This window comes from Mustela nivalis (assembly GCF_964662115.1).
Source record: "Mustela nivalis genome assembly, contig: HAP1_SCAFFOLD_2326, whole genome shotgun sequence".
Classification (NCBI taxonomy): Eukaryota; Metazoa; Chordata; class Mammalia; order Carnivora; family Mustelidae; genus Mustela; species Mustela nivalis.
Window position 1 is genome coordinate 1 of NW_028134339.1, and position 67,201 is coordinate 67,201.

Genomic DNA, 67,201 nt, shown 5'->3' on the forward strand with positions numbered 1-67,201 from the left:
GCCATAATAAATAAATCAATTATGTAGAATGTCAGAAATGGAAAAGTCCTAAGAAAAAAAATAATATAATAAAGTGGGGCAAAGGGGATTTGGATTGCAGGTGTAAAGCTTGTGATTTTCAATATGGTTGTCATGGCCTCATGGAGACTGAGGCATTTGAGCAGCCTGGAAGGAAGTGGCAAGTGTTAACCATGTGGCTGTCTGGGTGAGCAGGCTCACAGACAGAGGAAACAGCTGGTGCCCCAGCTTTAAGGCAGCAGTATGAGTGGCGTGCTTGAGGAATAGCTAGAAGGCCAATGTGACTGTAGCAGAAGGAGAGGGAAGAGAAGAGATGAGTCAGAGAAATAAGAGAGGGCAGTTCTATAAGGACCTTGTAAGCCATTGTAAGTACTTAGCTATTTGTGATGAGTTAAGTAGAGAGACATTAAAGGTTTTGCACAGAGAAGTGATAGGATTTGAATTAAGTTTTAACAGAGCCACCCTGACATGTGTTACTAGAATGTGGGAAAAGAGAGGAGCAGAGACAGAACTTTAGAGGTTATACAATACCGGAGAGAGAGATGGTGGTAACTTGCACCAGAGTGGAAGCTCTGGAGGAGGTGAAACACTTTGATTCTGAGTAAAGTTTAAGATAGAGGCAACAGTATTTCCTACCAAATTAAGTGTGGAGTGAGAAGGAATGAGAGGAATTAAAGATGATCTCAAAGGTTTTCGGTTTGGTCAACGGGAAGAATGGAGTTGCCACAGTGAGACGGGAAAGAGGAGTGGTGGAGTAGTTTTGACAGAGAGGATAAGGATATCCGTCGTGCACCAAGTGTAAACCTTACGTGTTAAAATAATGCATGGCCTTGGAAACTGAAGTTCAAATTAAAATTTCCTTGAAGTTAGAAATTACATCTGACAGCTTTCCAGTTCCCACAAAATGCCAGTACAGGACATTACCCAGGGAAGGTGTAAGATGAATATTTCCTGAATGAAGTAAATGCACTCAGTCCTTCCAAATTTCTCACCACAGTGTGTGTGAAATATAGGAACATAGCCTGTCTCAAATTTGTTGCTAATACTTTGTACTCTATTTTAAGTGATGGAACAATTTTTGAAAAATTGGTAAAATAGCCAAACTGATAATACTTTCAAAAGATAATCTAAAAACTATACCATAGAATGTGTATATAAATGTATATAATAGTTTTCAAAATTCCCATTAATAGTTTTTTATTTAACATGGGCAGGTATATTTCATTTAAGAATGCATTTCTTACTGTATTTAAATAAAACCTAAATAAGTTTAAAATGTATCTCTAAGTTTCACAGCCATCCATTTTACACAAAGTTCCGTATTGTTTGTTTTCTAAATCAAAATGTATGTGCCTTTCAGTACCTACCAATATATGTAAAATAACAAAAAGACAGCCAAGTACTTAAATAATATCTTATTTCCGTATCTCTTAACAAAATCTTATATTCATACAATACTGCTTGGATTTCTTTCTCATACTCTTCTATAACACCATGGAGGAAATGTGCATCCAATTCCAATTATTTGAAGTGAGGCTCATGCAAAAAAGTGGTACTGGGCATCTTTTCATTTTAATAGAAGATAATTAAATTTAGGAAGAACTTGGTTTCTCCAAATAGAACTGTATCAATGCATGATCTATAGATACATTGCTATGCAAAGAACTAAGTTCAAATATTTCTTCCTTTACATTTTCAAAATTATAATACTTACAGCAAAATACTCCTTGAAAAAATAAAAAAAGAATTTAGTCTCCAGAAAGTTTGCTGCAATATTGTCTGATAAAGAGTTAAATTGAACTTTGGATATATGTTAGTCATAACATAATCTCTTGATATATTAGTAGGTCAATAGTTCAGCCGAGAAAGGGACTCTAACTTGAGCAGACACTAATTAAAAGAATCAATTCTTATCCTACTACATACGTCCAATCATATTAACACATTTCTAGATTTCTTACTCAGTGGACTAGTCAAGATTAAAGGATTTGCTAATATGAAGGAACAGAGTATGCTTCCAAACTGACTGAGCAGATTTGTGAACAAATTAGTTCATTTAAAATTGACAGTGAAAGATTGATTTTGCACAGAATGAGTTACCTAAGGTATTCATCATTTCCTCTGCCTCTGCACACAAGACAGAGATCCGTTTCCTTCACTTTCTGATTGTAATAGGGCTGCTTACTGAGCACCTTTATTTTATAGTCCTGATTGCAGCCTGTCATTCCTTTTAATTCAGACATATTTTAGCCTCTTAGACAGACCTTCAGAAATAAGTTCCTTAAAAGCCTCAGTGAAATGACTCATTACATGTTGTTCAATTCAACTATACAATAAATTATAATAGAGGGGGAAGTTCTAATTGCACAAAAGATTCGATTACTCGTAAGGTTACTGGACTCATTATTCAAATGCAGGGATGAGCAGGAAATCCAGACGCAGAAACACTTTTCCAAAGTTGAAGGTCAATACTCTACAACTCTGTTAAAATCTAAGATACTTGCTATTTGCCAAATATTTTATATTAGTAAATATTCAGTAATAAATGTTTTATGAAAAAGGTTAGAAAATATACACACACACAAAAAAATGGAAACAGATGCTGAAATTGTTGAGGAATTGCTCTTTAAGTCTAAGAAAATAAAAGCAAAACCTGTGGAAGACGAAAAAGCTAGAACACAACAATGACAACAACAAACACAATTTAGGAAATAAGAATTCAGTTAAAACAGATCCAAAGAAAATGTTGGGAATTCATGCTATTTTATTCACAAAGAACTAGACTTCAGATACTGGAAACAGAAATTAAGGTAAGTTGACACTGGGTAGGGGGTAGAATTTTTAGCATTTGTTAGTTAAATCTGAGATGGTGGGAGAATGGGGAGAAGTCTGGTTAACAATTGGTTAACAAATGGTTAACAACTGGAAGGGGGAAGAGTTGGGTAACTTGGTCCAAGCCAGTGCCCACTCATTTAAATATGGTGGGGAAGTCAAATGGAAATATCTACAAGGGATCTAGATAACAGATCAGTGTTTACAAGTTATATGTAAGTATACAATTATCTCTATTTTGCAAATACTCAGAAAAAAGATTCAGTTTTCCACAAGGTATCACAGTAAATCAACACTGGTATCAGATTATCTCACGTTTTAGATCAAATGTTCATTTGTCCATGATAAGAGAGAAAGGTGTGTGTGTGTGTGTGTGTGTGTGTGTGTGTGTTTAAAACAACACAGATGTAAGATAAGGAAACTGGCGGCCTCCCCCAAATTGCTGTGGAATCCTAGGAATATTTCTTGTCTACTTTTTGTTCATTTTTGGTGCATTTTAAATCCATGTCTTTTTTGATTTGTTCCATTCCTGGTTGCACAAGGAACTCTGCTCCCATCAGCATGGTAGTCAACAAATCATACCTACATCTGCACCCATATATTTTGTCTTTCTTTCTCTTATAATTATGTCATAGTAACAAAATCATCATGTCATAGTCCAACTCCACCACATATATACTTGCTGCCAACCCGACTTCCCTACTCAAGAACCTCACTCCTGTACTGGTCTCTTCTTTTTCCCAATCATTTGACTCTCCTCACTATCAGATTGTTTTTCCCTTAGCATAAAAATAAAATTTAATAAGAACAACGATTCCTCTATTAACTTCCATCAAAAATAATTCCTGATAATGGCCATCCACAAAAAAGCCTCCAACACACAAACACCCCCTCTAGCTTACCCAGTGTTGCTTTCTTGACCTCACAGACATTGTCCATTCTACTACCAGAATTACCTTGCAAATCATAAATTAGATCATGTTACTCATTGCTCAAAAGCAGAGTAAAATCCGTTGTCACTCAGAGTACAATTTAAAGTCCTTACAATAGACTAAGAAGGCCCTAAGTGATCAGTTCCCTTCCTGACTTCAGAGAATAACACTCTCCTTCTTGCTTACCCTATTACTTTCATCCTGGCCTCCTTGTGCTAATTGGAACATTCCAGGTCTGATCTACTGCAGGACCTTCACAAGAATTTGCTATCCCTTCACAAGAATGCTTTTTGTCCTCACTATTTCAGGCACGGCTCAAATGTTATCTCATTCATTTGAATATGGATTTGGCTACTGTCACAAAGCAAAACCTAGCAATGATTTTAAAAAGACGGAAGAAGTTTATTTCTCTTTCATGTAGTATGAATCTAATGTTAGTAGTCCTAGACTGTTATTATTGCTCTACAGTATTAGACACTCAGGCATCTTTAATCATGTTACGTAGCCGTCCTCAAAGTGCAGCTTCCATCCTGAAGCCTAGGACAGCCACTTCATCTGCCACCATGTTCACCTCTCAGACGTTGAAAGAGAAGAACACGCGAGGGGAGGCAAAGCTCAGCTGCACACATCACTTCTTGTGATAGCCCACTGACCAGTGCTTACTCACCAACTGCAAGAAAGGCTGCAGTATGCAATCTTAGCAGTGTGATTCTGTGCCCAGCTAACATTCAAGTGTCTCACAACCAAAAGAAAAAGAAAATGTGCACATTGGGAGACAACTAGCAGCTCCTGTCATACTACTTTATCATAGAAGTTTTCTCTGACCTACCTATATAAAATAACATTTCTTCACTCCACAATCTCCTTTAATCTGCTTTATTTTCTTCATAGCACTTGTATAAATACACCTTGTAAAATATACCATATATAGTATATGTTTACTTACTAAATTATTTTGTTTCCAACCACTAAAATGTACAATCCTTCAGTGCAAGAAATTATTTTTTCTGTTTTAATCACGGCATCCCCTCTGATATAGACCCTCAAAAGATGTATTTTGAATGAACAACTCTGAATGTCCCTACACGTACTGTATGCTCTCTCACTCCCATGCGATTTCCCATATTGCTTGCTGTTTGAAATTTCTTCTCAACCCTTACTCGTCTAACGCTGAAGTCTTTTTAGGATTTAGATTCAGGCTCGGGCATTAGCATCGCTGTGAAGACTTTGTGAATCTTTTAGTCAGCCATTCCACATGCACATCTCTAACCCTGAATTATGGTCCTCCATGTCAGCATCTGTCTTTATTATTATAAACTCCTTGAGGATGAGAAATCATCTCCTATCTGTATCACAAGCTCTCCGTTAGTCAGGACTCAGCGCAACTGGCGAAAACTCATTTGAAACTGCTTAAATTAAAAAGAATTTTTATAACCAAGTGAGGGTGAGGGAGGGGTTGTTTTATGTGACTCCAAGAGCAACAAGACTGTATCTCCCTTCACCTTAATCATTTCTAATGGAAATGGAAGCTCTCATGAAGGAAGCTGCTGTCTTATTTTTTTTCTAAGAAACACTTGGTCATATTTCATATGAGCCTGAAGTTCTCTTTATACTCTTCATATGTTTAATCATGTTTTTCTTCTCTCTGGATTAAAAGGCAAGAGAAAAATGTAACTCTCAAGAAAGTTGCCCCAAGATTTCTGGATACTTTTCTGGAAAAAAAAAAAAAAAACTTAATTCATAAGCTTCTAATAATTCAAATACATAATACCTATGGGAAATATTCATCTAAAAATAGTCTCCTTTTGTTGTTTAATATTGGTCACAAAGGCCAATGAGAACCATCTCAGATTAGGTAGTAAAGTTTTGATTAGATATCATCCCTGCCAATCATTTTTACCTTAAACTCATCATGAGAGAGGCTGAATATTCCTTCTTCTTCAAAGTAGAAGCCCAGCCTGCCTGCCAAGAAGTATGTATGTGTATTGTGGACCAACCCTGCTTGAAAACACTGAAAAATAGAAACCCTAACATACAGCACACTCAACCTAGTGTATCTTAGCGTTGTATGATATTATTTCAAACAGGCAATATTGGTCAGCCATGAAACACCATCACTGATCTCAATAATGATGCCCTGAAATTTCTGTCTCACTGCTTATTTTTAAAGAAATAAAACTCAGGGCTAGTCTGGAGAAAGTTCTCACCCTCTGACTTTGCGAAGCAAAGCGTCTCTCATTCTCCATTATGTGTCTTCTTTCTTATTGGCTCAGATGGGTTTGGAGCCCATCCAGAAGCCAGTCGCTTTGACCTGGAGGAGGGATAGGCCAAATAACCAAACCAATGCCGTTCCAAGCAGGAAACATGGGCGGGTCAATCCTATATCAAGTGTTGGGGGTGGGGAGGAAAAAGGAGTGAATTCTCCAACACTATGCTTTAACCAGGAAAACAGAGTGTATACCCTAAACGTAAGCTCACAAATGTTCACTACAGAGTTCACTGAGAATTTTAGAGATAAATGTGATATACTTTTGTGTTTAAAAAACAAAAACAAAAACAAACAAAACAAAACCTATATTTAGAGAGAAACGGATATATATATAGGCAAATCAGAAGAAGGACTCCAGGTCAGGCATCACAATACTAGCAGTGGTTACCCCTTGGGAGGGCACTGCCAACAGGTGGGGAGAAGCACACCAATGGGAGAGGTTTACATTTAACCCTGTGTATATATGTATTGCTTGAATTTCATAATAAGAAAGTAGTCACAGGGCGCCTGGGTGGCTCAGCGGGTTAAAGCCTCTGCCTTCGGCTCAGGTCATGATCCCAGGGTCCTGCGATCGAGCCCCGCATCGGGCTCTCTGCTCTGCGGAGAGCCTGCTTCCCCCTCTCTCTCTGCCTGCCTCTCTGCCTACTTGTGATCTCTGTCAAATAAATAAATAAAATCTTAAAAAAAAAAAAAAAAGAAAGTAGTCACAAATTACTTGCGTGTTGAAAACAGTTTTTAATTAGAAAACAACACATATCCCTTATGACAGAAAGTTTATAGCTTCACTTAATGAACAGTCTTTTTGAACAAGGCAGGCAATATCGACAGGATGTCATTACATTCATACTTGATGAATCTTGATATGGACAGAAGTAACTGGCTTCACATATGCTTCTACTTTGTTTGAAACATATTTATTTTTTGTGATAAGCCTAATAGAACCATTTTTAGTAGATTAGCATGTCTTGTGAAATTTAGCCTGTAGAAAACAAAACAAAAAAATGGAAAAAAGAAAAATATGTATTTGCCTAATGATTTCTTTCACACATTACAAAAATTATCACTTCGGTCCCTGAAATTGTATCTATTTATTTTCACATGAAGAAATCATGTGGGTCATGACTATCAGATCTTCACAGATATCAGTAAGTTTAGAGGTTAGCAAAGCACTAAGAATTGCCCATACTGTTCTTAGTATGGTGTGTCTTACTAAAATAAATCCTTAATGGGCTACCCAGCCCACCATAAATGCCACTGTAATCTTCCTTTTGCTTTTTGATTTGTCAACAAAAAAGTATGTGTGTGGGGGGGTGCGCTATGACAATAATTATTAAACACGTGGAAACATTTATTTATTCATGTGTCAAAACTTCATTGAATACCTATATATCTTAGCTACTGTGCAAGGAATACAAACAAAGTGAATGACAGAGTTACTGCTCCAAGAATTCCCGGCACTACTAGAAATCACTAATGAGTAAGCAATGTCTCTGAGCGTGCTGCATTTATGAGGAAGGTTGGGGAAATAGACTACCAAGTCAGCCTTACAGGGGGAAATGGTGGAAAGGAGATTCAGGAAAAGATTCACAGAGAAACAGCTGGTTGGCCGACAGATGGGGTTCAGGACAAACACCCCAAAATATGGCATCTTATTATATTGAATATTTTAAGCTGAGGGAGTTTGAGAAAATGGAAGAAGCAGGAAGTTCACTTTGACCTTCCTCCCATCCTTCTCCCCTGAAACTGAGGTCATAAACCCTTCATGTGAGAAATGCCCTCCCTATGCCTGCAGGGAAAGAACATCCTTATCTCCTTAGAAAAAAATCTGAGAAGAATCCTAACAAATAGGCTTTGCTAAATTTCCCCAAGCTTACTGTACTCTCTTCATACTCTTAAACCTATCCTATCGTGACATGACTATCACTCTTCATTAACCCGAGCATAAAAATATTCAGTCCTTACTGGCTCTTTGGGTTTTTATTTCCTTATGAAGTTTCACACGTTAAAACATAAAATTGATACTAAATAAACATGGGTGCTTTTTTCATGTGAATCTGTCTTAGTCTAATTTTCAGATACAGCCAGGGACCCTAAGAGAATAGAAGAAAATTTTTTTTCTTCCCTACACCATGAGGTGAAAGCACATTCTAAGTTTAGGGAACAGTGAGTATGCCAAATAGAGTTCTAAAATGACACGGTAGAATTGGTAATTTGCAAATAATCCAATACTACTGAAGTGGAAATCGTGGAATCATCACCAAGTAGGCAAGAGACAACACTTACAATGCCATTGTAAAGACCTTTTCATAGGTACTGCAATAATACTAATTAAGGGAGAGGAATGACAAAGTGTACTTTAGGGAGAAAACTTCTAGTCTAGATGTTATGTGAAAACAAATTAAAGAGGATAGGACAGCGTAAGGACCAGCTAAGAAGCCACCATACAACCCAAGTGAGAAATGATGGCTTGAACTAAATGGCCCTGGAATACTGAGTAGATTTGAAGATCAAATAGATGTGGGACTAGGAGAGCAGGAGGGATCAAGAATGGGCTTCAGAGAGTCTGTAAACCTTCCCCTAGAAAGGGAAATGCATATGGTTACTTGCATTTCTCTGGGGGAAATCATATATAGCTCTTACCAGATCCTGATGTGGGTTCATAATTGAAACAATGTTCAAACTGCTACCCTGTGCCATTATCATAGACACACTTTATTTAAAGACTCAAGTCTTCTTATAATTGTTTCTTATAGTTTTTAGATTTAGATAATAAAAACACAAGATTAGATACAGGATTCAGCAAATAAAAATTTATGTTTAACCAGGTGTCCCGTTCTTTATTTGGCATCCCTACTGAAAGACATTCATGCTGTGAAATAACATTTCTCTGGGATGACACTTTATATTCCTCATTATCTGGGTACAAAGTTCCTTCAACTCAAATTCTATTAATTAATTATTCGTTCAACAAATATTGATTGGCTGCCTACTCTGTACATCCTGAGTACACATTAGTGAGTAAACAGATCATAGTCCCTTTCTCTGGGGAGTTTACAATGTAATTGAGCAGATGAATTCTTTTTTGAAGAGTAAATTAAAGAATTTAAGAAATAATTATAAATAGTAAGTGCTAGGAGACAAGCAGGGAGTCCTGCTAGAAAACAATGGGACATTTCGCTCGGGAAGGAAGCCAGGCCAGGTGAAAGGCAGGAAGGAAGGTACTCCAAGCAGCGGGAAGAATTGGGTGGAAGAACTGGAGGTGAGAAACAACTATTGAGTTTGTAAAACAGAAAGATTTTGTTTCGTAGTGAAGAGGGGGAGTAGAAACTGAGTCCGCGCCATAGCATGCAGGGCCCATTGCAAAATGAGTGTGTGGCCCCTTTTTCGAAAAGTAGGGGGAAAAAGTGCCATTAAAGGTCTTAGAATATAACATCCTTTCTTTTGTTATGATTTTTTAAACCTGTTACTATCAATCTAAATTTTAAAAAATCTTTCAAGTTAAAATTTTAAATCATTAACACCAATTTTTCCATCTATCTTTGTTCAGCAATGTCACTTTTAAAGGAAAATACAAAAATATTTACCTCGTATGCAGAATCACCAAAATGACATGATTTGTATTTCATAGCTCATACAACCACATGTATTTCATTCTTAACCAAAACAGTGGAAATGCTGCACAAAATGGACTCGACTGTTTTTTTTTTAATCCCTTCTTGATACAAACACATTGTACCCACACTCTTCCCCTTTAGCTTGCTGATAGATAAGGAGGAAGGACTCAGTGGAAAAGGAGCTATGGACTGCCCTATCTTTCCCTTCTCATCGACGCCATCCCTTACGGGCTAACCCAGGGCAGTCAGAGTAAGAAAGATCTAGTAGGACTTCTTGGTCCTTTGGGTTTCTTGGCATGCCATTGCCTTCTTTCTGCACTAGAAGCAGGGTCTGGTTCAAAAGGGAAAGACGGCTTCTGGGGGCTTCAGCACCCTCCACTTACTTAGCTGCAGAGAACACCCTCAGCTTGTACTCTGAACTCCCACACAATCGAGAGTCTAGTGGAATCTCGTGCTTCTAGAGTACAGCGAAGTGCGCCTCAAGGAACAATGGGTCTATATAGTTGGACGTATTTCTTCTGCTTGTGGCATGCTCTGTTGTCTCATTGGAATTTACCTACAAAAAGCAAGTCAATGATAAAATTAAGAATTTCAGAATGGCAACAGTAGAGCATTAAACCAAACACAAGGCCCTGTGCATCACAGGCCCATGAAGCCAGCCCTCCGTGAGAGAAGAGAAACCTGGAGGAATGGGCAGAAATCAGACCTTGGAACTCTTGATGTGTGGGGTCTAATTTTCCCATTGCTCTCCCCACTCCCAGATCCTCTTTCTTCTGTATGGAAAACCTATGCATCATTTAAAGGAAACAATCCTTGTCTTAAATCCTTTCCATTTGTTCCAAAATAACATTACTTTCTATTTATGAAGCCTTTCTTTCTTATTTACTAATGATGCCTTGAACTTAAATGAAAAACAATCAAAACACAAATTTTTCTTTACCTCTACTTACCTCTAGATCTGTCACGAAAATAATAACAATAAAATAACAACAATAGCACATTATGAATTGAGGAATCAATAATGAAGGCCAAATATTTGATGTAGTAGTTTGCAGTGCAAACTGCTTAGAAGCAGACATCATGAATCTCCAAGAACTCTTTCACAGTTGAATTTTGCCATTTCACAGGACTGTTGGCTCTGGGGTGATGCCCTCTTAATCTGTTTTCTGACACCCATTAATGCATTTCCTCACTTCCATGATTGGAGTACTGCACGCACTGATCACTGATTTGTAAAGTGGTGTGTGAATGTCCGATGCATTTTAAAAAGAAACCTTTAACACTTCATTGTGTTCTAGCCTGACTTCACTTTACAGTGCAGTCCCCTGTGTCACTTGCTGTCGGGGTCCTGATGCATCAGAACTAGGTAAACAGAAGGAGGCAGGGGACAGAAGAAAGAAAACATAATAAACTTGTAGACCAAGGGCACTCATACTGCCAGCATTCTCTCATAGATTATAATTAAATGAAACCCCTGAAAATCTTCTTGAAGGTATTTTTGCTTGGTGGGTTTTTTTTTTGTTTTGTTTTGTGTGCGTGTGTGTGTGTGTGTGTGCGTGTGTTTGTTCTTCTTATACTACACAGCACCACTGAATCTCATTATAATTCTGCTCTGGTCTGTTCTCTTCCTGCACTTTGGGAAGCTGGCTGTCATTAAGGACTCATGAGACACCTGTGCAATGCTCACTGGGTTTCATGGAATTCTCCATGCTCACAGTTTTTTGTAATGATATGAATGCCTGAGCTTGGAAATTTGCACCACTTGAGAATAGTAACAAAATATTGAACCTGGGATTTTCCTTCAAATACTTCCTATCTTTGAAAAGAATCACCCTTTTTCTCAAAATAATTTTCAAAATTCCCTGTAGAATATTTATTTTTAAGACCCGCATTTAAGACCATACTTAAGAAAATGTGATTTTCATCACATTTATTCTTCAGAGCTGATTTATAAATACTGTTTATACTATAAATTTCTCGTTCTAAGAGTCAATATTACCAAGTCAACAAAACAAAAGACACATTACATTTTTTTGTCTGTTTTTTTAAATTTTAAACTAGTAATTCTTTTTTTTTAATTTTTTAAAAATTTTTTTATTACTTTTTATTTCATTTTTTTCTCTTTGGTGGCTTAGGAAAAGTACCAATGATACAGAAAAAGAATTGTATAATGATGTAAGATTACTAATTACTCCTAACACATCAAACTTATTTTTTAGTATCTGCCTTATAAATATATATATACTAGTAGTAGATACTAAAATCAGAGTTTGTCCACCCAACATGCAGGAAGCAATAAAAACAGACACCAAGTTTTTGCAGTGAAGAAAGGTAGACAATTTATTGGTGAGGAGAATGGGGAGCTAAGCCGAAGAGTCCCCAAACTCCCCAATGGCTTGCAAGTGAGGGTTAAAAGAGTAAAAATTGGGGCAGGTGTTCCCTGAGAAGGTGGATGTTGCTGACTGAAGGCCCATGAAGTCATGTTGACAGAAGTCTCTTGAGAAGGTCAACACCATTGGTGAGAGGCCCATGAGGTCCTATTAGCAGATATTATTTAATAACTCCTGGTGCCCCTTCACCTGATCCCCTGGAGGCTTATTCCATTAGAATCTAAAAACTATTTTTCTTATTCTTTATGTTGGAGATTTCATTAAGTATATCTTGGGATTATATGTTTAGGGTAGAACTGATTAAACTACTTGTCCTACAGGTTCCTTTGAATGACAAGCATTTCTATCCCTTGAACCTAGGCCCACATGTTCCTTGACTGGTCTTGTGGGGCCCCTGTAGCTGATAAGACCCCTTTCATTTTTCCATCTGGGCTCACAAGATGGACGCTGGATCGTGACTAGAGACTGTAATAGGTACTAAAGTCTATATACATACATAATCTACAGTATAGTGCTATTGCCATAAACATTAGGTTAAATTAGCTGAGATTTCTTTGAAACTGTCTGGCTGGCACATTTCTGCCATTGTGTTTTTTTTGTTTGTTTGTTTGTTTTGTTTTGTTTTGTTTTAGTATGCTTTACTTAGCGCATCCTTTTCTCCTATGGGCCAAAGCCCAGATTCATGACTGCCTGACTCTTGTCATTCTTACTCTCTCCCTTCTTCTCATTTCCTCCAAGGTAGACAAGGTCTTCTCTAAGTTGTCCAAACCATAGCTATTTCAGGAGCTCAGTGGTGAGCTTTTGATATGTTAAAGGAGAGAGTAAAGAATTTGGAAAATCCTCTTTCAAGGCAATAGCCTGGTTTATGAAGCTATTATCTTGATGCATAATCTACTTTGCATTTGTTTCTTCTATTTGAGTGCCTTCTTGAAACTACCTAATCTGTACACATACTCAGTCCCAGGCAGACGGATGTATAACTAACCAGAGTGAAGCCTTATATCTAGAAAAAGCAAAAATAATAGTTTATAATTTTCAGATGCTCTCCCTTTTTTAATGATATAGCCAATACCCAGTTTCACAGGAATTCATCCAGTGTCTTCTCAAGTTACATTTGCTATTTATTTCCTCATCTTCTTACAAATCTACCATTTGCCGAAACTGCCAACAAAAAAAAAACTAAATACTATATGTCTTCCAGATTCATGCATACCCTTGACACTTCCACTCTGGTGGTAGAATGGCAGCACTAAGGCAGCGTAAGTAGAGACAATGGAATAAGTGAAATTAAATACAGCTCCCCAATTAATAAGATTTATTTTAGTAGTAATAATACTATCAATATTTATAACAAATGAAGTGTATTGAATAACCAAGACTACACAGGCACCTTTACTGACTGCCTTTGGAGAAGAGGGAGGAGATTAACACTTCAGGGGATTCAAAACTCTTCCCCAGCTAACACTGGCCTCTACTAACCTTATGACCTGGTTATTTAAGGCCAATTTAACATATCCCTAGAAATGTAACCAACATGCCACTTAAATAGGTTCATGTTTGGCCAGGGACTGACAGGTTCTTTCTCCTCCTATGTGTGCTTTCCAGTAGCTGCAAGTTTCCTATCATTTCTCTTTAGGATGCCAATAACTATTTTTCAAGTGTCTCCACTTAGACTAATATGAGGATGTCATGTCCAGATGTGATAGCCATGTGATTTTGGAAGGCAAGATACACAAATAGAACAATCTCACGAACTACTTAAGGAAAGGACTGATGTTGTGGTGGCCGGGAGAGGGCTGGGGAATAGCTAATGAAGGATATTAACTATGGGGAGTTCTGGAAAGCAAATTCTGGGAAGAGACTGTGCCTACTTTCTGTCCTTTCTCACTTTACAGGTCTAAATGAGAACTATACAAGGAGTCCCCAAATTACAGGGGTTGCAGGATCTTGTGATGCTATTTGGTAAAAAGCTCATCCATACATAGGAGGACCTCGTATGAGGCTCCCAAATTCCTGATTATCTCATTCCTCCATAACACTGGGGTGAGGAGATAGGCAAGCATCTGTGTGATAAGCTAACGCTGTTTTTATTTTGGATTGCTTTGAGTGTATAGTTAGGATTTAGAAAGTATATATTTGCACCGCTTAATTTCCTTTTTTTTTTAATTTTTAAATTAAAAATAAACTCCTCTCATGCTGGACATCTATTCTGTGTATATTTGCAACCAGGTTTCAATAGTTGCTCCTGTTAATTATTGTTATTTTAATATCCCAGGAAACATTCTCTAGAAACATTCTCTAGAACCTGTTCATGCCATATACATGCATAACTTAAAAAAATAGGATGTATTGGTTCTTTCTTTTACTAAAAATGTAATATATAGGTATTGCAGAAAAATGTAAATAGAGAAATGCACAAAGTTGAAAGACATTTAAACTTCTGAAATATTTGTATGCCCATTATCTAATTGCATCCCCATAATACCTTACAGATAAGGCAAGATCATTGTCCATGTCGCTGTTGTGGAAAATGAGAGTGAAGTGGGTTGCCTCTAGTTCACGGCAGATCCAAGCCTACCCCTGGGCCTTGTCTAATTCCTAGGCCAGAACCTCTTTCTGTGCCATACTGTGGGTCACAGGGAGTGGAAAGGGAGGAAGGATTCCCTGGTAATTGGAGACAAAGAGAGAAATGCAGACACACTTGCATGACTAGTCCTGAGCCCCGCAAGGCTCACCAGTGAATTCTCCCCAGCTGCATCTTCTATGGCAGAATTCTCAGTGGTATTGAAAGCCGCTTGGAAAGCTGCCTCCCTCAGTGACCACAGAAGCTGACAGCTCTGGCTGAGTGATCCTTGGCCCTCATTAGATATCCAAAGGGTGTGGAAGGAGTGTGTGTAGTCCCTCCTCTTTCCCTCCTGACGTTATGTTGCAGGCTGGATCAGGAACCTGGAGAGAATTCAGATTAGCATGATCATTGTTTAGATGAGAGGTGCGCTCCAGTCTGTATTTCAGTCAAGGGCGGGTGTATCCATGTTTGTATATAAATACATCTACCTGGGGCGCCTGGGTGGCTCAGTCTGTTAAGTGTGTGTCTTCAGCTCAGGTCATGATCCCAGGGTTCTGGGATCAAGCCACATGTCAGAATTCCTGCTCAGCGGGGAGTCCGCTTCTCCCTCTTTCTCTGCTCTTCCTCTTCCTCTCTCTTTCTCTATAAAATAAACAAATAAAATCTTTAGAAAACAAATAAATACATCCACCGTCCATTTACCTTCTGCCCAGAGACACTCTAGGCAAATCTGCTTTAATAAATGTACTTGTAAAGTGCTCTGTAGTTCTTACATGGTTGATTATCCATGTAAAAGGTGTTCCAAATAACAAACAGCTAATAAATGAGAACGTGTGATGCTACTTGATGTCTATATGAGTAACGGATTTTAAACAGTTTTCCTTGCCAATTGAATACCTGTCTTTAAAGCCTATATTTAAAGTTAAATATTGACACCATATGGTTTAGGGAGAATTAGCCCTCTGTGGTCCTGAACTATATTGAAAGCATCATTATTTATATGTAAAGTAAATTTATGAATGAAAGACCATTATATTAAATATTCTCAGTGGCAAATAACATGAAAGAGAATGGCTGTATTTAGAACAGTAGGAAATAGAGACAAATAGAATAGATAAAGGAAACGATTTCATAAAACGGGCCAGGGGCACGTGGAATACATTAACAAAAACAAGATAGGTAACCTATACCACATGTGCACGAGCCGATACGCTCAGCAGTCTCCTAACTGAGCGTTATGACAAAGAGACTGTCATGGACCTGGAAGCAGAGGGCAGATGTGACATATTTGTTAAGCAGGACTAGATGAAGAAGCTATGGAATCTGTTAAAAGTCACATTTCCAAAGAATGGGGAAACATCATGGATGAATTTTTTGCTTATTATTTTTTTCTGATATTTCAAAGTAATGACAAACACTTGGTATTGAATCTTTCATTTACACACTCGTTTATTCACCTTTGCTCACTACGCCCTCACCTTCACTCCCAGCAAAAATACAACATATGCCTGCGTGCAGTTGGGCCTAGAAGGCCAATATTGCAAGTAGACAACCTCTGAGATTTTTGCTGTCTTTGTGGACAACCACTAGAGAAAATCTTAGCTGACCACAGTCCTTACACCACAGTCCTTGTACTCAAGACCAGTTTTTAAATTGACTGACCATTGGAACATCACCTGGAAAAGTAAGAACAACAAAAAATCCAGGCCTCTGATGATTCCACTGTCTAAGGAAAGGGCATATACAAAAAGGGAGTTCTCAAAACCAATTGGTTAATTTTAAGGCCAGAATGTGACCATAGAAATTTTTTTAATGACTAGAGAGCCAATACATTGAAATGATCATATTGAGGTTTTTTTTGCCACATAAAGAAATAAGGAATCTTGTGGGTCTACCACAGTATAAAGAGGTCACTCAAGAGAATAAAATGTAAAATTGTTCCTTAGAAAGATTGTTTCCCCTCTTGTAATTCATCACACGACATCCTAGTCCGTTTTCTGAGAGTCTTTTCTTATCCTGAGCTTTGATGAGTACTCTTCCTGATACTAAGCTTATGCTTATCAAATTCTCAAAAATACTCTTAAATGATAATATCTACTCTGGGTGCAAGCATGCAGAAATAAGGACTCATATTGCTGGAAGGAGAACAAGTTGATTCCCACTGTACCATTGTAAACATCTTATCTCTTATGAGGGATTATCTGGGTCTGCGTTAGGAAAAAGAACATCCCAGAGGTATCCCTCCCTTTAGAACACAAGAACAACAACAAGGACAGTGGTCTTAAAGATTTACAGAGGAGGGACCTGAAGAGACACAGAGATGAGACAAATGAATGGTTAGAAGCACAAAGATGGTCATTATATGTGAAGAGCTCAGTTCAGTGCTGACTAAGGAACTCTATCCAATAATCCAACCAAATTTCCAGACTGAGAGCAAGCATTCCAGACTGCCTTCTGGGTTGTTGTGACACTTTCCCCATGAGTGACTGATCTGCCAATATCTTGGGAGGAGGCACATGTAGTCTATCAAACTCTTCACAACAACCAAGAATTAATTTGGGAATAAAACTCCTCAAAATGGAGAAATACAACAGTGTATTCTTCTTTCATCATAACCAAAATAGTTTGGCATCGAGAACTCTACCACTGTATTAGCTTATTATCTTTGAAAACTGGGTTGGTTGGGATGGCAGCATTTAGATATCACTTAAGGGATCTAACTTTCTGCAATTTAGAAAACAATGCCTAGACAGAACACATACAGTCAATTCTTAGGTGTGTTTATTCTTGCCCTGCCTGTGTTTATTCCAGACACAGACACATACAATATGTTTTAGGAATACATAATCAACTATATGAAGTGTTTTGTAAATTACTTTGTGTGGAATGAACACCTTTTCACTCATGAGTCTATTTTGTTATTATCTAACATTAATTGCCAGACAAAGTCAACTTCACAAAAACTCAGAGTAGGCAGCTACATGAATGGGTAATTTATGGACATCTTAAATAACACTGATGAAAATATGTCTCACCACCAGCCTGCAACCATGCCTGACCTTATTATGATCAGCATCATACAAGGGAGCTATGAGGAAATAGGCAGTTTACTATCTGTAAATGGAAATCTATCATCTGGCTAGCACTTCAGCATGAATTACTTAAACTCAGTATGAGGAAATGCGATTTAGCAGAGAAAATGCCAAGGGAGTAGTAATAAAAGACAGAAATGTATTGATTGGGAGACAAGCGGAGAATAAAAGGAGGTAAGAAATGTCTGACAGTGACATTCAGCACTGCTACCACAAGGAACCCCAGCAACCAGTGTTTGGCTGTAAGGGCACAAGAACCCTAAAAGGTTATGTCATCAGGCTGATAGAATCAGGAGAGAGTGGGTACCCACTTTCTCAAAGAATTTTATCTAAGTCTTTACCAGTTCTAATGTGGTACATATCTGGGATTTTACAAGGGTTATTTTAATTCAGATTATTTTCTCTGATATTCTAATATTGAAAAAAAGTTTAAATTAAAATATGTGTGTGTCTGTGTGTGTTCTCTTTATACCATAATTTGGAGTAATAGGAGGTAAACTTGATATAATTCTGATTTAGGTTAGATATTACAAAGGGATTTCTTTTTCTGAGCACTGCTTTATGCATTTACCTTTTCTTTCACTTTATTTTCATAAATTCATCACATTGTCAGTTTAGAAATCTTCTCAACAACTGGTATGAGGATTCTGTACTTTTCTCTTTGTCTTTGAGCAGAAAAATGCCAACATGCGCTTCCTAAATAATCCCTAAGTGTCCCATGCAAGGTGTTGGCAGACAGACATCCCAGATTTACTAAGCCTCTCCCCCTCGCCCTTGGCCCAAGTTATTTTTCTATGGAATGTATAACTCTTCAGAATTGTTTGTGCGAATTTTAAAGACTAAATGGTCATGATGCAAAGAGGCGTGTGATTATTAAAGCGAAGTATTTTCTAATTCTTTTGTCTCCACTTCCTGCTTCCAATAGCTGACACTAATTTAAATAATGAATAAGCGCCATGGTTACCTTTTGCTCTATTCCATGCTAAACATCAGCACCTGATCTAGTTTCCGGCATTATTGCAAAGACATTTAAGTGTACAGTATAAGATTGTACTTGATTTATTAAAGTAATGAATTAGTTTTATTGTGGGTGATTAAATGTATTTTACTTTTTAAAGCACAAGAACTAGAAAAGGAGAGCATCGTTACAATCTGAAAATAACTAGAAAGATAAGTTCATTAACTTGCCTACACTTGTGCATCATAAAAACCTTGTTAAAAATTACTCCCTAGCCTGCTGTATTAGCTTCTTTATGAGGTAATTTCTTCATACAGTAATAAGATTTTTCTTTTACTCTCCAGTGCATATTAAACCCACTAATCTTCTTTTATAAACTATAGTTTCAGCCACTTTCTCAATTGACTCACTTTAAAGATACACTTCTATTAATATTAAAGGTAGCAAATGCAGATATGAACTTTGCAAAACATGCTTTCGGATTTATGGCACAATCTTGCAACAGTGTACTGGAATAGCACAAAAGGGAAAAAGCAGTAAATGTCGAGTATGTCTCATGACAAACCAAACAATCTCAGTCCCCATAGAATTAATTTCCCACCCCATTCATTATGTGAATGAACTGTAGACATATTTTCTGCTGTCAGCAAATAAAAACAGAATGGAAAGACTCTGTTCATTGAAAGAAATAAAATAAAATCTTGCACAGGAACTACACAGTCGTCAAGGATCTGATTGATATAGATTATTGGTGTCCTGGGAAAAAGACAACTGGTAGCCATTTCTACCTGTGGGTTGATCTCCAAGGGTCAAGATTTTCATTCTGTATCCAGAATCAAATCAGTCATGTATGAGGTGGAAAATTCAGTCTTTCGTGATTGAATTCCAATTATTATGGTTATATCCCTTGTTTCTGTAATTCTTCTCAAATATCCAATCATTTAAACAGCTTATTATTTAACAATGGCAATAAGTAATTAAGCTAATACTGGGCTTCAAGCATCCTCAAATGGGTAATTCATCTAGGAAATAAGTCAAATTGTCATAGAAATCTATTTTATTTTATCTTTTTTAAGAAATTTTTTAAAGACCTTTCATTTTTTTGACAGAAAGACACAGCGAGAGAGGGAATACAAACAGGGGGAGTGGGAGAGGAAGAAGTAGACTTCCCATTGAATGGGGAGTCCAATGTGGGGCTCAATCCCAGGACCAGTGACCTGAGTTGAAGGCAGACCCCCAACAACTGAGCCACCCAGGAGCCCCTATAAATCTATTTTAAAAGAGAATGCAGAAACAGCTGCTCTGACTTTTTTTCCTTCCCCTTGACTTTAAAGTGAAAAATTAGACGTTCCCTATTGCTTGGTAGTTGGACTTCCGTTGTTCACTGAATAACAGAGATTTAAAATTTTTTGTTTGTATGTGGAACTGGGAAGTGGCATTTGAAATATATGAGAAAGGCAGAATTGCTCATATATAAAGTTTCTCACAGATCAACAAAAACTAGAGAAACACCTCAGTAGAAAAAAAGAAATTTGAATTGAAGAGACTATACAAAAGAAGGACTATAACGGGCCAATAAATATCTGAAGAAAAAAAGTTCAACCTTTCCACTAGTTAAAAATACAGATTAGAAATTTTCATTTTTTTTCCAACATCAGATTGACAATGTTAAAAATAATGGAAATAACTTATTGTTCATTGTTTGGGAAAACAGAACTCTCCTATGTTGCTCATGAGTACAATCTTTTGAGAAACTGTGAACAATATGTAAGATAAAACAAAACAGAAAACTAACCATGCATAATATTTACCCTGCTCCCTAAGAATGCATTTGGGTGTATACAGAAGATGATGGTGAGAGAGAAGAAAAAAATGGTAACAATGCAATGTTCACCAATACTTTGGTAATTAGGATACATTTGAAAATATGGAACATATTCAGCCATTATTTTATTGGCCAACATTGAAGGATTTTTACTACGCAGTAAGTAGAAAAAAAATGATCAAACAGCACACATGGTATAGTGTGGGCTTTTTATCAAAAGTACAAATATATAAATATGCATGTTCATTTAAAAAAAGAATATATACTAAAATGCTAGCAATGGTTGTTGCTGGGAAACTGAATAATGGGTTGTAAATAGCCTGTGCTGATTTTCATTAACTTTCTGCTCTTCCCTTTTCTTTCCACCTCTTAACCACATTGAATAAATAAATAAATGCTTGGAAGCCAACTTCAATCTTCTATAGAATATATGATTACTGACACAAGAAATTAAAGTTCAGATACATGTTTAACTTTTGTAGGTAACACAAATCATTCGGCCATACGTAAACATACATATGATAGAATAATAACATATGGATGAGGTCTCTTACATTTAATAGGTACTCAATAAATAATGTGTCGATAATGTTAAAGATAAATGAATTTAGGTTAACATTTATGCCATTTTTATTGAGTTAGCAGATTAAGATCATAAGTAATTATTTCCTCTTTTTTCAAAATTTTCAATATACTATTACAAGTTAGAATTTATAACATTTTAAAGTCTCCAAAATTCTTATACATATTAAATCTAACATTACAGAAGTTGGCAAACTATCATTTATTCGTCTAAAATAAAAGCATGAAGTAAATTTTAAGGAAGATTTCTACAAATTTGCTTCTTTTGTATATGTATGTGTATGTGTGTGATTGTTTTAAAAAGAAATTATAAGGCCCTTTTTAGAGAGGCCAAATAACTATCTTAATTACTACATTCTATGGAGAGATATTTTAGAGTTGAAATGCTTACTTTAAAAAAAAAATAGGAGTTTGTATCTTTATTTTTATATTTATCTCATAGAGTTTTACATTCTCATCTTCTTCCCTCTTGTTCTCTATTTTCATTTCTTCTGCAGGCTAATTTGTTGTTCCGTCCTACAACCAATCACATAAGCCTTCCTCCCCGGTATATTTGAGAGAGAGAGAGAGAGAGAGAGAGAGAGAGAGAGGTTTGTGTATGTGTGTGACTTTCGCAGGAGTTGCTGTCATCTTTTCTTGGACCAGTTGTTACATTTCTCTTTAGTATTTCTATAAATCTGCATTCTACTTTAGAATTCCTTCTTTCATTTATGTCCCATATTCTGAATGAGCAGATTACCCTAGCATGAACATCCCTACATAATTTCTTTGGACTCTCCCGTTTAGCCAGGTGTTACTCAGCTCTTTCTGCAAGGCCATCAGGAAAGGAGCTTTCTCTGAGATGGTCCTATCAAGAATACATATTTTGTAGTCCTCTCTTCAACAAAATTAGTAGTTTGGTCAAAAATAAACTAAAATAGAAACCAATGCTAGAAGTTAAAGATGAAAAAACACAGGTGAGGAAAATTCAATAGTTATGCATGGTTGATGGAAATTATAGAAACTTCGACCTCTACCAGTGAGAATACAAAGCATAAGTCAGTGTGGAGACTTCTAGACCTTTGTTCTATTTCTACCCACTTGTGCCTCACACATAGTAGGCCATCAGTTAGTATTTGTGGAACAAGTAAATAAGTGATGGAGGGTGGGCTGGCCACTCTGATTCAGAGATTTAAATCACTGAAAGAAACAATCAATCCTCCTTACATCCTTTTTTCCCAAGAGAAATCCAGCACTGTTTCATCACAGTCACTGTTCTTATATCTGGTCTTAATAAAAAATATATTTTAATAGTCTCAGAACCCATTACATTTGGCTATCATAAGCTGTTTCCACCTGCAGCCTTTACACAGACTTTAAATAAGCCTTTTCTGATTAAAGAAGGGCAGACCAGGTTGGCATCATTAATATGAACTGTTCCTCCCTTCTGAGTACATATGTTGCTCCTAATGACAGATGGGAGCATTGGCTGGTTACACAAACTGCGAAGACTGAGGATTACAGGGCAAAAGGGAGGCTAAAATAATAAAAGACCCGCTCTGGTATTGTAAGCAAGTGCAGAAGGAATTTCTTCACCCTTGCTTGCCACTGGCCTCAACAAGGGAATTGGGGGACAGGGGTGGGGGATGCTCTGTGGCAAATTTGTTGACCAGCACACATTATAAGCAGACTGTAATGGTGGGCTAGGCCTTATTTGTCTAAGACATTAAAGTTACCCTTTTTAGTTAAGTGTTTTATTCTGGCATTTTGGAAAGATACATGATGCCAAACAGAATATTTATAACAAACCTTTTAAGATGTATTCTCATCTATTTTTGCCCTCAAAGGTCATTTCATAAAAGAGATCAAAAGGCAGCTTCTTCCAGGCCAGCTCAGTGGGTGGCCAGAAACAGATTAAGTACTAACAGAGCCCGGAAGAAGTACAAATCTGTAGGACTTGTTTTACACAGTTCCATAATATATTGTCTCGATTACTATGCCACATAATTACATATATGAAGTAGTTTAATTATAACTGATATAATGAAAAAGCATTAAAAATGATCTTGAAACAAGCTTACCAAATGGGCTTCCTGTGAATAGCTAAATCCTTTACTGGCGGTAATTTGTTTACGCAGTAATTTAAAGATCTTCAGGAACCTTTCCATCATTTGGGGGTTTAACTCTATGCAAAAGAATAGTTTCTATCTTTCCAATCGCTAAAATTCTACCGTTGAGAAATTCTGAACTTTTGGTTTATTTATTTTCCAGACCAGTACAGATTGAGTAGCTAAAGGTTTGAATTTGAAGTTTGTATTCTCCCCATTTTTTATATCTTGTTATTCTGTAGGTCCATTTGGTCAGCATTTCTTTGTATCATCAATGTGCAAGACATTATGCTAGACTTTTTTGGTATACAAAGGTGAAAGGGACATGGTAACTAAGCCAAAAGGAGAATCGCACTTGTCAAAAATTTTTTTTTATTTTTTAAAAATGTAAAATACCTCTTGCAGTCTGAAAAATGTTAAAAAGAGATGCCTAGAAAGTACAGTGACAGCTCAAAGGACATGTGCAACTCCACCAAGAGGTGCAGAGAAGGCTTAAATTCAGTTAAAGTAAGTCTTATCAAGTGAACTGCCATTTATCAAGAGAATGGCAAGGTTGCCAAAGGAGAAAGAAGAAAAAAAACTATTTGGAGGGAAAGGAAACAATATGTGCACAGGTAAAATAGGGAACTCAAAGAAGTGGATGTAAGTACATTGAGAGCATAGAAAGGGAACAAGGAAAATCAGGGTAAGCAAATAGATAGGACTCAGATCAGAAACAACTCTCCTTCTTTATAAAGAGCCATTAGCCAAGTAAGAAGAGGGGTGATAAGAGCTGTGATACAGACAAATAGCTGGGAATGTATTGGAGAGCAATGGAAAAGAAACATGAGGTGGAGAGAACGATTATGTATGTTTCAGTCCTTCGGGGGAGAGGTGATTAGGTGATTAGCTGAGAGAGCAGGGAAGGAAGAAATAGATCTGAAAGGGATGCTGGATGAAAAAGCCCAAGGATCTAGCAAGTTTTGTGAGTACCCGCTCCAGGATGGGTGAGTGGGTGGGTTTTAGTGCCAATGACCACTGATGGAAAATCAGAGTGAGAGGCAAATAAAAGAAGCATAACACTGTTAGTATCAGCTTTGTTGGCCAAAATGATGCATTATGTTAATAGTAGATTGCCAGGATCAGGTATAATGTGATTCATGCATATGTATGGCTGAAATTGAGAAACCCATACATGACCCAAGTGTATGGGAAGGTAGAGATTCAGTGACACCTGTAGCAGAATAATGGTCATCCAAAGATGTCCATGCCCAAATCCCCAGAACCTGCAAATACGTTGCTTGCACGGGGGGGAAAAATGTTTTCCTGATGTGATCAAGGTTAAGGATGTTGAGATGGGAAGATACCACGTGGATTCAACCTAATCACACAAGTCTGAAAAAAGGAAGAAAAAGGAAGGAGAGTGGGCCACAGAGATGCGATATAAGAAGGACCTCACTTGCCATTGTAGACTTTGAAGATGGAGGGAAGGGAGCCACGAGCCAATGAATACAGATGTCCTACAGAAGACGGGAACACTCCTCAGCTGACAGCTTGAAAGGAAACTGGGATCTCAGGCCTATGGAATCAATGAACTGAATTTGCCAACAACCTGAATAAACAGGTAACAGATCCTCCCTTAGAGCTTCCAGAAAGAAACACTGTTTGCCAACACTTTGATTTTAGTCTAGTGGGATCCATAACAGACTTCTGACTCACAGAACTTTAAAATACTACATTGTGAACAAACAAACAAATAAATAAATATAAAATACTGCATTGTGTTGTTTAAATTTATGCATTTGCTGTAATTTTGTTACAGTAGCAATAGACCAATATACCAAGTTAGAACCCAGGATGCAGGAAAACTATGAGAGAAGGGGCTCAGGTGGTGGTAGTAACATTTTTGAGTTGCAAAGCAGAATTGCAAAAGCATTTTCCTCTCTATTATAAATAGCCAAATACAGAATTTTTCCATTTACTTAGCTAGGAAGTACCTAGGTTTGTCTTCCTAAGGCACTTCTCTTAATATCACTTGGAAAACTTTGTTAATATAAAATATTAGAATAATATAGCACTGATTATAAATATTTTATTTATTTACATCTACCTCATTACCAGTAGACAGAATTATCTAACAAAAGTATATATAATGGAATAAAATTTAATGTGTTGTCAGGGATATTTGCTTGCAAGTAAAAGAAAGCAACAAGAAGTAATAACGTACAAAGGAATTTATGATAAGGATTCAAGAATGGCCCAGAGAATTTAAGGACAGGAATGCTGCTCTGCCTCAAGACCAAATGGACATGAAACCAAAGGTGGCCGGCACATTCCCCAAGTGTTTAACTGTGGTCTTGCCCAGCATCTGTTCCACCCTGCTCTCTCACTATTAACTGCCTTCTTTTGTTCTTGAGCTACAAGGTAGCAGAAGGTCATCAAGTGTACCACGTTTTAATTTTATTAGAACTCCCTGAAGAAAGTTTGGCTTGCCTCTCTCTCTGCCCCAAGTCTAAACCAAAGAGACTCATGTGGTCCAGGTTAGGTCAGAGCCCAGTCACCTGTGGCCAAGAGTGAGGTTATGTCAGGTTAAGTAGATCCATGAGACTGTGGGAAAAAGATATCTCCACCTATGGGATGCTAGTCAAGTCAGTTTCCTATATAACCACTGTAAACAGATATAGAGTATAAAACAGAAAATAAAGACAGAATAGCATAATAAAGCCTGTGTTTAAGTTGATACACAAAATTGCAGATTGGAAGGTCTTAGGTAATTGTTAAAGGGGGTTGTATATTTGTTTCTCAGCCTTATAAAGAACTAAAGGTGAAGACATAACTCGAAAGTCACCACTTCTCTAAGGTAAAACCACCCAATAGCTAAGGAAAAGCAAATTCTCTTGGGCATTTAGGTTTGAGAAAAATTTCCCAGAATGGATTCTTTGTGGGATATAACGGGCAATATCTAAAGAAGCTTTATAAAGAACAATTGGAAACGTACATTCAGCTGTTTCTAATGGGCTCTTCATTGCAGCCAATGCCAGGGACATCAGCAGTATTTGCTGACTGGCCACCTGTTAATTGAAAGTATTGTTTATCTAATAAGTCTAATCATTGTTTCTAATTTTGAAATTAAAACATATGTTTATCATAGAGTCCAACTAATCTTCTACTAATATTTATTGTGAATGTTGAAAATACCAATTTTATATGAAGATAAAATCTCATTATATTAATCCAATTTGTATGAAAACCAATGGTGTGCTGGTCAATGTTTAACAACCTGTTCTAGGAGGTGCTGGGGTGGGAGGGTTGGATGGTGCCTTACTTTGCAGAGTTCATTGATGTCTACATTGCAAATACTTTTTTTTTTTTTACAGATTTTATTTATGTATTTATTTGACAGAGAGAGAGCACAAGCAGCAGGCAGAGGGAGAGGGAGAAGCAGGCTGAGCCGGCAGCCTGATGTGCAGCTGGATCCCAGGGCCCTGGGATCATGACCTGAGCTGAAGGCAGACATTTAACGACTGAGCCACCCAGGTGCCCCAGTATTACAAATACTCTTACATTTAACCAATTTCAAGTGAGCAGTGGGATACCACTGAATGTGGAGTTGGAAAGAAATGTGCAACAGCCCACCATTATATAGTATTTCTACCACACCAATACAATAAACATAAACAAACTCAAGACATAGGTAATAGTAAAAAGTAGCAGATAAGTAGGATGTGTTTAATTTTTAGTATTTGTTAACCAATTCATTTGTAGGTATATCATTTAACTATGATAATGGCTGCATTTAACAACTAGTTCTCAAAGTTCTTGAAGATGTAGCAGTCAGCTGTTACAAAGTCATACAGGCCAGCTCTAAGACAATACTGGAAAACCAACACTGAATAATTGTTTTCTAAAATGTTAAATCCATTAAGACATGCAATATGGACCACACTTGGCTGTAATGTAGTGCAATCAGCAAACAGTACTGAAAACATTCTTTTTAAGCTGTTTCACCCCAGTACAAGAATAAGCATCTACTTTATTGTAGCAGGTGCCTTCTTAGCAGGCCATTTTGGGTTAACAGTTGTGAGCAGTGGGGCAGTTTTTGTTTTGATGGTCTATAAACCAATAGAATTTGATCCAGTCTGAATGTACTTCAACATTCACTCAGAGTCTCTAGATTTTATTACCTGATTCACTATTTTAGTTTAATAATAAAAGCTACCTTACTATTTTAAGTCATCCAGGAAATACACCCTTCTGAAACCTCCATTTTTGCTAACTCCTTCCTCCCAACTGAATATATTTTTGAGACAACATTTGGAAAATAGAGGATTTCTTAGGGACATAGCTATTTGATAGTAGCTTAGCACACGATATATAAAACATTTAAAATAATTTTTTAGATGCCAAAGTCTTAAATTTATCACATATAATAAACTAAAACAATGGGGTAAAGTGCAAAGATGATACATTTTTATGAAAGAAACATGTAAAATTGGCTGATGAAACAACTCTATAAAATACTCAAAAAATACTAACAGATTAAACCTTTTTACGTGTACATACTACACTGTTGTGCAAGTATATGGAGTTGTGGAAATTCAGCATCTTGTTCAGAGGTATAAAAACAAGAGGAAAAAACACCATACCAGAACGAAGAATGGAAAGATAAAGCTCAAGCATATGGGAAAATTTCTGAAAGTTTGGTATATGGCTGAAAAATCCGAGCTGTTGGGTACCCTGAAGAGAGTAATATTTTGCACAGGTATAAACAGCTACTGTCCAAAGAATTGCATTCCCTTCCACTTTTGATAGTTTGATGAGATAAAAACAGGATAAAAAAGAGTGGGGAAATACAAGATGGTACAAAAATGAAAACACCGTTGCCAGTAGAGAGTCAGAGCAGCATTTCCCAGTACTAAGAGACATCATCATAAAACTGATGAATTTTCTCTCTCTGCTTTATTATTTATGATCAAGAGACAAGGAATCAATGCAAAATCGTTTACGTGTAGAAAGGAGAGAGTACAATAGAAAGACTTTTTTAAAAATAAATATTTATTAATCAATTAATCAATTAATCAATAAATTGATTTATTTTTTAAAATATTTTATTTATTTATTTAAGTAGGCCCCATATGGGGCTCAAACTCATAACCCCAAGACCAAGAGTTACATGCTCTATCAACTGAGTCAGCTAGACATCCTGATAAAAAAAGGGTTTTGTATAAAGTTTTCAGTTGCTAGAGACCTCATCACAGCCACTATTTTGTAGTGATCTCCTTTCTCCTATGTCTTACCCATGCTATAAAATAGAAAGCTGTTCATACTAATTAGAATACATATTTCATAACAATTTAAAGTAAACACTGGAGTAAGACCAACTACATGCAAATCCCAGTCCTATCACTTACCAGTTGAATAAAATTAATATTTAAACTCTTTGTTTCCCCACTTATATGAGGGGGTTAGGAATAACTAATTCACAGGATTGTGGTGAAATTTTATTAAGTTAATATGGCATTTAACAAATTAAATACATACAGATGTTTTGGACAGGGTTCAATAAATGTCAGCAATTGTCATGATCCTAATCACAATCATCAACATCATTGTTACATTATTTCTATGGAAAGAAGAGCATAAGTTCACATATATACACCACTTAAAATGTTGAGGTGATGTCAGCTAAAACCGTTCTAAAATTGAAGCCTATGATGATTGTTTAGATAGTCCCCAGAGGAAAATTATTAGGAGCTATCTATCAAAACAAAGGGGGGGTGGAGTGACCCCACAAGACGGATGCAGAAGATAAAAATCTTACAGCTGGACCTAATAGCCCAAGCTCCTGGCACTGCTCCCACATCTTAACCTTATCTGACCTGGTGGAAAAAGGATCTGGGCAAGTTGCCCCCATAGCTTTGGGGAAACCACCCTAGATGGAGGAGTTTAATTAAACATTCCAAAACTTCCTAAAATTCCATGATGGGATCATGTCGTCCTCACCCAAAGGGCCTAGGGTTGTTTTTTTGCCACCCGGGAATATTTATTCCATCACTGTGCGCCAAGAAACTGGCTTTAAACTCCTCTTTTTCCCCATTCCTCAAAGGAGAAGCAATGTAGCTATTTAAAGAATGTAAATATATATTTTTTAATTTTTTTTAACTTTAAAATCTGTAGGGGACAAGACTAGATAGAGAGGGTAAAGTTTGATAGCTTTGATTTAACAACTTAAATTCTATTTACACTGAAAACAGTGTAGGTTGTGTGTGTGTATATGTGTGTATACATATGTTTTGCTCAATGAATGGATCTGAACTAAAATAAAGGCCTAAAGAGAATGATCCTGGAAAGTAATTTGAAGCATTTTGAAAAGAAAATTATTAGATAAGCTAAATAAGATTGAAGACATTTGTCCTTAAAAAAGGAAAATCCACGGAAGCCTCCCTAGATATGAAAAGATGGACTGAGAGTGAGGCTTTACATGTAAAACACTGACAAGATCATAGTAAAGATAGTCCAACCAGTTCTGTACAGACTCAGGGGAGGTGGATGGACTAGACACGGGCTTGTATTCTCTTAGCTAAACTTTTCATGGAGAAAAAAACATCAAAAAGAAAAGTAATCGGGGCACCTGGGTGGCTCAGTGGGCTGGGCCTCTGCCTTCAGCTGGGGTCGTGGTCTTGGGGTCCTGGGATCGAGCCTCGCGTCAGGGTCTCCATCCGGTGGGGAGTCTGCTTCCCCCTTTCTCTGCCTGATTCTACCTGCTTGTGATATCTCTCTCTCTCTCTCTGTCAAATAAATAAATAAATAAATAAATAAATAAATAAATAGAAAGAAAAGTGATCAATGAATCAGTGCCAAGTAAAAGAAATAACAATGTAGACCACTCCTATCACCGGACTCAAATAACATCCTAACAGCTCAGCAAATACCAAACTCATAAGGTCTGGCAAGCAGTACCACTGCTCTCTTGGACAAAATTGACCTTCTACCTGGACAGACAAGTAGGAAGTACATTAAGCCCATTTTAGTTAAAAGTGTTTCCTTGAACATCTTACAACTAAAACTGCTACCTGCTTTGAAACTTGAGTTTTCTGACCTCACTTGTAGACATATTCATTTACCAATTTGGGATCTGAAACCTTGGAGGCCTGATACCTAGCACCACTGATGATAGTAATTAAAGAAAACAAGTATGTTGTTCCCTATCAGATCGTGAGAAACATATTTTTTTTTAAAGATTTTATTTATTTATTTGACAGAGAGAGATCACAAGTAGGCAGAGAGGCGGCAGAGAGAGAGGAAGGGAAGCAGGCTCCCTGCTGAGCAGAGAGCCCGATGCGGGACTCGATCCCAGGACCCTGAGATCATGACCTGAGCCGAAGGCAGTGGTTTAACACACTGAGCCACCCAGGCGCCCCGAGAAACATATTTTTAAATTGCATGTTTTTCCCATTTCTCTCCAAATTACTTCTGAAAATTTGTTTTATTAAGAAATGATATATATGTATAAATATCTTTATATATCTTTAAGTAAATAATATATCTTTTTATATATCATATATAATTTTATATAATTATATCATAAACATGTGTATATATATATGTATCTTTAAAATGGGGAGATATATTGTATAGCTGCAGAAGAAAAAATTTTAAGAAGAAAAATAAAACTTCCAGGCAGAAAATGAGGCAATTTTTAAATATTACTATACAATTTATGAGTCTTTCATGAATATCAATAATCTATTCTCTTTCTGAAAGCCAAATTCAGCAAAATCTTAGACAGTTGCAATTTAATAACTACTAAATATTTTTATCTAGGTCTTTATTCCACTTAAAGAGAGTGCAAATTATCATGCCACCCAATCCATACAAATACCGAATTTGAAATACTTATAAATGAAATTGTGGTTTGCAAGTTCTTTGAAGTCTCACTCATTCCGTACATTTATGTTTGACTGGGCAGTGGACACTCAGCTAGTACTCCAGAAACCTAACTGAAATTAAATAAGCAGCCCAGGTGTGTGGCTTCACTTTATTCTTTTCTTTTTTTTTGTCCACTCGTCAGGGACTGCCCCAGGTTCTATGCTAAGTTCCGCATGTTCTACACTGAACAGTCTAATATAATCTAATAGACTATTAGACTATTACAGCTGTTGACTAAACATTTTATTGTGGAAATTAAAAATGTAAAATTAAAACTATATAATTTTACAAGTTATCAATACTGTTGCCTGCAAAAATGTGGTCTGTCTTCCCTCTGCCTCATTTACTGCTCTGTAACTCCCTTACACTTATCCACTGTCTGCACATCTGGGGTGATATCCCCTTAGCACAGGTAGACTTAAACCAATTCTTCCACTCACACTTGTCTAGTTTCTCTTATAACCACAGGCATATAATTCAAGGTTATCTGTCAGGAATGAAAGTGGCCATTTGTCCTGGAAATAGGGTCACTGGACTATGCCCTCTCCAAAAACTCAATTGTTATATAGTGGTACTAATTAGAAATTACATTGATTAATTGATTGATAGATAGAAAGACAGAAATAAGCTTTTATGGGTATAGGTTGAGCTTCCAAAAAAGGTCTGCTTTTTAAGGAAGCAGGCCACATTGTGTTCCTCAGTGTCATAACACCAGGAGCCCAGAAAGAGAAAAAGAACGGTGGGAGTAAAGCACATTGGACATGCCAATAAATGAATGATAAATTATTAAAGCATGATTGGAAATATTGCCATTTTTCATAGCTGTCACTTTAAGTATAAAAGCATCAGCACATTAAACTAGTTACTGCTTTTTCATAATTGAGACTTTAGCTTCTAGCTGTGCCCTGCAGCTTTTCATTAATCACTGGGACTGAAGTTCAAGCTCAGTGACAGCTTAGAAGGCATTAAATGGGCAAAGTATTTTCCAGGTACAGTTAGGAAAGGCCTTTTAGTCCTATAATCCAGAGCTAATTGTTTTTCAAAGTCTCTAAACACAATCTACTCCTGGCGTTTCCAAGTGACAGAATTAGCAGCAAACTGGTTTTCTTTTTATCTTCCCAGGCTTTCTCTCGCTAAAATCTATTGAGAGGCCTATTGTTAGCTGCATAAAACAGGTGCAGAATGACTGTGATATGTAAAACTGTAACTGATACTTAACCAAGGAAACATTTATTAGATTGCCTCTGAAACAATACTTCCTGAATACTTATTCTAATCATACCATTTAATTTGTCATAAAAGAAACAAGATGGCATGAAACTTTGCACACAGGCCGAGTTCACTTTTCTAATGGAAAAAAAAGACCCTATTGGATCTCTTAACAAATGCAACCGAATCTTCACCCGACATGAAGTAAGACTGCAACTTCCCACATTTACACTTGAACTCCAAGATTCCCAGCATAAGGCCCTCTGTGGCTTTGGTTTGCCAGTTTTTTTTGTGTGTGTTTTTTTTTTTTTTCTTTTCTGCAAAGTGTTGTACATCAGGTTTTAATGGATGTGCCAAAACATTCTTTCTTTTGTATAACAAATTATCAAGAGCATTGAGGCTCATTAATTATGTCATCTAATTGGATTGAGGCAGGTGCAAAATACCTCAGATGAAGTGGTCACTGGCAGGAAGGCCTAAGTGCAAGTTTTTCTATTAGAAACCAGCATGTCTCCAGACTCTTGGAATTACTTTGTACTTATTGATTAATGGCCATAATTTATTACAGTGCAGAAGATCTTGCATTGAGTTAAATGTGTGATTAATCAATTTTCCATCAAATTATGAACAGCAGACCAGTTGCCAGAAAGAAAATACCAAGTGCATTTTCCCATGGTGTAAATATATCAGGACTTCAGCTAATAACTGTCTATCACTTGCTTAATATTCCCTGTCACACTGACAAATGTCATCTCCACAAATGGGCCACAGGTAGCAATGATGGAAAGACCACCAAACATGTTTTATAGCTGCCCTTCTTATATAATGAAATACTCTTTGAATCCATCTCAAAACAATTTATTAATGCAAAATTCATTTCTGCCTTCAGCTTGAAATACATCATTGTTAAGTCAACAATATTATATTAAACTGATAACTGATACTGAGGAAAGAAAACCTTAGGCAAGAGAGAGATGAATTTTGGACCTTCTGTGTACTGGAGTTCATTTCTAGTTCCCGTCAAAAATTCAGACATGTGACTAATTGTTGTCAACTCTAATCTGCTTTGAAGGCACAGCACATGTGTGGGGTGGGGGCCGCCACAGAGACCTGCTGATGGAAGAGAACACAGTTTGTTCCAAAGGTTAATTTCTTTGGTTAAATAACAGGTACTGTGAGGGTTCACTACACTAATTGGATCCTTTGAGCAAGGGTACTTTATCTTACAACTAAAGTAGGTGGCTGCTACCTCCGAAAAAGTACAAAATGCAGATTGAAGCTGTGAGATACAAAAGCAGGACCTGAGCCGATCCCGTTTTGGGAAAACGAACTTGTATTAAAACCTGTAGAAATAAAAACTGATAAGATAAAGATTTAACTACGATAAGTACACGGCAGCACCATCAGTCACTGAGCCATCCCAACCCAGAAAGATTACAGTAATACGTAGCACTGTAAAGGAAGCTGAACCCATACTAAAGAAGTGTCAGGATGCTAGAGCAGTAGAATCACGATCATTCCTCCTCTTCCTGGAGCAGGGAGATAAATAAGCCCAGGGTATGAAGCTTGCTGTGTGGATCTCATTGGTAAGACACCAGCTCTCAATGAGGTTAGAGGCCCACCTCTGTGAGGTTAGGCTACGTTAGAGCGTTCACGCTCTCTGTATGAGGACATGAACACTTGAACAAAGTCCCTGGAAGAAGTTCTCTGAGTGGCACACCTATGAGTTTCATCCTGATATTTTAGGCACCCTGCTCTGAAGTTGGATTCCACTATACCTTATCTGAGATTAGACTGTTTTGGTCTCAAGCCCATCCCTATATATGGTGTGACTTGCACTGCCTGTCTCGAGGAGGCTTGGTTCTATTAGGGTGGTAGTCGGACCTGGTGTAAAGTTTTATGAACCACTTTCCCCATTCTCACACTCTCCTGAGCTGATGTCTCCAAACCTATTCTTCTCCAAGAGTAGTCACGTCCTCTTCTTAAATTTAGATACCCTGGTGCAAGTAGAAAGAGAACTAAAGTTACATCTAGAAGCTCTTTCTAGCCCCATTTCCATTTACTGTATGATTTGGCACATATCTCTTGGAAGTAGTTCCCCAGCCCTCTTTTTAATACCATGTAAGGGATTTATTTTAGCTGACTCTTTAATCCCAGTTCCCTCCTGTGTTGTATAGAATCTTTAAGTATGCCTGTGTTGGATGTTTTATGCTATGTATTAAAAATCTGTAATTCCTCAAGCTCAAGTCTCAATCGTTTTAACACCTATTAAATCTCTCCAGCTAAAGGGATCAAACTTCTCCTTGGAAGAAGGGGGATTAGGGTTTTCCACGTGCCTAGCAAAAGTTTATATTACACAGATCTTTCCTTAGTCCAATGGAATTTTCAAGTTGAATCTTATTCTGACACTTATCTTAATATTTTTCTTTGGTCACACCATACTTAAGGAAGGTAGACCTCAAACTTGCCACACAGGAGGAAGTTTTTGCTTCAGGGAGGTGAGCTGTCCTAAAGAACACATGACTATAGTGAAGAAATTGGACCCTCTGTGCATTGGTGGTGGAAATGTAAAATGGTGCAGCTGCTGTGGAATATTGTAAGGGGTTTCCTTAAAAAAAAAAAGGAAAAGAAAGAAAGAAAGATAGAAAGAAAGAAAGGAAGAAAGGAAGGAAACAGAATTACCATATGATCCAGCAATTCCACTTCTGGGTATAAGCCCAAAAGAATTAAAAGTAGAGACTCAGGTATTTGAATAACCATGTTCCCAGCAGCATTGTTCACAGTAGCCAAAGAAGTGAAAACAATCCGAGTGTCCACTGACAGATGAATGGGTGAACACAATGTGGTTCACACATATAGTGGAATATTATTCAGCCTTAAAAGGGAAGGAAATTCTAATCCATGCTGCAACATGATTGAACCTGGAAAATGTTATGCTAGGTGAAACAAACTACTCACAAAAGGATAAAACGGTATGATTCTATTTATATGAGGTTCGTAGGGTCATCACATTCATAGATACAGAAAGTGGAATGGTGATTGCCAAGGGTTAGGGGGAGGAGAAAATAGGGAGCTATTGCTTCATGGGTACAGAGTTTCAGTTTTGCAAGATGAAAAGAGTTCTGGAGCTGGGTAGGGATGATGGTTGCACAGCAATGTGAATGTACTTAGCACCATCGAAAGGTATACTTGAAATGGCTAAAATAAGAATTTCATGTTATGTAAATTTTAGCATCATTTAAGACAGGAAAAAGAAAAAGAACACATGTTATAATAAAGATAGGGGCAAGTAGGGAGAAAGATAACAGCTCAGAGATGGTGTTCTTAGTTTGGGGTTGAAGCCTCCCACAAATATTGTACAGACCCTGGAAAGGTATGGCCCGTCCCTTTTGTAACAGTGCAAAATGCAACTGATCTATATGTAGAGAGAGATGGAAAGTTCAATTATGTTACATGTCACTAGTTGAGTACATTTTTGCCTCTCAGCATAGCCAAACAGGTAGAAGTGTGGCTGGGATTGGAAGGCATCACGCAGCTAGCAGTCTATAAATCTGGAATATTTAATTTCTGGGTACCATGATTCTCCAGTGGTTTCAGGTTTGGAATCCGGCTCACAGATTTAAATATATGACTCCTGCTACCATACCAATGGAAAGAGGGGATGTCCCAGAGGGGCAATCGTTATTTGTGTTATGGACTGAATGTTTATGTGCTCTCTCCCCAAATTAATATGCTGAAATCCTACCCCACAATGTGATGGTATTAGGAGGTGGGGCACTTGGTAGGTATTTAGAATTGTAAGAGGTCATGAAGGTAGAGCCCTCAGGAATAGAATTAGTGAAGCTCTCATGGTTGGGATTCCTTAAGGGAGTCGCAAGAAAGCTTGCTTCCCCTCTTACCTTTCTGCCATATGAGGACATGATAAGATGGTGCCAGCTGTGCAGAGGAAGTGGTCACCCACCAGACACTGAACCTGTTGGCACCTTGATCTTGGACTTTCCAGTCTCCGGGACTGACAAATAATTTCTGCTGTTTGTAAGCAACCCATTCTATAATATTTTGTTATATAAGCCTGGACAGACTAAGAAAACTTGCCTTCAAGTGATTATGGCAGTGTTGGAACAAAAGTTAAGGGTCTCACCAGAACTTCCAGTTTTTCAATGAAAGCAAAAAACACAGACATTTATTTTTAAAAATCCAATATTTAAATACTGAAAAATAATTTTTAAAAAAGAGAAGATGCTTTGAAATACAATGCATAGTTAACAGTTTATCCCTTCTGCTTTCATGGATCAGGTCAAATCCTTTACCTAGACTATATTATTTTTCTAAACTATACTGGTTAGAAACTATCTCTCCCATCTCTGAACTCACAGATACAGTATCTGTATCTATCCATACACTCAACAGATACCTCTTTCTTTAGTGTTTCTCTGTGTGTGTGTATGTGTGTAATTTTAACTCCTATCATCCAAGCTGCTTGAGGATAGAATACAATTATTCAACCTCAACGATATCCAGGATGCTGACTATAGTACCTTATACCCATTATCTGCTAAATAAAAACTAATGTATGAATGTCTAGGTCAATGAATGTGAACTGAGCGGGTGATGACCTCAAATAAATATACTTTTAGCATTATACTAGAAGTATATTTCCAAAGTCCAAATTTGGTGGCAATATTTTCTTTTTCAATTTGTAGATTTACTTATATGCAAAGTTTACATCATCTTTTATCTCTGTATCTCTCTCCTTCTCTATTCCATGTGCTAAGGGCTAAGGTATACTGATTAATTATTTCAATCCTATTTAACTATTCATTAAGTGCCCCCAATTCTACATACTAACTAACTCAATCCTCATACAAACCCTATAATGCAGGTGCTACCATTGTCCCTAATTTCAAATGAAGAATTAGAGAGGAAAATAACTCGCCTGCAGTCACACAGAGCAGGTGATGGCACCAACACTGGGTCCTAAGCAACAGCCTCTTCACCTCATGGTGGTATCTCCAAAATGCCTAGAAGGCACTGTTTCTGGGCCTGAAAACTAAGGCAGAAAAAGGAGGGTAAAGATGTCAGTGGCTCTTACTCTTTTCAGCTGTTTCAACATTTTAAAATGTAGTTTTAGCTTTGGCTTTTGTTTGCATTTTTATTTTTATTTTCTTCCATTCTTTTATAATAAAAGAGATGTAATTGCATTTGTCAAATCAGCTTGAATTGAAGCCACAGAATGATCACCAACACAAGACTTCTGCAGAAATCAAGGGAAACTTTCTGTTAGAATCAATTGGTCACACAAGGAATTTAAAATAGAGTGTTACATACTTCGTTAGTATTTACAAATTGTATGCAAACTCTTTATATCAGTAAAATCTACAGTAATCATAAGTCCAGATATATGGTCATACCTCTGGTCCCAGAGAACTGGCTGTTAAATCCTTACCATACACCACTGTCTTGCAGAAAATGCAGGCATATTTGAGCAGAGGCTAAGGAGAAGCCAAGCTGCAGATACATTTCCTTTGGCTTAGTGGGATATATTTATGAGGTTTGCAGTCACTTCCATGTATAGCTAAGTGATTGTTAGCCATACACATTTAGGAACGGCTTCTATAAATATTTCAATGGCTCTCTGTGCTGACTTACTTAGTACAATGACATAAAAGTGCAAGGCTGGAGATTGTATTGTGATCTGAACATACCCTGTGGTGCCCAGTACAGGAAGTACGTGGGTTGTGGTCAAGAAGCAAGAGCCAGAAGTTAGTCTGCGGAAAATTCCTCCAATTATCAACCATGAAAATTATTAGCAGAGAATTAAGAGACCCTCGACACCTAGTAAAATCCAAAATTTTCCCCTGTCAGGAACATACATAAAATGTAAAGTTCTATAATTATAAACATACCATGCATTTTTGTGTTTGTGTCCCACACGGCTTTTTTTTTTTATTTGTAATAATGAATTCAATAAATATTAGTTGGACATTCATCATTTTCAAGCCCTTTCTAAGCTTGGGAAATACCTGATTTGTTTCTTTTTACTTTTTTATTTAAATGCAATTAATTAACATACAATGTATTATTGGTTTCAGAGGTAGAGGTCAGTGATTCATCAGTATTCTATAATACCCAGTGCTCATTACATCACATTCTGTCCTTAATCTTCATCATCCAGTTACCCTATTCTCCCACCCACCTCCCCTCCAGCATCCCTCAGTTTGTTTCCTATGATAAAGAGTCTCTTATGGTTTCTTTCCCTCTCTGATTTTGTCTTGTTTCTATTTTTCCTCTCTTCCCCTATGATCTTCTGTTTTTTCCTTAAGTACCACATATGAGTGAGATCATATGATAATTGTCCTCTGATTGACTTATTTTGCTTAACACAGTACTCTCTAATTTCATCCACATCATTGTAAATGGCAAGATTTCTTTTTTTTTTTTTTTTAAGATTTTATTTGTTCATTTGTCAGAGAGGGAGAGCACAGCTGGGGAGCAGCAGACAGAGGGAGATGCAGGCTCCCCACTGAGCAAGAAGCTCAATGAGGGACTCAATCCCAGGACCCTGGGATCATGACCTCAGCCAAAGGCTGAGACTTAACAGACTAAGCCACCTTGGCATCCCAAAACTTGAATTTTGGTGTCCCAAATTTTTTTTGATGGCTGAGTAGTATACCATTCTATATATATATACCTTATCTTTACTCATTCATCTGTCTATGGACAGCTGGACTCTTTCCATAGTTTAGCTGTTGTGGACATTGCTGCCATAAACATTGGGATGCAGGTGTCTCTTCAGATCACTACATTTGTATCTTTGGGGTAAATACCCAGTAGAGCAATTTCTGAGTCATATGGCTGCTCTATTTTCAACTTTTTGAGGAATGTCTAATAGCGTTTTCCAGAATGGCTGTGCCAGTTGCATTCACACCAACAGTGTAGGGGGCGTTCCCTTTACTCCGCATCCTTGCCAACATCTGTCATTTCCTGACTTGCAATCCCTATCAAAATACCATCAGTATTTTTCACAGAGCTGGAACAAATAATCCTAAAGTTTGTATGGAATCAGAAAAGACCCCAAAGAACACAGGAATTTTGGAAAAGAAAACCAAAGCTGCTGGCATCACAATTTCAGACTTTAAGCTCTACTACAAAGCTGTAATCAACAAGACAGTATGGTACTGGCACAAAGCAGACACATAGATCAATGGAACAGAATAGAGAACCCAGAAATGGACCTTTAACTCTATGGTCAACTAATCTTCAACAAAGCAGGAAAGAATGTCCAAGGGGAAAAAAGACAGTCTCTTCAACAATGGTAATTGGGAAGACTGGACAGCCACATGCAGAAGAATGAAACTGAGCAATTTTCTTAGACCATACATGAAGATAAACTCAAAATGAAAGACCTAAATGTGAGACAGGAATCCATCAAAATCCTAGAGAAGAACACAGGCAACAACCTCTGTGACCTCGGTTACAGCAACTTCTTGCTAGACATGTCTCCAAAGGCAAGGCAAACAAAAGCAAAAATTAACTATTGGGACTTCATCAAGGTAAAAGTCTTTCACACAGCAAAGGAAATGGTCAACAAAACTAGAAGACAAGCGACAGAATGGGAGAAGATATTTTCAAATGTCTCATCAGATAAAGGGCTAGTATCCAAGATCTATAAAAAAATTATCAAACTTAACACCAAAAAAAAAAAAAATCCAGTCAAGAAATGGACAGAAGACACGAACAGACATACACATGGCCAACAGACACATGAAAAAATGCTCACCATCACTCAGCATTAGGGAAATACAAATCAAAACCACAATGAGGTATCACTTCACACCAGTCAGATTGGGTAAAACCAAACATACTATAAAAAAAAAAAAAATTACTTGACTTAGAAAGACAACTGTTTATAAAGTAGCTGGGAAACTGTAAAGGAAGATCTCTGCAGCATCCTCTTTAACATTTTTTTCTTTCTTGATGCAAATGGCATATTTTATAAAGCTAGAATTCAGCATTTTAACTGTAATTTGAAAATAATTAAAAATGTTTCAATAAAACAGCAGAAAAATTATAGTGATCTGATTTGGGTGAGTATGAAGTTTATAATCTTTGGTCTTTTTGAAATTTATTTAATAAAAATTTGGGAAAAGTCGGGTAAAAACAATGAAACTCATGAACAGTAATAACGTTGATCAAATAAATCAGTATTGCTAATATTAATAAAACTTTTATCAGGTCCTAGCAAAAGCAGTAGTTCATTCAGAAGAGATACAAATGAGATACATTTCAATTGTAGTGAAAATGATTGTCACTGAGAGAAACTGCTATCTGATTAAGTAGTGATTAGGAAATTTATAATGGGCTGATGGTGTCTTGAAAAGGACACTGGCCTAGGACTTGATAGACATGAGGTCTAGCCCCGGCTCACCGTCCAACAGGGTGACACTGGGCTATTTCTGGCTCCTGACTGTTAAAAATGCCTTGCCATTGGGCCAAGAGTCAATCATCTGATTGAATCTCAAGGTCTCTCTCATTCTCTCTCTCGATCAATTCTGATACTTGTCATAAAGAATAATTTACTATCTTTCATGTAGATGATACAAAATTTGTCAAATTCATGTTAAGCATCTCTTCAAATATAGCATGGGCTAATACATGGAATATTCTAGATTCATTTTATATGTAATAGCACACTTGCCCCTCAGAAATTGTTCCTCTCCCCATCCTATGCCCACACCACCTCACCCCTAGAAACACTTTGTAATGTCTCATTACAGCATCGCCAAGGGCATTTGTCTGTGCTCTGCCTAGTGAACTCTGTCTCGGTAATGTAAAGTGTTTGAGCTGGGCAAACAAGCTGGAAATTCAGTATTCATTTCCCAGACTGTGGTGGCTGTGGTTAAGCATTAGAGAAATATTATTTCTTATTTATACATTCTGGGACATCAGTTAAGAAGGACTGCTTGGATGTGTTCCACACCAGAAGGTACTGAGGCCAAAGGCTTTTACACATTTTATCCATGATTTGAATGATGAAATAGGAATCCTGTTTATTCATTTTAAGGATGAAATCTTGCTTATCCTTTGGAATATTTGAATAAAAGTCAAGAAAACCCAAGTAATTTGGAAAAGTAATCAGTAAAAGTTCGAGTAATCTCAAGAGATAGACATTAGATGGTAAAATTTTAAAGTTTGAAATTAAATTTTGAGGATGTCAAATAAAAATATATTGTGTGTATAGTTGTGAATACATTTTAAGGGTCTAATTCTCAGACTGGGGCTGCAAATTGAATAAGAGACAGCAATGTTTCAACCTAGGTTTCTTTTCCCCCAAAAGTCACCATGAAACTGGCTGAACTTGGACATACACAAAGGAAAAGATTCAAATTCATGCACAATCTTTGAAATTACTGAAATGAAGATAAAACGTAAAAAGCAACAGTACTACCTGTAGGAATTATTCATTCAAACCTCTCTGCATATCAGCTATCATTGTCTCCATGGTATACATTTGGTTATTGAGAGCACATTTAAGAGAAAAAATATACATTGGAGATAATGCAGAAGAAAGCAGTGACACTGGTCAAATAATTAGAATTTGGTGACTATAAAAAGAAATCTTAATAAGAATTAAAAGTGTTCAAAATGAAAAACAGAATGCCTGAGGAATAACACAGTATGGATTTTGGTGTATATATAATGTATCTGAGATTCTTTTTGTTGAAACTATTTGGGGTGCCTGGGCGGCTCAATCAGTTAAGAAACTGCCTTCAGCTCAGGTCATGAACCCAGGGTCCTGGGATAGAGGCCCACATAGGGCTCCCTGTTTGGTGGAGAGCCTGCTTCTCCTTAACCTTCTCCTTCTGCTTCTGCCCCTCCCCCTGCTCATACCGCTTTCTCTCACTCTCTATCTCAAATAAATAAATAAAATCTTAAAAAAAAAAAAAAACTATGAATAGAAAAAAAAATCATTTTAAAAATGGGGTTTGGACTTAAGGAAGCAATTTGTAACCATCTACTTATGATCATGGCTATTGGTGCAGGGGGCAGTCATACAATGCAGAGAGGCTACCTGCCCTGGTCTAAAATTAGACCTGCTTCTCCTTCTGCACTAAGGCTGCCTTAGGCTCTTCTATCTCTTTGTATTTCCTTTTAAATGCAAATGATTTCGGAGGGGTTGCCCTTAATTCACTAATTTTATCCAACAGTTAACACCTTAGCAACTACAAACCCAACTAAAAGAGAAAGAGAAGCGGGATGAGAGGGTAGCCTTCCTGAAGATAAGAGGGAGATGCGGGGGAAGGAAAGGAGTGATTGTCGGAAAGGAGGGATGTAACCAAACTGTCCCTCTTATCAGTCCATTTTTGGTGTGTAAGCGAAAGGTCCCATTCCCTGACCTAGCGTCACTCCTGAGTTTGGTATGAAATGATGAAAGAAAATTTAAAGAACTCTCTTTAAACTTGTCACAGGCACAAATTCCAAACCCCACGAAGTGAGGCACTTTTATCCGTGGTGCTGCAGGGCGGGGAGGCGGGAAGAGAAGTAAATGGCTTGAAAATAGTTAGACCTCTTTAACTAAAATTAGTTTCTGGCAAGGGCTCTCAGCCACATTGGCCTACATTTCTCAGAACTATTGTTCTTATGCTTTTTGCCCAAGTGTGTTTGCGTCGTTTCCAAAGTCAGGAGCTGACCATAAAGGGAAATCAAAAAAGCTGTGACTAAATGAAGGAGAAAATAAAATCCATATGACTAAAATTCTACCATATAAAAGTCATTAATCGTTACTTCTGGAATGTAAGACTCCTCTGTGAGCATACGTGGAAAACTTAATTTTGTGTCCTTGACATACACTATTAAAAACTGCCTTCTTGCCAAGAAGAAAGAGTTGGCTTACACCCACGTAAATGGTGCTATCATTACTCAAGGGAAGTGCAGAGCACTCTGCTCTAGATGTATGCTGCGTTTCTTATTTGACGTCCATTAAAATTCTATTTCCATTCTCCATTGTGGTTATGTTCTATAAAGCCTTTGGTGTTAAGCAACTAAACTATGTCCAATTGAAAAAATGGCAAATGGGCAGGCATACTTCCTATGGCCATATGATATACATATTCATCAAAATGTTTTGAAAGAATCGTCAAGAAACGTAGATCACAAGTTACTACTGTCCTGGGAGGGCTGAATATTACATGTTGTCCATTCGAGTGAAAAATTACTGAAACACACACTCGAGCAGTGTACGAACCATCCAATCAACATCACTTTGAAGAGCTATATTTACACAAACGACACACATATTCATTCCGACTGAGGAGATAAGGATATGATAATTTAGCAAAACATATTTTTAAAAACTTGTTTTAACCAAAACAAAGGTTGGTAGTTGTATCTTTATTGCAAAACACACCAATTTTCTGAGCTTGGCATCCCAATTAGCCTCAACAAAATGGCAGCCTTTTCTCACTCTTTCTACAAAGTATATATGGAAACTCCATTGCCAATATTTGTCATGACCTCTAAGCCAGCCTTTTCAAGAACATTTCCATTTTTGTATTTGCCTTTGCTTTAAGTCTGTAAAACATTCTAAAGTGAGAAAGCAAGGAGGGAGAAAGATAGTTTTGGGGGAGGAAAGCATGATTTAAGATCTGTGGAAAAACAGGGTAAGTGTTTTCTCTCTGTTAATAAGATATACTTTATCTCTCTCTCTCTCTTTCTCTTCTTTCTTTTTATTTTTTTATCTTTATGAAGGTAAAGATTTAGATGTGCCTTGCTCACTGCTGTATTCCCAATACTTAGAACAGTATCCATCAGACAATACGTGGTTAAAGAATATGTAGCGAATGAATAATGGTGTTTTTCTCTGTAAATAATGTCTAATTAATATTTTTCTAAGTATTACTTCGTGATTGTATGTAGAAAATCCATTGACAATATTGACTGTTTTGCCTACCCCCATCCAGGAAGGAACCTTAATTTTTTTTTTTTTAATTTTATTTATTTGGCAGAGAGAGATCACAAGTAGGCAGAGAGGCAGGCAGAGAGAGAGAGGGGGGAGGAAGCAGGCTCCCTGCCGAGCAGAGAGCTCGATGCAGGACTCGATCCCAGAACCCTGAGATCATGACCTGAGTGGAAGGCAGAGGCTTAACCCACTGAGCCACCCAGATGCCCCCAGGAAGGAACCTTTCTAACAGAGCACATAAATTCCAGAGGAACACATGTGAAGAGGTGAGAGACAAAAGTAGTATGCTCTCCATGTCACATCGCCTCACTGCCCAGATAAACTCAAACCAACCCAGAAATCAACTGTGTAACGATGTTGCAGTCTTAATTGAACTGCTGTCGAAAAATATTATTAAGCATCTATCTTGTGTATGGAACTGTGCTGGGAGCCATATACAAAGATGAATAAGGCAATGACTTTATATTCAAATTAGAGTCTGTAAAGAAGAAGGATACATAAATGAATAATTTCAATACAGTGTACAGAGTGCAATAATAGAAGTAGTTTACCTTGTTTGGAGGAGCTGGCAGGCAGGGCAGATTTCTTAGAGGATATTGTGACAGATATTACAGAAGATATTTTGACTGAATGTTAAAAAGAAGCTTGCTAAGCAGAGACAGGAGCAGAAAGGCCATTCCAGAGAGATTAGGCCAAGCAGTCATGTGAAGTCGGAAAGCTGCCTAATGCATTTGGGAAACCACAAGTCAACCCCGTGAGGTGAGGAGCAATGGGAATGAGTTTAGAGAGATGAACAGATACGAATTCTAAAAGTGATGGAAAGCAATTAGAAGGGTTTAATAAGGGCATAACATGATCAGATGCATCTTTAAGAAAGATCACCCTAATTCCCATGGAGAATGAGTTTAAATTAAGTGTGACCAAGGATAGGAGTGTAAAACTAGGAACAAATTTAGGGGCTTGGGAGGAGGGAGAGGGCATAACAGGTATCTGTGAATACCTTGGTGTACATTCCTCTATATTTCAGAAGTTTCTTGGCTAAAAATGCAGCTTAAGAAATATTTGGTATATAAGCAATCATTAAAGTCCATAGTGTGGGACAAAATTACGATGAAAAAAGCCAGCAAGCCAAGAGAAACAGAAAGAATCAAAAGAAAGGAAAGGAACTCTGGACAGGAAAAGAGAAAAGCAATGAGCATAGAAATGAAGTATGAGGAAAACTGGGAGATAAATTGTTATATTTTAAATATACCCACCTACCGGGGTACCTGGGTGGCTCAGTGGGTTGGGCCGCTGCCTTCAGCTCGGGTCATGATCCCAGAGTCCTGGGATGGAGCCCCGCATCGGGCTCTCTGCTCAGCAGGGAGCCTGCTTCCTCCCCTCTCTCTGCCTGCCTCTCTGCCTGCTGGTCATCTCTCTCTGTCAAATAAATAAATAAATAAATAAATAAAATCTTTTTTAAAAAAATTAAATAAATAAATAAATAAATAAATATGCCCACCTACCTTCTTTCTTTCTAGTGCAGGATAGTTGGAAGAAAGGCAAACAGGGACAAGGCGACCGCGTCCTAAGAGGAAACCACCCTTGAAAGAATTATACACCACCCTGGAACGAGCTCTCCACCCTTTCCCATGTGATAGGTAAATGACAAACACCTGATTGGGTGACAGGCAAGTGGAGGGTTAATCAGATTAAAAGGCCTGCCAACAAGCCCATAAAACCCCCTAGACTTAGAAACTCCAGGGGAAACCCTCTCAGGTCCCATCCTTCTTTGGGAGATTTGTACTATCGCTCAATAAACTTTGCTTTGCCACCCACCACTCTGGTCTTCTTCTTCATTCTTCAAAGCCATGTGACCAAGAACCTTGAGCACCAGAGGAAAATAAATCCTATAACATTTCTACAGTTTGAAATCTTCAGAAGGTAAGCACATGTTTCAGATAGTTAGGTATTTCTATTGTTTGGAATACAAGTGTAGAAAGAAAATGAATTTTCTTAAAGGGTATGAAATATTCTTACACCAAATCTTGCTGCACACTGACCCCTGATCTTACCTACAAGCAAAGCATTTTTAAAATTCCACTTGTGAGGTGCCTAGATGGTTCAGTTGGTTAAGTGGCTGCCTTCCTCTCAGGTCATTATCTCAGGGTCCTGGGATAGAGCCCCAAGTCTGGCTCCACACTCAGCAAGGAGTCTGCTTCTCCCTCTCCCTCTGCCCCTCCCCACCTCTTGTGTTCTCTCTCTCTCTACCTCAAATAAATAAAATCTTTAAAAATTAAAATAAAACAAAATAAAATTCCACTTGTGGGGCACTTTAGTGGCTCAGTCGGTTAAGCATCTAACTCTTGATTTTGACCTCAAGGTGATGAGATTGAGCCCTAGGTGGGGCTCTGCACTGAGTATGGAACTTGCAAAAGATTCTCTCTCCCTCTGTCCCCCTCCCCCACTCATTCACAAGGTCATTCTCTTTCCCTCTCTAAAAAAATAAATAAATAAATAGAGAGAGAGTGAGAGCACTAAAAAAAAGTTATAAAATACCACTTGACATTTGTATATAGTGCTTTACTATACATAAAGGTTTTTTATATGTACCCAGCTTATTATCAGTTATTACAATAAACCTATAAGGTAGGAACCTATCTAAGGAAAGTTCCAAGGTCTTCCAACTGAGTCCCAAGTTGCTTACAATGATATTATACTCAGGGTTCCTGGGGTAAATCTCTTTCATTCATACAAAAAAGTTTGCCCTTCTCTGAAAAACTAAGCTGATTTTCATGTTGGCAACTCCATGAGTTGTCTAAACTGCCCCTCCAGGGTTTAGTCCCATGGCAGGGATAAGGGCTTTTAAGCTGAAAGGACATTTAAACAATAACACAATATGTCACAAGGCTTAAGGGGATGTGTTGAAGATTTGCCATGGTATTATAATGACCTTTTAAAATTTCACCTCACACCTGTCAGAATGGCTAAAATTAACAACACAGGAAACAACAGATGTTGGCAAAGTATATGGAGAAAGGGGAGCCCTCCTATACTGTTGGTGGGAATGCAAACTGGTGCAGCTACTCTGCAAAAGAGTATAGAGGTTCCTCAAAAATTTAAAAATAGAACTACCCAACAATTGCCCTACTAGGTATTTACCCAAAGGAAACAAAAATACTGATTCAAACGGATACATACACCCTGATGTTTATAGCAGCATTATCAACAATAGTCAAATTATGGAAACACCCTATATAACTGATGAATGGATAAAGAAGAGGTGGTGTGTGTGTGTGTGTAATGGAATATTATCAGCCATGAAAACAAATGAAATCTTGCCAATGCAATAATGTGGATGGAGCTAGAAAGTATTATGCTAAGCAAAGTAAGTCAATCAGAGGAAGACAAATACCATATGATTTCACTCATATATGGAATTTAAGAAACAAAACAGATGAACATAGGAGGAAAGAAAAGAGAGAGAGAGGCAAACCAAGAAAGAGACTCTTAATTGTAGAGAACAAACAGGGTTGTTGGAGGGGAGGTAAGTGGGAGAATGGGCTAAATGGTTGATGGGTAGCAAGGGTGCCCAGATAAAATCACTGGGTGTTATATGTAAGTGATGAATCACTAAATTCTATACCTGAAATGATTACTACACTGTATGTTAACTAACAGGTATTTAAGTTAAAACCTGAATCAAAAAATTAAATAGATAAAGTAAAATTTTAAAGAACAGAAATAGCAGCTTAACCCAGATGTCTTCGTGAACTAAAGCAAAATGGCCATGCTTGATGGGGTATGGTCATGAAAACTCATGAGAATTTATGGCAAATCAGCTTGCAAAGTACAGAGACATAAAGAGAAAAATTTTGTCTCCCCTGAATAGAAAAATCTCCTATTTTTGGTGGTACTTGTCATGTCCCAATTTCAAAGTGCTATACATTTCAGACTGGCTAAAGCCATCATCTCAGTCCTCAGGCTAGTCCTGGGTCTTTAGAGAACTGATCCCACAACAGAACCAACAGATTCTGAACTCACTCCTTACCCTGGACTCTCTGTCTGCCACATTGCAGTATCCCCTGCTATGTGATTCCACCTCTGTGTGGTTGAGGACAGCCTCTGGTCGTACCTTTGCTACTATCATCTTGGTGCTGGCAGCTCTTCCCTAAGCAACCCAAGATCAGCTCTGCCAACTGAAGACCGTGGACTCAGCCCAGCATTCTGGAAAGGATGATGAGGGAAAGCAGCCAAACCTGGCCATGGCTGCCAGAGTACCATCCTACCCTTCACTGATAAAAATCTAACTGGGTTAAGATTTTTTTTAACACTTTTGTGCTGCTGTATAGTTGTTTTTAAAACAAATGTCCATTTTTTTATGTGACTCAGACTTTGACATTATAGATCTCTGTAATAAATATATAAATCCTATTGACATTATGGTAAGACAAGTTTGTGTGTACAGTTATACAGAGATGAAATCTTCTGAGATTGAAAACACTTTTTCTGTGCTCATTGTTAGCATTTTCTCTTAAAATTAACTTTGAAGTCATCAAATTCCAGAATACACGTGAACTTTTTTTTAGTATAAAATAATAGAGCAGACTCATTTAATAAAGTGAATACAGAAATTGTGTGTGTCTTACCAATATCTGAAAAGACATCGTTTTGAAAAGGGTTAGAAGAAACTCCATTGTTTCAAGGAAAAATAGTCTCTCAAACCCTGGTAAGTATAAATTATTATTCACAGTACTGTCTAAACAGAAAGAAATTCCTTGACTCAACAGTATGGCTTCTTGAAAAGTTTCAGCTGGAAAGTATTATGCACTATTACACAGGGTATGTTTGAGCCAAATCTTCAAATACACAATCATTTAATAAATTTTGTTGGAAGAATTTTTCACTATTATTTTAAGACCTTTTTGTAATTACACATGGAAAATTTGTATTCAGTAAGAAAATTTTTACATTCTTCCTAATCCACCACTTTAATAGAAATATTTCTTCTACCAATTATTTCTTCCCATTGTTTCTATCTGTATTAAATTTTTCCAAAGCTTAAAATTAAAGTAGAGGATGGTACACCTGAAATGAATGTGACACTATATGTGAACTACACTAGAATTAAAATCTAAAAAGTTATCGTAGAGGATGAAATAAAAGTCTCTGTAAATATCTAACAATCTAAGAATTACCTTATACTTTTAGACTAATTTTCCTTGGCTCTGTATTAATTATTGTATGCATTCACGTTAGTAGCTCTAGACAATGTCTGCTAGCATCCACAGCAGGATAAGATAATTAGTAAATCCATGAAATTTTCTCCCATTTATACTTCCATTTCAGAGGTTAAATGTTAGTTTGCTTAAGATGTTTTATGTGTTGGTCAGAGATGTTTTTATACAACAGTGATGAATGGGTTTATTTATGGTACAAAACACAAGTGTTTGAAAATCAAGTATGCATATGGAATCCAAATTTGGTTTTATTTATCATATGGCCATGAACATTATGAAGCCTGTAAAATAAATAAATAATTCAATCCATTCCATTTAAAATACATTTATGGACTATCTACATTGAGCAGGGCACTGTGACACCTTTGCAAAGTTTGTATCTAGTAAATACACCACACACAGAAAAACACATATACACATGCATGCACACAAATGGCCAATGTAAGGACGCATGTCAAAAGCAGGGTCAGACTAGTGGAGGGTGGATTAACCAGCAAAGACACTGTCCACTTTGCCTCTAATACAAGCAGGGCTGATCCTCGATGGGCAGGCACAAACACAGCAGTCTTATTGGCTTAAGATTTGAGGCACTTCTGTCCTGAGGTGTTCTCCCTCATCATGGCTTCTGAAGCCCCTCCCCAATCTCCTCGGGGTTTAGAAAGAAAAAGAGGAAGTCAGCAGACAGTGAGGGTTGCTGGTTGTGGCTTGGCGGTTGGAAGCCAGTATGACCACTAGTCTGACATCTTGAGCACCCATCCTGAGAATAAGGTGGAGATGGTGGGAAAGAAAACAGGTGAATTAGAAGCAGCTAAAAAATTAATTTCCAGGGGCGCCTGGGTGGCTCAGTGGGTTAAGCCGCTGCCTTCGGCTCAGGTCATGATCTCAGGGTCCTGGGATCGAGTCCCGCATCGGGCTCTCTGCTCAGCAGGGAGCCTGCTTCCCTCTCTTTCTCTCTGCCTGCCTCTCCATCTACTTGTGATTTCTCTCTGTCAAATAGATAAATAAAATCTTTAAAAAAAAATTAATTTCCAAAAAAATAATTAATTAATTAATTTGTTTAAAAGGTAATCTGAAAACTACTCCTTAAGCCCAGGATCAATACCACAAATGCCTATGGGAGTTAAGCAAATAAAGCAAGTCGGCCAGAGGAGAACTGTGGCAAATTGGAGAGTGGATGCCTCATAGAAGCTGGAAGTTACTTCCAGTTGGTTCCACACCCAGTATTATGCAAGTCTTCAGAGCTTTCAAGTGATGGTAGAAATCTAGATTTGTATGTGAGATCTATTTTTCTTTTTTCTTTTCCTTTCTTTTTTTTAGAGAGAGAGAGAATCTTAAGTAGGCAACATGCCCAGTGCACAGTCCACACAGGGCTCGATCTTACCATCCTGACATCATGGCCTGAGCCAAAATCGAGAGTCATATGTTTAACAGACTGAGCCACACAGGTATCCCTGATATCTGTTGGTTTCTAAATGTTGACAATTAATTCAAGTAAAAATCAAAACCCAAACCCAAACACCAGAAGAGGTAAACCATATACATCTGTTAATGGGATTCAACTTGAGTTCCATTAGCATGCAACTCTGACCTAGAATCTCCATTTTTTTCTGATAAGGTGTGAACTTGTGCCTTCTCTTTTGACCTGAATAGTAGAGAAAAATCTACATTTTATGACCCTTGCAATTTTATTAGTTCACAATTAACACAAAATGTGGAATTGTATGCCTTGAATGTAATCAGGTGGGTTGAACTCATTTCACAAATTAAAATAGGAGGCGTTCATATGGCCAAGCAAAAAGGCATAATCTTTTAAGGTTATAGGTCATAACTAATATTTCCCCCCACCCATTGTTAAAAGTTCAAGAAGTGTATACTGTTTTCTGCAGGAATGTGAATTGGTGTTCATTTTGCCTCTTGCTTACTAAAACTCTGATATAAACTCTGTCCTCAGGTTTATACCTAAATAATAAAAAAAAAAATCAGGCATATTCTAGAAAAATTGTACTAAAAGCATGGTTAGATAAAAAGAAAATAAAACATATATGCCCATTTCCTCATTTAAACAAAATGAGGACCAGAACAGAGCATCACTGTCCAAACAGGTTGAAAAAGAACCAGAATTCAGTATAGTCTAGAGTTTTTCCTCCTTCCTAGTGAGGAGATGGTGGTTCTGGGCACTATGTAGGAGGATCACGGTCTATCCGGTACTTTAAAAAATCTCCATCTCTGAGCATAAATGTTACTGAGGGGGAGAAAGAACACAGAGCTGTCATGCTTTGGAACGTCTCAACTGACAGACAGTACATGTGCAGTGTAGCAAATGAAGCCAGCGTTCGGCATCGGAAAAACCTCTGCCATCTACTAGCTGTGTGATTAAAAGCAAGTTGTTTAACCTCTCTACAAGTCAATTTATTTTTCTGTAAAATAGGATTCAAAATGCTTATCGGAAATGTGAGAATCAAAGGAGATTACCGAGAACTTACAAAGAATTAACTATATTTAGCATCGTGTCAGGATGGTATTAATTTTTCTGATATCCCATCCAACCAACATATCTACTACAAAACCCCCAGATACCTGCATCCAAGAAGCAAGCAAGATTCTAGAAACAAGTTTGCCAGTGAGCAGGTAGAGAAGGTGCTGGCCCCGGTTACATCTCCTGTCCGCACAGCCCGTGTATTAGTGGGAATTCTACTCTCAAGGAATAAAAGAACTTCTCAAAGTGCAAGGGACTCCTTACTTATCTCTTCCTCATTTCTCCTTCCTCGTCCCCATCTCTAGATCATTAAAGTGTCTGGAAGGAAGAATGCCTTAAATTTAATCAACTAATAATTTAGCAGGGATTAATTTTACAACCGTGGCAGAGTAACACAAAGTACCAGAGCTTTGTATTAGGGCTCTAATGGGGTGGGGGGGGCAGGTAGCAAATAACATATCCTCTAAGTAGGCCCATGAATGAACAATGAATAAATGAATGAAGTATCTGTAGGTGGACAGGCTCACTAGCATGGAGGGAAGGAAGACAGAGGATTTAGCAAAGCCAGACTTGAGATCTGTCCTATTTTTTTTTTAAAGATTTTATTTATTTACTTGACAGAGAGAGATCACAAGTAGACAGAGAGGCAGGCAGAGAGAGAGAGAAAGAGGGAAGCAGGCTCCCTGCTGAGCAGAGAGCCCGATGCGGGCCTCGATCCAAGGACCCTGAGATCATGACCTGAGCCGAAGGCAGCAGCTTAACCCACTGAGCCACCCAGGCACCCGAGATCTGTCCTATTTGATCGATAGATATGGTATATAACAGGAGCTTTTCTTGATTGCCTGCTGATTCTTCTCCAGTCACCACACAAAGTGCATGTGTAACACTGGTTTCTTTGCTCCCTATACCACCTTTAGGAAGATACTATTATCCCCATTTAACAGACATGGAAATGGGAGCTAAAGGTGATTTAGTCCTGTGTGTTGCAGGCAACAGCACGTCAGAAGTGAGATTTCAGGTTCTAGTCCAATCTCAAAGCCTGTGTTCTTAACGCACTCTGCAAAGAAAGAGAATACACCTCTAGTCTGATGATTGAAGATATTCAAGTGGTTCCTTCCACTGAAGGTATGAAAACTAATGAAGGATAGTGCTTGAGGATGGGAAAGAAAGAACTCACACATTGGGGAGAAACAGCCATGAGAGGAGGAAGAGAGGGAAAGAGGTAGCAACAGCTAAAGAAGAAAAGTGAGAGAAATGAGAAAGAATTGGTCAGATGGAGGTGGGGAGAAGGAGGGAAGGAGAGATGAAGGGGAGGAAGAGGGGATGGAAGAGAGGGAGAAAGAGAGAGGAAAGAAGGAAAGAAAATTCTTTCCCCTCAGGAGAACAGAAGTGCTAACAGAGCAAGCTGGGGAGGTGGGCAGGTGATAATGGAAAGACATGATAAGAGGGAGTGTGGCGGCAACAGTAAAGGGACCCAGTTAACATGGCCCTGACTAGTTGTGCTAACGAGCTCTGTGGAGACTACTACCAAACAGCTGTTCAAAGAGCTTCGACAGCTCAGAATGGCCCTGAAACCCCAAGGGCTCCCCGTTCCAATTCTGGAAGTAAAGTTTGGAGGATCCATCCAGTTATTTCTTTTTCATTTTATTATTTAAATTAGTCTGCTGAGGAAAGATTGGTTCATGAGGAAATATACCTGTGCTTTGAGAAATGGAATTAGGATAGGTCTCTTTCTACCTAGATTGAACTACACTGAATACAAAAAGGGAAAAGATTTATTTTTCTGCTGTCACTTTTCCTAAATATCTAGGGATATATTTAACAATATAGTACGTTTTTATTGCCTAATTACTAATCTGGTGTTTCCACCTTGATACTTTGTATAATCTTTCATTGAAATCTCTAAAATCTCTAAAATCCCATGACGGTGGTTATTGTGTTTTCAGATGCCACTATGGGTAGAAAGCAATGTTTGGGCTTTGGATTTGTCATAGAAAGAATGACATAAACTAGATGAACTTATACTCCATCACGATTTTTGGCTTTGGTTTTACTGAAAGTCATCACTAATGCCTTCTGCCAATACATACCAGATGTTCTGTTAACAACAACAACAACAACAACAGATCTGAATGTCTGAATGTCTAGGATAGAGTAAGTATGGGTGAAATCCAAAGCCAGACTTTGGTTAGAAAATTCAGAGATAATGCAGAATTTCAAATTCAGAAATGCCCCCTCATAGACATGGCATCATTCTAAGTGAGTTGACAGAAATGATATTCTCTTACCCATAAGTCCAATGCTATAGCTATTCTTCAGCTCACTGAAACAGAAACTGGATTTAGATTTAAGGTACGGTTTAAAAATATATCCCTCACATGGGAATGGGACTATTTCAGTCATGTTGAGTCAGTCCTAAAAATTATTTCACAAAATGGAATTTAGAGGTTGCTTAGCTCACCTCCTTTTTCCTTCAATATTGCACTCTGTGTGTATGTGAATTTAGATTATGTGAACACTCGACAGTCAACATTTGGTGTATATTTTCAAAAGCTCTAGAAAGGTTCCGGCCCCTCACATGTTTCCCACACTTCCTGAACACTGCATCAGAAGTCATGCTAGGAGACGCGGATCGCCTATAGGCATCCAGCAGAATAGCCCAGTGCCCAGGAGCAACGGCTTTGTCATCAGAAATCCAAGCTCCCTTGATTACTAACTATGAATGTGAGCAATCGCTCAAGCTTTGATTTCAATATCTGTAAGATATAATGACAATTGTAAATCACTTCGTGTGTTATCATGAGGCTTAAATGAAATGATGCACACAACAGGCACACAACTTGCTTTTACCGGATGCCTCTTAATACATTTTAAAATGATCAGAAATAATAGTGAAAATGAAGCGCTTGCTGGAAGAGTTGGCAAAGCAAGTCAAATTTAAACCCATGTTGAATGACTATCAAACATTTAGGAAACACAAGAGAACAGGAGGGCTAAGAATGTTGGCCTCTGAAACAATTTAGAAAAGGTGCTGGAGGAATTGAAGAACCAGCCCTCATGACTATTATTACCTGTCATTTGCTAGATGTTTCATTTAGTGACCAAATGAGTTTTTCCTCTTCATCCCTGTGTCTACAATTCTAAGACATATCACTGAAGCCCATTAAATCGCATATTTTCATTAGGAAGTTGATAGAATAGAAAGAGAATGACACACAGTCCTATGATTAACTCTCAGACTTTATCAACTATACCCATAAAAAGCTTGGACAAATACCTCTCTGATGCTCGGTTTCTTCATCTATAAAATGGGGACAAGATTACTAACTCTGGCTCTTCAAACTGATTGATCAAGCGCTAGCCTCATTCCTGGCGTATGGTAAATACTAAAAAAATGTTAATTGCCCTCCCTGCCCCCTCTTTCTCAGGCATGAATAGGTTAAACTATAAAACAAAGTCTACACCCAAGCAAATGCTTCCCCTTCTAATGTTTTAACTCAACAACATTATGATAGAAGTATATATAAATCTATCATCTTATGCCAGCTATACAGAAATTTCTTCGTACAACAGCTAATCACTTTCAGCTGGTAAGGAGGGAAATTCATAGGTCATTCCACACAGGTCATTCAGTTGTGATCCCACAGGCATATTACAAATGTATGTGAGGTAAGGCACAGAGTCAAGTTAAAACACAAACACTTATATAGAGACTTTCACCTCAATAAACTGTTAGATATCGCCTCCTGTCAGACTCCTTTCATTCCTTGTATGCCTTTGCTTTTAACAGAGTTCTCGCGAACTGAAATACTTTCTTGTATTCTCCTGTCTAGACTCTAGCCAAACCACCTCCAGCTTGAGCTACCAAAGGCCTTAGAGTACTTTCTCCAGCATTATGCTTTAATTTAGAATCACTGACAGTTGAACTTTTTCAGTGCTGACACTTAGCTTTAATTACGCAGTGAGGTCCATTAAAGAGGCTGCCTTGCTAATCTTGAAGCAGGCCTCCAACCAACTGCCTCTTTTACCAATTTCTCTGCTTCTAGATCTTTTATTTCTTCATCAGATTCAGAAAACATGGAGAAACAGTCAAACTGTTTGTACCTGATTAACAGAAATTTTTATCCAAACTCTCTGATATGACTTTGATCGGAGAGGTGGGCAGCTAAATACCCTACTTATTTAACCGACTCTTCCTTTTCTCCTTTACATGTCTGCAATTACCTGACTCACTCTTTGACCAAGTCATATATTTTTATTATCTGCATTCCAGACACCATTTTCTATTTCTCAAAGTGTCTATTCCCTTTAAGAGATATTTTCTTTTCCTTTTTAAGAGACATTTTCTTCAGAAGATAAGTACTTTCTCAAGAAAGTTTTAAAGTAGAGTTACTACGCAGTTACTTTATAAGTGAAATTAAAACCTTACCTAAGGACAGCCAGTTCCTTAACCATCATGGTATCCTATTTCTTTATAGAGAAGAGTACAGATATCCTCTCCTTTTATAGGCTTCTACTGTTCAACATTATAATCCAAATTATGGAAGTAAAAAAAAAAAATGTAGGGAAAAACATAAGCACTGATTAGAAGAAAGAGGGCAGAGTAACTGGAGCAAAATTTACTCCATGGTGTATTAGAGCTATCATTAAAAATATGAGGGTTACGCTTTTTTTAAAAAAAAATTTAATTATATATACCAATAACGTTGTTACTTAGATGTTGGAATTACTTAGATGACATTTACATCTTGAGGGAAAGGAAAAGAGCTTAGTTGGCAGATTACCATTTCTACTGATTTAATCTCTTACTTTTCAGTTACCATCAGTGAAGAGTTACCTCCCACAAATTTAGCTCCATAAGGTAAACAGTTACAGGGTAAAACAGTGTTAGCTTACCCATCAGTACCCTTCGTGGAATGACCAGAACCCAGTTAAGTTATGGTGCCATGGGGTTTGGTTGGCTTTGGTTGACTTTCCTCTCACTCTTAGTCTGCCAGAATATAAAGATACACTTTAGCATAATAGCAAATTTGGGGAAGTCTAATAAATCACCAGGAAAAGAGACAAACACAAAAATGGCTTAAAGAATTACAATAAGTTCCTGGGGAGATAATTCTTTTTTCTCTTATGATACTAAAATTACATCCTTAAAAATCCACAAGAAAATATTGTTGAGAAATGCACACATACCAGATTGACTCATAATGACCTCTTCGACTATTAAAAAATCAGGCTAAATTATTACTTTTTCAGAATATCTGTATATACGAACTAAATATAGACTTTGTAGAGAAACTGTTTTTCTTCTACTTTCCCCTTTTTTGTGTGTCCAGCAGGCCTTCAGCCTCTATACTCTGATGAGAGGTGCCAAATTTGTTGCACTGTAACTTTGAGTTAAAAGTACATTGGCCTATTTTCTGAACACAAAATTGGGACATATAGTCTGACAAAAGTTTCTGTGCCTCTCATAGCGAAAGGGATAGTCTGGAATAAATAATTCAGACACCAAAAATATGAGAAATTTTAAGATGTTTTGATAATTTTTGGTGGTAGAGAAAGAACATTTAGAATCAGGTCTGTCCCAGAAAATTCACCATGGTAGAGTATGATCTGTACTCTGGGCTTTTGAATAACTTTTTCTCCAGTGTTTTGGTATCCCACTTACTTTTAGATTATCTTACATAGTCCCATAATACCTTATGGAATACTGACCAAACCCTGTTTTGTGCAAAGTAGGACTAGCGGTTGAACAGTACATCTTCCAGGTGTGCAAGGGGAATATTCACCAGGAAAAACAGAGGCAGCAGTGATGGAGTGATGGCAGTCCCTGCCCCCAACCATCCCTGTTGCATTCTAGTGCAGTGCTGGTTAGTGAAGGTAATCCTGTCCTATCAGGATTCCTAATGAGGGAAGCAACAGCTACACTCCTAGCATGATGATAGGGGCTGGTAATCACAGACTGGAGTTCAAGCTTACAGTTGGACCAAGTGGCTCTCTTATTTATTACAGTATACCAAACAACCCCAAAACTTAGTATTGTGAGAACTATTTTGTTATAGCTCCTGATTTTGTGGGCTGGAAATTCACTCCATTTTTAGCTCTGTGATTCTTGTCTAATGTGGCATCGACAGAGCTTGGGTTGTACTCAGCTGGGAGTTGGGCTGATCTGGAGGATCTAACATGGTTTCTCTCATCTGGTCTCTTGGCCAGGATAGCTGGAAGGCAGGGCTAAGCTGATTATGGCAACTAGTAGATCCAAATATGGCTTCTTCACAGGGAGAACATGGAAGCCTCAGGCTTGACAGGCATTTGACCTGATGGACTGGGACTCCAAGAGTGAGTGTTTCAGAGAATAAAGACACAACTGCATGGCTTTTAATGAACCAAATTTGGAAGTCACATGGTGTCACATCTGCTTCTATTCTAGTGGTAAAAGCAGTCATGGGTCCAAAGAAACCTCTGAAGGGGGGAAATGGGAAAGATTTGGACCACATTTGTAAATGACAAGACTAGGATTCACTGATTTAACCATAGATATATAGCTAAATTTTATGTAGCCTTGCAGGAAGCCATCTATTGACAATCATTCTTGAACAAGTCATGCTTTACAAATAGAATGATTACTGTTGATATTTGTACATTTTTAAATTTTTTAAAAAACTTAAAATACTTGTAAATAATCAAGTAAACTAAAAACCATTATTATCCAGTCATGGAGTCCAGTATATCCCATATACTACAAATATACTACAAACTGTGTGTCACTGTTCATTCTATTCCCCTCTTGTGTGTCAGATGTTCTTTCTGATCCTCTGTACTCATCCAAATCCATCATTCATCCACACACAGTATAAATTCTATGAAGCTTTCCCTAGCAGTCAGGGTCCACCATAATGTTTTTGTTTTTATTTTTGTTTTCTCTCACTGCAAAATCTTCACTGTTTATACCAATCATTTGGCTTTCTTTTATCGTTAACGACTTAGGTCTATATTTGCTGACTCCTTGGCTAGGTGTAAGGTTCTTCACAGTGTCTTGTTCATTGATTGCTAATTGGTTGTTGACTAATCCTGTAATTGATTGATAAGACTATTCTCCATAGACCACAGGAATTCATCTTCTTTTCTTTCCTTTTTTCTTTCTTTCTTTCTTTCTTTCTTTCTTTCTTTCTTTCTTAATAAAGAGCTGTAAATACCAGCGTAAAAGAGTAATCTAGGATCTTAGTTTGAGGACCTGTCACACATTTCATTTGAAGAAACTTCTAGATAGGAGATAATGATTCTCTGTAGAAAGAATAACTAAGCTAAATGAATACAGGACAGTTTTTCTAGGTTAATACAGCATTTTTCATTGCCTGGAGTATGACTTTGGACCTCAGATCCTTTAGCTATAAAAACAGAGATAGTTGCACCTACCTGTTAGGAGGGTTGTTTTAAGGATTAAATGAAATAATACTTGAATGTGTTCAGCGCTGAGATTAGGACCTAATTAAGCCCCAGCAAATTAGCATGGCACTAATAGTTTCAGGAGAAAGTATATTATAGATTTCATTGTCATCATCATTATTATTATGCCCTCCATAATTTTAACATAAGAAATCTCAAAAAAAAAAAAAAAAGAAATCTCAAGACATTGTTCTGTCATTTTATTCTTCTTTAAATAAAATTATTTCCCACAGATTGAGGTCACATTGGTGATTTAATTTTTTTCATAAATAAACTATAGAATGTATGCATTAAAAGCTCAGGCATAGGACTTAGATCCATATGGGTTAGAATCCTAGTTCCAAGACTCACTAGCTTTGTAACTGGGTAAGTTGCTGAACTTCACTCTCTCTCAGTTTATTAATCTGTAAAGTGATAGCAATAATACTGTATATTTCTCATTATTATTATTGTTACTATGATTAGAGTACACTTAGCAGGAGATAAATGCTCTACATGCCCAGGATGAATTTTGGTAGAAAATCTCTTCCACTCTTTATCTTAAAATATAGAAAAGTAAAGCTTAGAGTATGAGAGAAACCTCAGATATAATCTAATTCAGCTTTTCAACTGTATAAAGATGCTTTAAAAATATCTCTCATAAATTATCTGGGCTTCCATGAAGGGAAAGAACAACCTCATTCCAACTTTATATAGCTTAAGTTATTTCTCATTGCATCTAATTTTACAACTCAGGTAATTTCATATTTTGTTCCTAAAACTGTTCCCTGGAGTACACGGAAAAATGTAAAACCTGTTCTTTTATTCAATAAATTATTAAAGATTATTATCATGTAATCCCAAACTCTTTCATTTTTTCTTTTCTTCCAATGGTTCTTCATGTGCCCTGATCCCTAGAATCTTTTTCCATTCTGTTGTCTCACCACCAGTTTGATTCTACAATAATTTTGGTGGGAACCAGAAATGAACACACTAACATGAGCAGGCAGGGTAGAGTTGGTTTATTACTTCCTTGATTCGAGGACCTGAAATTCTATTTAGTGCAGCCCAAGTGTTGATGTAGCTGACAACTCAATTGTGTCATTGTCTATCACAGTGTCCTTTTCTTCCAAGCCACATCAAAAATTGTGAAAAGTTTTGATCAATTTATACTGCATGATTATTATACATAATTTAAAAACTTTTATTTATACTACATAAAAGGAAAATACAATTATAGTCCCCAAAGTACATAAAATTATAGAAACTTATTCCAAAAACAAAGGGACCAATAGAAAAAAACAACTCTATAGACTATCTATTTCAATATTTCAAAGGACATTCACAGTAAAAAAAATAATAGTGATAATAACATTAAGAAAGAAATGTCATATGGGATGTTCTATTTAAATTGTATTTTTACAAGAAAAATATTTTTACTGAAGAGTTATATTTTTGATTTAGCAAGCTGCAGATACAAAAGTTGACTTTTTTTTTTTTTTTGAATGATGAAGTTAAGTTACAGGACATTTTTAACTAAAATTGAGAAGATAACCAAAAGTTTTCATATTGACCTGGCAGGAAAATGGTCTAGCTAGCTAAAGTTGAAACATTCACACTTATTTGAACAAGTTTATTCAGTTACAATAAGAGGACCAAATTGTGAAAGTAATAATATGTCTTATTTCATCTGACTGTCCCTCAACCTATCTTGGATTAAAAGTTTAACTTTCATATTATGTCAGCCGTGTAATCTGTGTAATAGAATAAAGTTAAAGATTAAAGACAACTCAGAAATAAATAATTAAACCAATAACCAAAGTGTTTTAATTGTGTTTGTAAAAACACAGTAATACAGAAAAGGAATGGCAAGGAGGAATAAAGAATATTAAACAGAATACCAAATATCACACAGGGAAAAGGGATTCTAACTCTGGCTTTTATTCTTAGTCCTTAGGTCAGAGTTTTGGAATTATCTAGACACCCTTCTTATCTGTGGCCAGTTTGACTGTTCGATTCTAGCATAATCACATATCACCAAAAGTGTTAAAAAGTCCTGAGACTAGTAGAGTATAGCCATGTTTATGGGTATGCAGTGAAGACCAGCCTTTTTGAAACAAAAATAATAATAATAATAATAATTTTACTGAGGTTAACTCTGCTTTGGAGACGACATCATAGTCTTAACATGTTTTCACTAATACTTTGCAGAAAGCTAACATGTGACAGCCAGAAAAGCCAGGTAGTAAGTAACACAAGATAGACCCAAACAGATATATATACACAAAAAAAGAAACAAAAAGTGAAAACAATAGTTAACTTTATAATTTTATCTCCTCTGATTGATCTGTTCAATTTTTATTATTCCTATCTGAAAGGAGAAGCCTATACTTTGATATACGCTGACTGTTAGGCTGCTGTTTGATTTCATTGTGATCTAGGCTGATCATACTCACTAGTTATCATATTTAAAAAAAAGAACATCTCTGAGTCAAGAAGACATGATATAACTGGTTGTTGCAAGCAGTCTTTGTGCTTAAATATTCTATTGGTGTTTCACTAGAAAGAAATCCAAATGACATAGTACCACATTATCTTACCAAGCTTCAGAACAAAATAATGTAGCCCAATTTAAACAACCAAATACAATTTTGAATATCATAACTTTTTCATATTGCATCTCATTTTATTTATTATTAACAAGATTTCCCCTATTAAGATTACTTACCAAAATAAATTTAGAATGCCCACATCTTGTGATTTTCTTCATAGCGGCTAGAATGCAGTATTGTGAAATTAAAAACTTTTGTTATTTCCCCAATTCATTTAGGCAATCTGCATGTTAAAACATACAACGGGTATCTGTCTCCTACAGATTTAGACACAGTAGTGTGGTTTCCTTCACTCTAAGGGGGTGCTTTAGTAAGTAGGTATTTTCTTACCTGAGTCCTCCTTTCTTTGAGGACAAAGATGTAAGACTCTTTAATATCTTTTCACTGGAAAAGCACAGGATAAACAGAGGCAGAAAACAAACCTACTAGAGCTTATTAGCCAGATCAACAAGCATTTTGATTTCAGAATCAGAAGATTCTGGTAAGATTTTCCTTTGTGAGTTAATAGATTAATCAAATGGCCTGACAATCTAGTCAATAAAACAAAAATGATGTGCTTTATGCTAATTTTTAAAGTAACCTTTGATTTTTAAAAAACTACTCACATATTAGGATTTTTTTTGTATCCTTACTAGATTTAGTTATGATAGATTAATTTTTGATATATGTTTTGAAAAAATACCTAGTATGATTGCATTTGTTGGTTTCACCTTGTAATTTCATATCTTTGGCTTTACATATATTAAGTTTATGTCATTAGGTGAAACATGTTCCTATTATGTATCTTTTCCCATTCCTTTGTTGTCTTTCTGTATGTTTTTAGTTGTCTCACTTACATATATCTAGCTTTTAAAATATAAAAACAATATGTCCCATATTGCATGGAGCACTGGGTGTTATACATAAACAATGAATCTTGAAACACTACATCATAAACTAATCTTGTACTGTATGGTGACTAACATAACATAAAAAATAATAGTATAGGCTGAAAAAATAAATAAAAATAAAAACAATGTGTCTAATCTGAAGACTTTGGCATTTAATAGAAAAGTTTTATCTATTTATACTTATTGTGCTTGCCAATTTGTTTGGGTTGACATTTTTAGAGAAAAAGAATCCTCATCATAGCAGATGCTCATTTAATATTTGCTGAATATTTGGCTATTTTTTCTGATTTTTTCCCCTTTCCTTTATAGCTTTCTATAGATGTGATAGACTTTTCTTTATTCTCCCTTTTCTTTCCTTCTAACAGTTTGGAAGTTATGCATCCTCATTTATCAACAGCCCTTGGACAACTATTCTGTTGAACAAATTTTGCAGACATTTATTTTAACTGTTTAAGACACTATTTTTACCAAAAAAAAGATGTAATTTTTACACATTTCTATCATTTCTAACTATTCCTCAGCTTAATTTACTAAAGCAGTCTCCAAGAAAGACAATGGACCTGAGTCAGACACAGAAATGTACTTTCTTTTGAATACAGATATTTAAATATATTTTTTCATTTTTAGGATTAAATCAAATGACGATGGAATAATAAAACTTAAAAACAAGAAAATCAATGTAAGAATACTTAAAGCTCCAATAGGAATGCATTGTATTTTATTTAAGAAGCTGTACTTATTCAAGAGTCTTCAAGAAAAACAAAAATGTTTCCTTTTAAACTTATTTTTTTTACAGACTATTAAAATTACCAAGCAGGATGAGGTACCCGATAAATATTCATATCATTACGACCTGGTTTTGATTGTCATTCTCATGAGGCTGCACATAACTGTTGAGCCGTTACATGACTCAGTTTTTTCATTGATGAAACTGTATGTTCCTTCTGCTGTCAGTGATGTGTAATCAATTGCTGCAGCTTTATTTGTACTGTCTACAGCACAGAAGAAAATTGAGATTAGCATAAATAATTGCAACATCTAACCTTTTGGTTAGCATGAAGCCATCCATAGGTAATAAAAGTAAGATGCTACAGTGGGAAAGAATCATCAGTTCACAGTGTAGTTATTGATGGACAAACCCTATGAAAGTCAAATGAAATAAGAACAAGTGTCCCTGTTAATTAGTGTTCAAGCATACTAATAGAACCCTTACACACTGGCATTCTTAGAGAGATAATTCATTATACAAATAAACTCAGAAACAAAACAGTTATTTTCCTCATCCAAGTGGAGAACTGTCTTAAAGTGATATTTTCCCCCAGTGGTGGCGGTAGGGTAAAGAGGTAGAATCTATAGAAAGTAACCCTTCTGGCCTTGTGATGGGCAGAATAATGCACATCCTTCCCCAAAGATGTGCACAACCAAATCCCTGTTTTGTGTTGATATTTCGCCCTTTGTTGAAAATGGACTTTACAGATTTAATTACACTGAAGAAATTAGAAAAGTTCCCTAGATTATCTGGGGGGGGGGGGCGGGGAGGAGGGCTGGCAAATGCAATTATAAGTGTCCTTGTAAGTGAACAAGAAGGGTAGGTTCACAGTCGGAATGAGTAGTGGCTACTGAAGCAGAGGCCAGAGTAATACAGCTGAAGACCTTTGGGGTGGATGGGGGGCCACAGGCAGGAATAGGGTGGCCTCTAGAAGCCGAAACAGGCAAGCAAACAGATCACCCCATACCACCACCACCAAAACCTCCCAAAGGAATGCAGCCTTGCTGAACACCTTGATATTAGCCCTGTGAGACCTGTTTCCAACTTCTGGCCTCCAGAACAGTAAAACAGTAATCTTGTGTTGTTTGTGGTAATTTCTTATGACAGCAATAGAAACTAATAAAGGCCTCCAGTAGTAAGAATTTCTAAATGAAAAGGAAAAGTCATTTTGGGTTGGGAAAAATAACAACTGAGACTCAGAAAGGTTAAATAATTTTAAGCTTAGAATCACCCAGCTAGGTAGTGATAGAACCAGAATTCGAATGTGGATCTTTCTTCACCATTAAGCCCTAATATATTACTAAGAGCTTGGGACTATCTCAATGCAAAATGAGTAGAATCTGTCCAAAGGTAAGTGGAAAAATCTGTCCTTTCCGTGGCCAAAGCAACAGGAAAAATTAAGCTAAAATATTTTCAGTTCTACATAAGAATGAAATATTTTGAAATCCATAAAGGAATCTTGGTTTTGTGCATAGTACTTGAGATAATCCAAATGCCAAAACTTTTAAACTACCATTTTACACTTTAGTGATTCTTGAATGAGACAAAATCTGACTGAAAAACTGAAAAAAACTACACACAATGACATTTTCAGCATGAAGAGGCTTTTATATAAAATGCAGTTTTAAATGGATAAGCCATAATTGCATCCTTGGTAGGAAGAGTGGTGTAAGTAAGCATCAGTGGAGGAAAAACATGCTAGAACCTAAACATATGTATTTTAATCATAACAATGATGGGAACTGGAAGAGAATATCTAGGAGAGATAGTGAAATTATTTAAAAATAGTAAACAATTTTCCTGCTTTATTTTTTTCAAGACTTTATTTATTTGAGAGAAAGAGAGAGATCATGAGCAGGGAGAGCAAGAGGGACAGAGGAAGAGGGAGAATCAGGCTCCCCACTGAGCAGGGAACCCAGGTGGGGCTTGATCCCAGAACCCCGAGATTATGACCTGAGCAGAAGGCAAAGGCTTAACCACCTACGTGCTCTTTTCCTACTCGATTTTAACCAAATTGGAACTGGCTGAAAAATGGAAGTAAGCTTGCAAATGGTGGGTGATTCAAGACATACTTTCTGATGTCAGCTGAAAGGTGGTCAAACAAGAAGGAGCAGGTTAATTACTTTGAAGATATTTGAAGCCCAGTGGGGAGCTGATTAGGTTCCTTTAATACTACTGCATTCTTTTTCAGCCTCTACTGGGTCCTCACCTGTTCAAAAATCCTTTCATCCTTCTTACATTTCTTATCCTGCGATATTTCTTACAAAAGCCTTACTTCCTCCATCCTCTTTAAGTGTCTAATCCCAAGGTCGTCCCCCAAACACTCTGCAGATGAGCTTCTCTCTTGATTTTGATCATTGTAGCCATCTGACTGCAGTTCCTCACCTTGAACATTTTCAATCATATCTTTGTTTCTCACCTTCTTAATGTAAGTCTCTGAGAGAGAATGGTTCTCAACAGTTACCAAAGCTCAATCCTCTATTTTTGCTAGTGCTTGCTTTTAATTCACTTTTTCTAAGGTATTCCACCACCTTAAATCTCTTCTACTTTCTTACAATTATGCTGCTGAGAGTTTCAGAGATACGTCAAATCACACAACTAACAAGACACAGAAAAAAATGTAAATATCTTCTGGAAATTCTCAAATTATAAATAAATAAATGGCCTTACCACTTCAAGTTTCCAGTTTTCTCTCTCTGCCTCAGTACTCTTAGTATATACAATAACTCATTTCAGTCTAAGTTCAGCCTCTTCACTCTACTGAAATTATTCTGTCCAAAATAACCACTGGCCTTCTAAATGCCACAGCTAATACTTCCTGCAGCCTTTTTTACATTTGCCTTCTTCACTCTATTTTTCTCTGTGGACTGGTTTCTTCAAAATGTCATCTAGGTTTCAATAACCCTAAATTCTTTGACTCTTTCCACTCCTCTAATTGGTCCTTCTTAGTTCTTTTGTTGGATCAAGCAACTTTTTTTCTTTTTCTTTTTTTTTTCAAGATTTTACTTATGTTTTTGAAAGATCAGAGAAATAGAATATGAACAGAGGGAAAGGGAGAAACAGGTTCCCCTCTGAGCAGGAAACCCCACATGGGGCTTGATCCCAGGACCTGAAGATCCTTATGACTTAAGCAGAAGGCAAGATACAAGCAACCAACAAAGCCACACAAGCACCCCCTTTTTTCTTTTTAACTTACCTCCATTACTATTTCTTTCCTTTCTTTCCTATGCACTGGGGCCAGACATTCTGTATTTTATATAAAATGCAATTTTAAGTGAATAAGTCTAATTATATCCTTGGTAGGAAGAGTGGTATAAATAAACATTAACAGAGAAAAACATTCTAGAACCTATGCATGTGTGTGTGTGTGTGTGTGTGTGTGTGTGTGCGTGTGTATAAAATCAAAACAACAATATGATAGGGTGCCTCGGTGGCTCAGTGGGTTAAGCCTCTGCCTTCGGCTCAGCTCATGGTCTCAGGGTCTTAGGATGGAGCCCACATCAGGCTCTCTGCTCAGTGGGAGCCTGCTTCCCCCTTTCTCTGCCTGTCTCTCTGCCTGCGTGTGATCTCTC

At 37.1% G+C, this 67,201-nt stretch overlaps 1 long non-coding RNA gene across 1 annotated transcript; it reads right to left on the bottom strand.

Annotated features, from left to right (window-relative positions):
* Positions 1-6,741: 6,741 nt before the first annotated feature.
* On the bottom strand, positions 6,742-37,328 carry LOC309858409. Its single transcript, XR_014308174.1, has 3 exons — positions 37,219-37,328; positions 14,541-15,263; positions 6,742-10,221 (listed from the first exon to the last, which is right to left on the bottom strand). It is a non-coding gene; the product is annotated as an uncharacterized lncRNA (long non-coding RNA).
* Positions 37,329-67,201: the final 29,873 nt, after the last annotated feature.